Source organism: Humulus lupulus, chromosome 8, assembly GCF_963169125.1.
Source record: "Humulus lupulus chromosome 8, drHumLupu1.1, whole genome shotgun sequence".
NCBI lineage: Eukaryota > Viridiplantae > Streptophyta > Magnoliopsida > Rosales > Cannabaceae > Humulus > Humulus lupulus.
The window spans coordinates 2,586,958-2,658,122 of NC_084800.1; the positions used below are offsets into that span (position 1 = coordinate 2,586,958).

Here is a 71,165-nt window from a genome sequence, read left to right on the forward strand (position 1 = left end):
AAACTAATAATAATTTCTTCAGTCAATTTCAGAAGAAACTGAAATTAATGTTTCAGAGAATCTATAATGTAAATTATCTGTGAAGAAGAAGAAGTGGATAATTCAATAATTTTTTTTAAAATGAAGGGGAAATTATTATTCAAGTTAAGGGGATTATGACAGGGGTGTAATTGTCATTTTCCCATGTAATGAAAGCAATTTGAGCATAATTGCTTCAGAAAAAGGCAGTAATTGGAATCTTTTATACATAATAATAAAAAAAAAAAAAATTATAACCAATCCTCAAGTTTATTTTTATATCATATTTCACCTGGCATAGGCTGATAAATTAATGTTTGTATAAAATTAAGGACTTAATTAAATGTATCTGAAAGTACAATTTGTAAAATAAAACTTGTGTCTACAAGAAAATTATAAAATATTTTGTAGCTTAATAATTTGAGTTTTTTCCCTTAGCTTCATATTTAAACAAGTACTAGTTTTACACAGATTTCTCCCAATTTCATGGGTATCCATTCTAAACAGGTTTTTGTCATAATTGGACAATCTACAATTTTATATAATAATAATAATTTCCCTACTTTAGAATAAAATAAAATCTAATCTAAAGTTCAATTAAGTAAATAATGTATATAGGTGCACATATAATTTGGCAACTTTGAGATAAATTTTGGTGATCAAGGGGCATTTTTAATTTGCAATTTACCCCTAAAATTCATTAATGCAGAGTATTTTTTTTTTATAAAAAAAAAAGTACATTAAGTCTTAGTTAGGAATTTGAGGGCCTTGAGGTAACCCTAGTCCTACATCCGAGAGAAAATATATATATATATATAAAAAAAAAATTAATAAAAAAATGGGAAGATTAACTATAAATTAATCTTTCTAAACAAAACATACTTAAGAAAATTAAATGTCACTATCTTTTAGTGATTAGACGAATTTAACCAAGGCTTAGCGTTACTAGATTCATTGTATGGTTTAGCTTTCTTCACTTTGGCTTCAATATAATATGGAATAAAATTGTACGTTTTCAAATAAACTATTAATTAATCTTCATATGTATAATGAATTAAGAAATTTTGAAAATAAAATGAATTCTATAATTATAAGTGGGTAATACTAATAGCTGTTTCCCATGAAAAAGACTTGATAATTTAATGAGTATTGGCATGCAACAAGTTCTATTAAATTCTATAATGCTAAATAGAGATTTTGAATGAATATATTGATTATGGGTATTGGGTGCACCTTAATAAAACGTGCATATAGATTAATTAGTGTAGTTAAAGCTTAGTTATAATTAGTGGAAGTGGACCCCTTCAACTTCAAAAGCAATATTGATAATGACCAAAGTAAAAATAATATAATTATATAAATTGAGAGCTCTATTCAATTTCTATATGAATATTTCCAAAGGTAAAGCACTTATTATACACACTAGTAGTGCATACAGCTTTAGATAATGTTAATATACTAATCATAACAAATCTTTATTTATTTATTTATTTTGAAAGAAAATAAGTTCATGAATGAAAATCAACTGTAGTTACAAGAATTAAGAAATTGAGGACAAAAATCAGTCCAAATAAACCCTCTTACTGAACTAGTAACAGATGTTGCCAATGCACGGGTCACAAGGTCACGCCATTCGCAGAAAGAAAAATAACACGACAAGATCCAAAATACCACAATACTAGTCACTCTCAATAACAAATCTTTATTTTGAATTATATTGTGGAATTTTGTTAATACTTAAATAACTAACTGCCTACCTGATATTACAACTTTATTAATTCTTTTTTATTTTGTAAAATCTCATTTTTTTTCCATTTCACTTTCCTCCTCTCTCAATCAATTGTACATATTTTAATTTTAGACAATATGATATATATAAAAATATTAAGAAACATATAATCTTTAAAGAAATGTCAAAATCATCCTAAAAAATACTTAAATTAATTACTACTTTTGAAACTCAAAAATTTGATTCTCAATTTTTCTTTTCAAATACTTAATTGCCAAACTATAGTTATCTCAATTATATTGCATGTAAATTGTTACGAATGACATGATCACTTCAAATTATTTAATATTTGTAATATTAAAAGTTCAAATTGATGACGAAAAAAATTTGTTGTCTCCAATTTTTTATTATTTTCCTATCCCACCAATTATTTTAAAGATTCCCTTTCCTCAACCATACTAACATTATCTCTCCGATTAATATTTTACCACCCTAATTAATATTACCCTTCTCTTTCGATGAATAATATCAATCAAAATGACATTTTTTCATTGATGACATGGTTTTATTTATTCTATATAATAAGTGTATAGATAACGGAAATTCTTAGTTTTAACAGTTTTTTATTTTTTTAATGTTAACTTTAACAGAATATTTTTATATTTAACAAAATATTATTATATTTAACGGTAATTTGTAAATACTTAAACTTAAATAAAATAAAATAAATAATTAAAAAATTAAAATAAGATATTTTTGAGATATTTTACAATGATATTTTTTTAAAAATAATAAATAATTAAACAAATTAAAATATGATATTTTTTTAGATATTTTCCAATGATGATTATTTAAAAATAATAAATAATTAAACAAATTAAAATAGGATATTTTTGAAATATTTTACAATGAAAATTATTTTAAAATAATAAAATTTAATTATACTTAAACTCACTTATTAGAATAATATCATATTAAATATATAATATAATCTACTATTAATTAGTAATAAATTGATTATTTTTTAAAATCTAGCAAGAAACTTAAATTTAAAATACATGTATAATATTTAATATTACATTAAACATATAATATATAATTATTTCTCTTCAATTAAAAAATTAGAACAAATATAAACTTAAACAAAAATAAATAAATTATTTAATTAAAATATGATATTTATTTAAAATTTATATGATATTAATATAAATTTAATAAAAATAATTAATAAGTTTTATAAATAAAACTAAACAAAATGTGTATATTGCATTTTTTTTTTTTATCTAGTGTGTATATATATAATGTTTCTTGAGTAACAAGCAAACTTGTTTGTTTCATTATTCACTAAACGAATAATAAGATTCATTCCAGTGTAACTCTATCCTAGGAGATGAAGATTAAGATGAAAGATAATAAATATAGATAAGGTTGCTAGTATTCTTCTATTGAAAGTCAAATACAAGGATATATACCCAATCAAAAACCAACAATTCATTAAGTCGTTTGTGGAATTTTGAGCTCAGATCGGAGTATGGGAGACAGCTTGGCTAAATCATGACTGTGTGTGTCAACGGTCAAGATTCGAGACTCATTCTTGAGTAGTAATGTAGTACTATTATTAGTGTTGGTCAAGTTTGCAACTTTTTCTCATATTCGTGTTCACATTCACATTTCACATTTCACAGTTAAGCTTTTTTGTTCTGTCTCCTAAGCCTTTAACCCAAGTTCTAACTTTTTCAAACACCACATTCAACCACTATTGCGTTGATTAATTCAACTTTCAACCCTCATCTCTTCTTTAATTTTTTTTTTAATTTCAGTACTAATTAATCAATAAATCAAATTGAAAGAAACTATAAGTTGATAATTTCATAGAATATGTAGGCAGATTGCTTAGTCCTGTCATAAATAATTAATATTCCAAATCTCTCAAATTGAGCGCTTCTTTAAATTCTAGCCAGTTTTACAGCACAAGTTACTAGTTAATATTCTTTAAGTTGTTCAAGTTATTCGAGTGAATACAAATTTGGATTTTTGATATAAAGAATGATTTTTGATAAAATAATGAGATACAAATAAGTTATTAATAAACTATGTTAACCAAGAGCCTGTTTGGTAAAAATTTTATTTTTGAATTTTTTAAACACAAAATTAAAAATATTATTTTATTTTATTTTATTTCTAAAAAATAAAAATATGTTTGGTAATTATTTTTATTTTTTGGTTTTAAAAACAAAAAATAATAAACGAGTTTGATAACTTTTACTTTTATTTTTTGTTTAACAATATGAAGTGTTGATTTGAAGAATAAAAAAAAAATTGAAAACTATTTAAAAATATTTTGAAAGTGAAAAAATTATATTTTCAAAATTTAATAAAATTTAATTAAAATTTAAAAAAATAATAAATAAAAATAGAGTTACCAAACATATTTTATGTTCAATTGTCAAAATTTTAATTAATGAAATAAAAAACTATTTTTTTAAGTGTTATCAAACAATACCTAAATTAATTAATAATTTGGTAAATTATATTTGAAAAAGATTTTTTTTTTGATAAAGGAAAAGGGGAGGAGGAAGTTACCAATGTGACACCTCTCTTTGGGCGTTACCCATGAGAGCTCCAACTGTACTTAGAAATGTTCGCCGAGATCCTATTCAACGGATTGCTCCAGAGACAAATGTGACTAGACTAGCATACAAAATATTTACATTTAAGAATTTTAGGACTTTCGCTGCAGACAAGCAAATAAAATCACTCGGATTCCAACCCGTCAGGCATACCACTTTCCCAGTGTCCCAGTTGGTTGGTGGTAAATATATTTATTTCTATTAATAAAAAACTCGAACAGATCTTTTCAGTGATAGTACTATAATGTTTGTCTGGAGTCTGGACCATATTGATTGTTTTGCAGCCCTAGATTTTGAAGCCACCTGGAAAGCCTTAACCGTAGTTGAAAACACGTGTGGAAAAAGGTGGCGTTAGAGTTGGGCAAAAGCATATAGATTTGAGAAAGGAAAACGAAGGACGAAACACACTAACAAACAAACGTGGCGGTTAGAAACACTGGCTGGAGCACTGGAGTACTTATAATTCTTTTCTTGGTCACTTTAATTGTTTTTATTTTGTCCATACATTGGAGACAGACACAAATAACAATGTTAATCTTAGCAGCCGCTGATTATTTTATGCAAACAAATTAGAGAGCAGAATCTATTATTCTAATAAAACACAATCTGACATCATTAGATTATTGAAGAGTTCACATTGCATCGAATCAAGGTCTTCACACTACTAGTACTAGATTCAATGAATTGAAGGGTGGTCTAGATTATTTTATTTATGACTTTTACTTTGTTAATGGGAGCACTAAATACACATTATCATCAATGATAATCACGACTTGCTCTTTTACTAGTGGGTGGGAGCAATGTGACCATGTGTTTCTTAATTCTTATGCAACATGGCTGCAAATGAAATCACTTACCACAACTTTATACTCTCCCTCTAATATTTAATAAAATATAAAGTAGGTAATTATTTGGTAATCTGTGTTTTTGCAAAGTATTATTTTGATACTCTTTATTTTTAATAATATTCATATGGTACCTTGTATTTTAAAATCGTACATATTTGGTACCCTAAACTCAAATTTAATTAATAAAATTTTACCAATTTAATCAAATAGCTGTCAATTGTGTAAGTTCTAAATTTAAATTTTATTACTTAATTACATATAACTGATAACAGTTTGATCATATTGACAAAATTTTATTTATCAAATCTGAGTCTAGGGTATCAAATATGTATAATTTTAACATACATGGTACTATATGAGCATTATTGAAAACAGAGGTACCAAAATGATACTTTGCATAAACATAGGATACCAAATAAGTAAATTCCCTAAAATATACGTACAAGTGTAAGGTCCTTCCTTTTACTCATGTCCTTATAAAGTTAAGAGAATTTTATGTTAAGGTGCAACAATCTGTTTTTAAATTAGTTTTCAATAATATAAATTATTTGAAATTTTCTAACAATTTGTAAAATATTCTAAATAACTACAATATACACGGTCATGTGAGACTCTTTTTGAAGCCTTACCGTAAAAATTTCCTATAAAGTTATATGAATACCCTTCATTTGAAGATGGGTGATATTAATATCACTCTTTTAATTTATTTTATTTATGTTGGGGCCAATTATATCCCTATTTGCTTGTCCATGAGAGCAAACTTACAAGAGTATTGTTATTTGCCATTTTAGTTAAATTGTTAAAAATTGCAAAGATCATTGTACTACTTATGAAGTTCAATTTCATTAAAAGGATATCACTACATTTTAATAAATACAAAATTATATAAAGAACGAAATACTAACTATTTAATTGTTAACAACTTGATTTTTGAAAGCAACCTATATGAGTTAATTTTGAAATTTAAGGTGTGTTTGAAAAGTCATTCTGTGATTGTAATTGAAAATAATTCAGAGTAATCACTCAAATTTACGTATTTGTCTGATCATGTAATTACACAGTAACATTATAATTAGATTTAATTGACGAATATTAATTACACATTCTCGTAGTTTCATAAGAATTGAATATAATAATATTAAGAATTCATAAATAATTATTAAATAATAAAATAATTATATAGTTACAAACGTACCTTGATATAATCGAAAGTCATGTCACGTTTTCTAGTGCTACTATTTTTGGTTAAAAATGAATACACCTAAAAATTATCTCATAATTAAGATTGCACTATATTGTAAGTTGTAGCCCACTTTCAATCAAGCTTCTGGCAAAGAGTAGAAGAAACAAAAAAATGCCATTAAAGCATAAATTTATGAACACCGGCCACCCAAAAAGGACAAAACATTAATAATTAGGTTGTTAGATCTTGGAAAGGTCATCGTAGTCAACAATCAGTCAAAAACTATGAGCATAGAAAGCTAAATTTCACTCGAGAAAACGACTTTGAATTCTAATTAATAAATAAAAATAAAGAAGAAAATCACATGCCAGCTATTTATTTATTTATTTTATTACTTTTTTCTCTGCATAAATAGGCGGGCACATGGATATGAAAGCCATACCAATTTTAGCCACCTCTTCCAAGTTCTTCAACTTCCATTTGTGTGTTCTTTTCCTCTGTCCAATTCAAATTTTTGTATACCCAGAAGAGTTCGGGGGACCAAACCAGATTGCAGAATGGCTGATGCGAAGAGGGCTTTGATCGAAGGTGTGAATCTGAACCAGAGGCTTTCTGGGCGTCTGATTCCCAAGAGGGGTCAAGTGACGATCACTGTTGTGGCGGTTCTGCTCCATTCTTTCTCTTCGGTTTTCTCCCTCAATGGCCGTTGCATTGGTAATTCTCACGTAGCTAGCGCCTAGATGAGCTTTCGAACCCAACTTTGGTAACTTATTCAGTGACCAAAGTCAGGAGAGAGAGAGAGAGACTGAATCTCAAGAGTTGCAAGCTGTTTTTGATGTTTTTGTAACTGGGAGGCTGTAAATTTTTTTTTTTTTTTTGTAGTTTTTTAGGTTAGAAGAGTTTTGATCCTTCTAAAATTTCATTTTTTTTTAATTGTTGTTCGTGATGAAATTTTGTGTGGGTTTTCGATAATGAACTCTGGTTTGTGTTCTTTTTAAGGATACATATCCAGATGATTTTACTGTGAACCTCTTTCTTGTAATAGTGATTCATATGTGGATCCAAGTTGGGTTCGTTTGAAATGTGAATGAATCATAAGAATCTGCCTTCTGGGTTATATTTACTACTTGAAAAGCTACAAAATTTATATGATTATTTATGCTAGTTTTTGTTTAGATTAGGGATTATAGACTCCAAAATCTCATAATATTAGGAGCTGTGATCCTTGAGACCATTTGAACTAAATCAATTGAGGTGAAAAATAAAACAATCCTATATTAATCTTCATATTGTAGAAAGGTAGTAGTATTCAACAGAGTTGATTAATTTTGCTCAAATCATTCCAACCCCCCCATTAATTTTCCAGGATCAATGAGTTGGTCCAATCAACATAAATTTGGGTAATAAATTAAGATATCAAAATTCATGACCCACATAACTTGATTCAATACAATTATTATCAGTATATAGTATACGAAGCTCGTTTAACCAATTCTGGAGTTGTCTCTGCCAAATACCAGCGTGGTTCCCCAGTTCACTGCCACGTAAAACCTGTTCCTCCAGCTGATGACACGTGTAAGATAGGCAGAGCGCCAGATCAGCCAGCTAAGGAATCCAGCAAGGGAGACACCCTTTGCGTCCTGCCATAAAAAACTAGTCAAATTAAGGCCAAAACCCTCTTTAAATGACATAATACATAGTCTATGAAGATTGGAGATCTGAGAATGAGATTACCTTAGACTGCCGTAGATCAACCAGAGCCTTATATCTTCCAACCGTGGCCATACTTCCAAGGTGTTTGTACACAAAAGGGTCCCCAAATGGGATGTCACTGGCCGAGAAGGCCTTGCCACCATTCTGCTTCCCAATCCTGTTAAACAATTCCACTAGAAATTTTCCCTGGCGTTCTGCAACCTATTCAGATGAAAACAATGTGAAACTGGTTAAGTCTAAGCCTTGGATTGTTGTACAATGATACATAAGCATCGTTCATTCAAGTTTTAAGTCTCTTGTTGTTTCATGTGTTTTCAGGCACAAGTTATGAAATGTGTCAACTTCTGAATAAAGGGTTGTGTCAATGTAAAAAGGTAGTCTTTTCTCATTTCAACATAATAGATATTCAAACTCATCTGAACTTAGTGACAAGTGTTAACATTTTTCCAAAATTTCCAAACCCAAAAGTCAATGAGATTTATTTAGAGGGGGAGATAAGAATCCTAACCTGAGCTAAAGCTGGAAGTACTGGCCTTCCCGTCTGTTCAAGAAAACCAGCACAGTCTCCGAGTGCAAACACATCTTCCGCAGAAGGCACCCTCAACCATTCGTCCACACCAATCCTTTAAGACTCAATATACATTAATGAGTTAGTAACATTCTTATTAACATATTACAAGAAGAGGATTCATGGTGCATATTATTAGTACCTTCCACCAGGGGAGTTGGGAAGATGAAGTGATTTCACAAAGTCTGATGGTCCAACCCCTGTTGACCACACCAGAAGGCCATACGGAACATCAGTTCCATCGTTGAGAACTATGTTTTTCTGATGTACTTCTTTCACTACACCACGCATTAGGCGAACACCAGACTGAAAAGAGAAAAATATTATAAATGTCATCATACTAAACTCAAAGAAATACCAGGAGAGAAATCTAGGCAATCAAATAGCATGTGGTAATAACTTACTTTGGTCAAGTGGTTTGTTGCATACTGTCTTAGCCCCACATCAAAGGACGATAGAATTTCATTTGCCTGTGCAATAAACATAGTCAAGGACCTCATATTTCCTGTTCTTCTAGTATACTGGTTTATCAAATTTAAAAGACGAAAACATGAACAAGTACCTCAATAAGGGTTACTTTGACGTAGTCCTTAACATGGCTGTACCTTTCTCGAACGTCTCTCATTATAAAATCACTCAATTCACCACTGAACTCCACCCCCGTAGGACCACCACCAATCACAACACAGTGCAGAAGTCGTTTCTTTTCCTCTTCAGATATTCCTGCAATGCATTAACTTTTAAGATCATATCTCTAGCAATTGGACAACATTACATTATAGCACAATCTTTATCATCGATAACAAGTTAGAGTTCAATTTATATAGCCTTAATCTCTGATTCATAACCTATAGTTTGGAGACAAAAACTAGAACAGAACGAAGTCTCAAGAAGTTCTAAATTTTCTTGCAGATGACAACTCACCTGGATTTTCAGAAAGCATCAGGTTCAATAGGAGCTTCTTCCTAATTTCTTGGGCATGGTTTACTTCACGAAGGAAAAAAGCATGTTCCTTCACACCCTTGATACCAAATGTCAATGGCGCAGCTCCAGCAGCAATGACGAGCTTGTCATAAGCCACTTTGAAACGGTAAGGCTCATTTGACAATCCACCGTTGCTAACCGTCTCACAATACACCTACAACGCACAACTCCATCAAACCCTTTAATTCTTTATATGACTAGATCTTCATCTCAATTTATGGTACTTAGTTTAAAACATTCACAAACCTCATGTTTGTCTGTATCAACGCCACTGCAAGAAGCCAAGTAGAAATAGGAACTGGGATTGGACGCCAATGCAGACTGAATTCGACTAACAGGTTCAGCCACCGAGCGAAATTCCAATGTTCCAACACATGTTGAAGCAAGCAAAGGAGTGAACACCATGTGGTTCCTCGGTGATATGCAGACGACATCAAAAACATTTGTGTCCAGTCCTTTGAGGAATCTACAAGCAGCCCAACCAGTGCCAAGGACAACCACCCTCGGCTTTTCACTTGGTCTGGTTGCTTCGAGTCCTGGATACTTGGTTGTTGCCTCGTACTCTGAATCTGATTCCTCTACAATTCTCTCTGCCGTAGGATGCTGGTAATGTGGGGTGACCCTTATTCCCCTGCTCCACAAACTCATATGGTTTTCCCTTTTAATGTTAGAAAAGTATGAGAATTTTCCATGTGCGGTGGCATTTGGAATGGAGGGTGAGGCATATGTTTCTGTATGTAGTTCCTCATTGAACATGTTTTGAATGGCACCTTCTGATCTTCTAAGGCTACTTCTACTCGTTCTAGTCAATGCCATGCTCAGAGGTTTAGTTCTTGAGACAAGACTGGATGCCATGAATCCAACCTTATTTTTCGAATTGAATTCAGCTTTTAGATCAAGCTATTGCTTTGAATATTCACCTATAAAATGAGAGAACATTGCAAATCAGAGTTATATATAGGTAACGGGAATACACAATAGGAACTTAATAAGTCCAAATGAAATAATAATAATTACAGAAATATATATATATATATATAAATATATATATATATCAAGAAAACAAAAACGGTCCATTCGAAGAATAATCGACAAGAAAAAAACAAAATATAACTTCGCTATGCTCATAAACCAGTGGCAGAAACAAAGAGAAAACACTTCGTAAAGTTCTGTAAAAAGAAATGAAAGTGATGAAACACACAAGTTTTAACGTTATTTGATTGTCACAAGAAAAATGTATTTTGATATAAAGACCAACCTTGGATGGAACAAGCTTCAAACTGAACAGATCTTATTAATAATGAAAGTGAAAACGAAGAAAGAAGAACTATACTACCTGCAGAGTTTCAGACAGACAAAATTTTAATAGCCTGAAAGAGAATAACATAAATTGCTTTCTTTGATTGACCAAAACATACAGCAGAAGTACAAAAATGAACAAAATGTGATTTCGAAAAGCCTGAGGTTTGAGAACGTTACTTTTCTGGAAGCAGAAGAGTTTGTCTTCAAGCTTGGAACAGAGAGCGTATTTTCCAAAATTTATGGAGCACTTGATGAGAGAAGAAAGCTGGCTATATAGGTTATGTAATTAGGTTACTATTACTCTAATTTCATATTGAACCCTCAACTTTGAAAACATTTTACTTCTACACTTAGAAACTTTTTTGGTCTCTTTTCTTTGGGGGGGTCACTTTTTCTGATGTAAATTAATGATTCAAAGGCAAGTATAGGCCTTGAAATATATTTTAAAAAATAATATTAGCTCCTAAATAATAATAGTGTTCATATTTGGAAGATAATATATCATAATGTCTTATTTTAAAGAAAAAACAAATGAAAAACATCATATATATATATATAACTTTTAACAATAATATTTTAGACATTTTTTAAGAGCTAGGTGAATAGTAGTTATATTTCATCAACTAAGAAAACTAAATTGTAATTTTCTTGCGGTCATGATTTACTTTAAGAATAATGTTGAATTTTTTTTTTCTCATTTGTAATACTTGGTGATCCTCAACAACTTTTATTAATGTAGAATACTTTTATTTATACATATATATAAAAAAAAAAGAATTATAAAATAGTTTTACAAAATAGCAAATTGTATTTGAATCACTGTTGAAATAATATATCAACATGGTAATTTTAGTAAATAAAAATAAATTGTTTCCGCTTAATTGGCGAAATGATTTTTATATATTTCAACTATTAAAAGAGAATTTATTTAGTTCAAGTAAAATGCATAAAATATATTTTTAAAACTTCATCTTACGTTTTTTTTCGACGTTTTAAAGTTCTTAAGTTAGTTCAGGAGATAAACACATAATTTTTTTTCCATCTATTTGTAATAATAAAAATGATAATGAGAAGGGGCAAAATGAGAGACAATAAAATATTGGGTGCAATAATATAGACAATTCTGAAATTGAGGGGTAAAGTGAGATTAAGGTAATAGTTAGGAGCCAATAATAAATAAAAACTTTTTGCTCAATGCAATACAATATATTAATGGAAAGAGAAAAAAATAAAATCAAAGATGTCGACTTGCTACTCAAGAAAGTCAGTTGAGAATCAGGAGAATTCTATTTATATTATTGACATTTTGGAAAAATAGAGTCCGCGGTTCGAGGAAGGAAGCAATGCTATGCTGAGATACGTTGTATATTCTTTTTCTTTGCTGGGTTGGCAAATGCCAATTCTCTACACTATTACCGCAAGCCAAAACGGGAATTTTTCACCCTTTTTGACCTTTTCACCCTTCTCAGATTCGTGAGTAGGAGGGTAGTTTTGACCTTTGCAAATGGCTGCCTTGGTATCCAACCATATGAGGTGGTGTTGCTATTGGTACCTTAAGATGTCTAACACCGTAAGAGGTAACACTTTATTAGACTATTGTGTCTCACATGGAATAAGAGTAAGAATATTGAATCATTAATAAGAACATGTGTAACTCCACTAATCACCAATTGGTTTTTAGATAGAGCCTCATGATTCTTGTCATAGTATCAATAGCCAATTCCCTAGCGGGCATTCGATCCACACCAATTCAAAAAGAGTGAGTCAAGCCGCAAAAGATCCGCATAGTGCAAAAAGACACTTGAGATCTGAGATCTGCATAGTGTAAAAAAGACACTTGAGATCCAAAAAAAATAAGCGAGCTGAAAAAAAAATGGGCCACTTGTGATCAGGTGATTCAAGATTGGTGAGCGAAAAATTGCCACAATCTTGAGGGGGTATATTAGACTATTGTGTCCCACATAGAATAAGTGTAAGAATATTGAGTCATTAATAAGAACATGTGTAACTCTACTAATCGTCAATTGGTTTTTAGATGAAGTCTCATGATTCTTGTCACACCTTATAATTAGTTAGCAATATCTCATAATAATTATTAAATTAAATTATGAGATTCGATATTGAATTTCTCATCTATATATTTATGGAATTTGAGCAATGATGTGTTAAAATAGTAGGTCTCAATTTTAATAAATGTGATTGGCTAAACTAAACTGCTGCATTACTGTGTGTAATATTTAAATGCACTTATCATCCTTCTTTCTTTAATATTGACTCGAGTCAATGGTCTTTACGAAAATTTAACATTTTTTGGGTGTTCAATTCCATTTATTTGTATCTATATCCTTTTTAGCCTAGAATCATATGTTAATTATGCACCTTCTGGTATTCAATAAAATACATTACACACAGTAACTAAGTTGGAAAAAAATAAATTCAAACAAAACTTAGAATGTTACAGTGAGCGTTGAATAAGACTTACCCTTGGCCCGCAATGTTGGAGCCGCCTTTTAATACTTTTCTTAAATTATGACATTTGATTGCCAAACGTTTCATAATAATTGTTATGTACTCCTTCAATGTTTTAATACATATTTCAGAAGTTATCAGATATTTTCTCAAGATCTATGGTTGTGACCTGGTCAACCACCTTCATTTGAGAAATCAAGATTGTTTTATCAAAGCTAAGAATTATACAATCTGTTACTAATAGTTGGGAATTAACAGTGACATTGCAACTTACAAGTTACAAGGGGGGTTACAACATAACTAAACCAATGTAGACACTATATACCTGGTCAGCTAAACTTTGGGGTGGTTTAATTTTAAACCAAAGAAAAAGTTCGATGAATGTCCAGATATGATCTTCTTCTGTCACTATTGTCAGTTGGTTAAGTTGGCGTGGCGAGTCCTTCGTCGGACTCACCTAAAACCCGGTTCAAAATCATGGCTAATCGTACTCCACCCTGTGCTATGCGTTTCATTAGAATTGGCATCCTGGAATCAAAGTAATCGTCTGCAGAAATACACAAAATGTGCAACATAAATTATTATTCGGTCCACATATTACACAAACGCAATATTGCTCTGTTTTTATTTTCAACTGATACCAACCAAAGTTAGCATGCTGGTCTCATATAAAAATCTACCGATAAAACATCACCATATAGCGATCTTTTTCTTCAGAATTTTTATTCAGATCCAAAACAAGCATATGTAAGCATATATAAAAATGGCTTATATCACAATTGAGTTTTTTTTCTTTTTTTTCTTCACGTCACTCATTTATTATTGACAGAAGAAAAATACTAATGATTCAGGGTACCTATGAGAATTCACTATAACCAATCATGCATCATAACTATTTCCTTAATTTTTTTGAACAAAGAGTACTTGGAAATAAAAGGGTCGAACGGAAACTTGTCAGTGATAGCATTATTTGATAACTATTTTTAAGGTTTAACCCTAGACCATGAACTTAAGATAATAAAGTACTTATTGCCGGACTAGTAGCGCATTTATACCTGCAAGAGTAACACCGGGTTCAACGTCTTTGTAACCCCATTTGCAAGCTATGTTTATGCTCTCAACGGCGAATCTAGAAAAAAAAATCCAAAATCAAAACTTATTTTGTATGATGTATGAGCCTAGGAGAAAGACAAGAGAAAAAGAGAGTAGAAAGACGAGAGAGTAGGATAAAATACTAACTTGTTTATACATGAAGCAAGATCATCACAATGTTCCCAAGAAGAAACATCATCAGACCACACTCCCTGTGCATCATACACAAAAGTCAAAACTATGAATTTGAAACATTAAACTTGAATTTTCAATTGAGCTTATATAATGAAACTTAGTACAGTTATTGGTCTTACATCAGTGTAGTTTCCCTTAATGTCTTGTAGGAGAAGGTCCGTATTCTTTTCATAATAATCTTTTAGAGCAGTCAGTATAATCTCTCTATCCCATACCTTCGCATTGTAAAGAAAAGTTGGTCATGATTTCAAGGAATAGCAACTTTAATGCTTTATAAACATCTACTTAACTAAATTACTTGTATATTTAAGTATATATATGAATAGTTAATTATATACTATAATATTGAGATTAAAGGAAATATTACATACATGGTGCAAATTGGATTTGTGTCTGAACCAGCGTAGATTAATGGTGTTTCCTCCTTCATCAGTAGTAAATCCAACATGCATTGGCTGAGAAAATGAAATATAACACAAATTGGTTTTCGTATAATGTGATTAATTTGCATTTTCTATCACGAATGAATTAATTTCCGCAGACCTGGTGAATATCTCCCATGAAATGAGATAGGAACAACAAGGCCTCAGTCATATTATCTGCAAATAAAAAAGAAAGTAATCCAACAAAACAAAATGAATCTCCAAACTTCAACATAAAAAATTATGGCTACAAAACAAAGAAATGTACACTTATGAGTGAGGGCTTCCTTACATCGGCGATCGGAGGTTCCTTCGCGGTAATGCGAGAGCTGAGAAGTGAAATTCTGGATCGCACCAGCAACACACATGTTCTCCAACCCATGTTGATCATGGCAGTCCCCTAAGTCCCAAGACGATGATTATTATCTTCATTAATTTGAATTGAAAAAGAGGGGTTAGGGTTTTTAGGCTTACTGGAATAGTCGAAGGAGCAAGCTTGGTCGGGGGTGTCAATGAAGTGAAGAGGGCTAGTCCAGCGGTATCGGTACCAGTGGCGGACTTGATCGGGCCAAACGCAGAGGGCCGATAAATCGCCATTGACGTAGTCAGGTAGCAGATTTCGAACAGCTTCGGCTGCCTCCGAATCTAGCAGTGCCTGTTCCACCGGAAACACAATTGATAAGGGCAAAACTGTTCCAAAATTATCCTTTTCTTATTATAATATATTTTTATATTATATTAATATCCAAATTTTTATAAAGACTGTTCCTCAAAAAAAAATTGATTAAGACTCTATTTTTAATAAAAATAAATATAAAATATATTTTTTCTATAAATCTATGCTCATTTTTAAAAAAAATCCTCCTTTTCATATTCTAAAAAAAAAATACATATAAATAAAATATAGTTTAAATATTTAGACATAAAAAATAAAAAAAATACATATGAATTAAAGTAAAAGTTTTAAATTTGTCAAAAAAAAAGTAAATTTTTTTTAATAAAAATGTTAACATAAAATGATTGAAATTTAAGAATAAATTTAATTTAATTATTTTTAATAAATGGAGTCCCTATATCGATTATTAAAGTGCACTATATATATTGACAAAAGACATAATATAAGCATTATATTAAATTTTTAAATTTGTACTTTTTCAATTTTAATTTTATTTTACATGAGATATATAATACAGATTGTATTATACTTAACAAAAAAAATAATTTATCAAAAAAATCAATATAAACTTGAAACGACAAGATAAAGATAGTGGTTTCAAACCTGAAATTGATTAATGTAACTTACAATATAGCAAGCTTTTTAAAATTTATATGAGAATTTACTCATTTGGTATCCTTTGTAAAGTATCATTTTGGTACTCTCTTTTCAATAATACTGATATGTTATCTTGTATTTTAAAATTATACATATTTAATACCTTACACTTAGATTTGATAGATAAAATTTTGTTAATATAATCAAACTGTCATCAATTATATGTAATTAAGTAATTAAATTTAAATTTACAACTTACATAATTGACAACAGTTTGATTAAATTGGTAAAATTTTATTAATTAAATTTGAGTTTAGAGTACTAAATATGTACGATTTTAAAATACAAAGTACCATATGAACATTATTGAAAACAGAGAGTACCAAAATAATACTTTGAAAAAACAGAAGATACTAAATAGTTACCTACCCAATTTATATATACTACCCAATTTATATATAATAATATTTAAAAACAACTCTGTCCAGTAGCGTGAATCGTTGAGTACACAATAGGCAAAGATGGGTTGATGTATTTATTCCAACTAAATTAACTAAATCATATAGAGAAAGTGCAATTTTTGCTAAACTATGTATAATCTCAATAGTACCAAGCACGAGGACATAATTCAAAAGACATGAAAATAACAAGTTGGCACTTTTTACTCTTGTAAGACCCAGAAGTCTTGTAACAAAATGTTGACAAAGTCCAAGAATTGATGTCTTGCCTTGTATAGCTAACAAACTCGTACAAAGCTATTCAAAAGAGAAAAAGTTGAAGAAACTTTACCTGGGCTATCTGACACGTCATAGTATGACCCTCTTTACTCCAACCATGAGCACTTGGAACTGTAATTGAAGCAAGGGCCAGCACCAAAACTAACCCAAAACTATATCTATCCATTGGTTTCAGCTTTTCTCAACCTTGATTCTCCAATATGAATATGATAAAACAGAAGATATGATTCTACACAAGTAGTAGTTGCAACTATATAAAAAAAACTCTTTCTGAGGTCTTAATTGAGTGCAAGTTGAATATTTCCAATACTTTAAGTTTCATGTTACTTATAGCACAAGCAATATGGGAGCATATTCTGGGATATAAGTAGAAGCATCATCAATTTTATTAATTGGGTTAGAAGTCAAGCATGGACAATTAATTACAAATAAATAATAGAAAATGTGGTTCTTTCTTTATTTCTCTTTTCTTCAAAGAGTTGACGACATGGAAGTTAATAGCTATTGGTTGAGTACTTTGAAATGTCTAACGTATGGGGAAGTTCTAGCTATAAACAAACCTAACCAATGGGAATCCACTTCTTATCTGATGATACAACTGTCCTGAAATGGTTGCCGTTCTCCTATCTTCTTGCTTCAGCAATTTTTTCATGTGAAGAGAATATTCGGTTAAGGGTACCAGCCAAGCGGACCCCACCTTGAGCTAGTCTCTTCTCCACAATGGGAAGCCGAGAAAGAAAGTAATCATCTAAAACAACAAAAGAAACAAAGAATTAGATGATCATGATGATGATGATGATGATGACACGGTACACCATTAATAGATATCTTGTAGTGAAATGATTACATTTGTTGCTTATCACATTAGCACTTCTAAGGGCTAGCTTTAATGATCTACTGACAAACAAAGAGCAAAATTTAATTAGAATAGTACAAGATACCTCCTAGAGTGCTTCCTGGTGTGGCATTTCTGTAAGCAAACTTGCATGCTGCACTTATGCTTTCAGAGGCATACCTGAAAAATCAATAGCAATTTTATCATACCCAAGAACTCCGCGTTTGCTCGAGGGATAAATGGATAAGATTTTTGCACACATGCAGGTGCACATAAACAAAACCCAGGTTAAAATTTTCAATGTAGATTTCAATTGTGGCTTAATAGATGGGACTGAATAGTGTAACTTTCTGGTTAATTTTCATCCAAGTCATGGTGTGGTTGATCTTTGGTCGAAGTGAACATTGGATGTAGTAATCAAGCAGTGCAAACAAAGTTACTGTGAACAACAAAAAGGTACCAATATGGAATAGACCAGAAAAGAGCATGAACTTACGGCTCTGGACAAACCGTGTGATTATTTGCACAAATTGCCCAAGAAGACGCATCATTTAACCCACCATTCTGTGTAAATTTAAAACAAGTAGAATAAAGTTATGATTAAAAGAAAACTAAGCACATTCAAACATCAAGTTGCACTCAGTCTGGCCAATGGTCTTGAGAATAAGTACATTTTGTACACTCTATCTTGTTGAAAAAGAAAATGTACACATTAAAATAAATGTCCCAGGGTAACCTGAAAAAGGATAAATCTTAATCTCAACTGCATACATAAATCAAACATATGTAAACTGGGTAAGAAGAAGATTCAAAGACATGAACCTATCAAGGGAAAAAGAGAGTAGCATACAGTAATATTTTGTTGAATGGCCTGTATCATGCTTGTGAGGTCTGAATTATAGAATGTCTTCAAAGCAGAATCAATAATCATGGTATCCCATACCTGGAACAAAACCAAATATGAATGAGTCTCATAACATATGGACTACGATGATATGTACAATTCTAGCCCTCATGAATGTGAGTTAATCAAGAAACAGCCCTTACATGATGGAGGTTTGTTTTTCTACGGTACCATCGTACTGTTATTGTGTTCCCACCTAAATCTCCAGTGAAACCAACATGCAGAGGCTGCCGTACAACAGAAAGTTCAGAATATATGAATGTTAACCATCAGATATGTTTAGCTTGATTCAGAAGTCAAGCAATTAAGCAGGGAAGAAAATTAGAAAGAACATGTCATTTAATAGTTACTTTTTCAAATTAACATGTATAACATTTTATCAACCAAAGCTACTATGACGGAAAAAGAAAAATCTAATCCAACCAAAATGCAACTCCCCAGTTAAACACATGTTATCACCGAGTATACAACTCCTTTTTACAAGCAAAGTACAATGGAGAAAGGTTAGAATTGGTAACTATCGTTTCCAATAATTTGACATTATATACTCAGTTTGGTACAGTTTAAAGTTTTGATGAATTTTTAGGAAGAGCAAACCTGATGGACATCCCCAATAAAATGAGACAAGAACATAAGTGCCTCTGTTAAATTGTCTGCCGTAAAAAAAAGACATGATCAGGATATTATTTATTTATTTTTCTTTATAATTTATATGGGTGTAACAAAGGTGCTCACAATTTGATTCTACGGAGGAGTCCTGATAATCCAGTAGCTGCATGGTATAGTTATAAATTGCCCCAGTAACGCATCTATCTTTACGTCCAGCAGAGTCATGGCAGTCTCCTAACATGAAGAGAATAAGATTTTTTTTAAAATAGAAAGTTAAGCATAAATATTAAAAGGGAAATCTACTGATATTGGTAGGTAGTTTAATCATGTCTTAAATATCATCCAATTAAAATTCGATTTTTCAAAATTTAGACTTGCATCTTTATCAACATCTCATTTGCATATTCCTTAAGAGACTATCCTCAGCTTTATTTATCTCCACATGACAGTCCCACCATCTATGCTTATCAACCTTCCCACCTACTAAGTAAGTCTCAGATTTACTTCCAGCATAGCCACTACAGAAAGGTCCACGCAGGGTAATTCATCAAGTAAACTGCTTAATTCACAAAGAAGTAACCCCCAACAATAGCAAACAATAAGAATTTCAATGAAAGGTTCACAAAACTCTGTACCACAGTCTGGTCATAGTCTGGTCATGTAAGCAATTGGCAACAAATGCAATTCGAAGTGTTAAAAAATTAGCATGATTTAACAATCAGAAAGCTAGCTACTTACTGCAGTATTCATAGTTACACCTATAATCAGGTGTATCAATGTAGTGTAAAGCACTGCTCCATCGATAGTGAAATCGAATCTCATCGGGCCAAGAACAAACTGAAGGAAAATCACCTTCAGCGGAATCAGGAAGCAATTGTTTCACAGCAGCTAGAGCTTCTTCAGTTAGATAACCCTGAAAGCAAAAACAAATTTTGTCTCATAAAAAACCTCTATATATTTCTTATCAGAAAATGCTTGCAGGAGCCAACAAAACCTCTCTCAAAACAAACTGAAGCATAAATGTCAGGTCAACCCATCTCTTTAAAAATCTCCCAGGAAGTCAAAATCGTATATTTCTACTCAAAAGTTTAGCATAATGCTCAATTTGGAAATAAGAGCATTATTCTCTCCAATACAATTGTGTTTGAAAAGAAACATTATACATGGACGCATACGATAATTTTAATAATAATAATAATAAAGAAATTAATGTTGACAAATGGTGAGAGAAAAATCACTACTTTGTTTTTCCCCCAAATATCAGTCCCACATAATCTTTATCCCCAAATCATCAATCTAATATCAGAAATGCAGAGTCAACTACAGCAGTTAGAGAAGAGAGACTCACCTCTGCAATCTTACAAGTAGCATAGTGACCCTCCTTTCCCCAACCCAGTATTCCTGGAATCAATAGCAGAAAAACAAGTTCCCTCCAGGGAAACCATAACCCAGATCCGTGCATATCTCCAAACAAAGATGGAAAGATGTGATTGAGCACAGATGATCTCTGGTGATGTAATTTTACTGGGGTTTTAGCCTAACCACGATGGATTCTAAAATTTGATGAAAGTCGCCCATTTTTTTTAATTGATTTTTTACTTTGATAATTTTTTTTCTCCAAAATAATCAATGTCAAAAATTCGATTTCAACAGCTGTTTTACAAATAAATATTAAAACTAGTCGAGAAAAGAGAAAAAAAGTTCATCGAATAAAAAAGCTTTAAACTTTGATTTGAAATTGAGAAAAGGACAATCAATGAAAGATGTGAAAAAAAATAGAAAAAAACATATGTGATGTTTGGTGACAATTAAAAAAAAAATTATTATTTTATTAATTAATAATTTAACAAGTTTGGTAATTTTATTTTAATTTATTATTTTTTAAAATTTTAATTAAAATTTTTAAAATTAAATTTTTTCACTTTTAAAATTTTTTTAAATTGTTTGCGACTTTTACTTTTTTTTTTTTTTTAAATTAACACCTCATATTATTAAACAAAAAATAAAAATAAAAATTATCAAATGTATTTATTATTTTTTATGTTTAAAAATAAAAAACAAAAATAATTATCAAATATATTTTTATCTTTTAAAAATAAAAAAACAAAAATAAAATAATATTTCTATTTTTATGTTTAAAAAATTCAAAAATAATTTTTTTACCAAACACAACCAAAATTAATAACTTTGCTTTATTAATGTTGTGTTAAATGTATTAAGTTTATCTAACAGAGTTCACTGAACTCAAGAACAGAACCAGTAACAATGGCTAAACAAGACTTAGAGAGAGAAGTAAAATGAGTAGAAAATGGAGAGCTCAACCGAAAAGGATGAGACTCAAATCAATATAAATATAAGCTAAGCTAGTAGCTGAGAATCTGTTACAACCGAATTTGTTACAAAACAGAGCAAGGTAACTAAAACAAATAACAGATTCTGTTATAACAGAATTGGTGCCTCACTAGAGTGTTCACACTCAGACTCAACTCTAACATCCCCCCTCAAGTTACACGAAGATGATCTAAGTGTTAACTTGTCACAAAGAAAATGGAACTGAGAAATATGCAAAGGCTTCGTGAGCAAATCAGCTATCTGGTAAGCAGAATCAACGTAACGAACTTCAAGTTGCTTTGCAATAACTCGATCTCTGACAAAGTGTAAGTCAATTTCGATATGTTTCGTCCGAGCGTGGAAAAATGGATTTGAGGCCAAAGAACCAGCTCCCATGTTATCACACCAAAGAACCGGACAGTGAGGTAATGTGAGACCAACTTCACTAAGCAGAGACTGAAGCCAAATTAACTCAGCAGTAGCTAAGGCAAGAGACCTGTACTCAGATTCCGTGCTAGACCGAGCAATAACGTTTTGTTTCTTGGAGGACCAACTGATCAAATTACCACCAAGAAACATGCAATAACCTGAGGTGGATTTACGGTCATCAACACAACCAGCCCAATCAGCATCAGTATATCCTTGAAGATCAAAAACAGGGGCTGGTTTGAAATGTAGACCAAGAGTGGGAGTACCAACCAAATAACGAAGAACTCTCTTGCAGGCAGACCAGTGTGCGGTGGTAGGGGCTTTGAGAAACTGACTGAGACGATTTACAGAGAAGGCTATGTCAGGCCTTGTCAAAGTTAGATACTGAAGAGCCCCAACTACACTTCTGTATATGAAAGGGTCATCTAAGAGAGTACCAGTTTGTAAACTGAGTTTGGTGCTCGGACACATAGGAGTGGGTTGAACTTTGGCCTCAGACATGTTTGTTTTATGAAGAATATCCTTAATGTACTTTCTCTGATTTAAGTAAATACCTGAAGTATCTCTGTATACTTCAAAACCGAGAAAGAAATGAACAGGACCAAGGACTTTCAAAGCAAACTGGTTGTTCAAATCCTTGATGAGCTTGTGAACTTGCACCGAATCACCTCCAGTGATGAGGATATCATCAACATAAACCAAAATAAGTATCAACTGGCCACTCCTACGAGAATAGAATAAACTGGAATCTGATTTGGAGTTGGTAAATCCCCACAGTAACAATGAGTGTTTGAGCTTTTCAAACCAAGCTCTTGGAGCTTGTTTAAGGCCATACAAAGCCTTATTAAGTTTGCAAACATGATTTGGAAATTGAGAGCTAACAAAGCCTTGTGGTTGATGCATATAGACTGTCTCATGAAGCTCTCCATTTAAGAAGGCATTATTCACATCAACCTGTTGTATTTCCCAACCAAAAGTAGCTGCAAGAGTAAAAATGACCCTTATAGTGCACGGCTTGATAACTGGACTGTATGTCTCAAGGAAATCCAATCCTGGAGTCTGTTGAAAACCTCTAGCTACAAGTCGAGCTTTGTATCGACTTATGGTCCCATCTGCATTATGCTTAACACGAAAAATCCACTTGTTTGTCACCACAGTCATATCTGGTGTAGAGGGAACCAAAGTCCAAGTGTTGTTGTTGTGTAAAGCCTGAAACTCTCTCTGCATAGCTTGTCTCCAGTTAGGATTAGCAAGAGCATGCTTAACATTTATTGGTTCTAATTCAGATGAGAGATTAGTGAGATAGGCTTTTGGTTTGAAAGTTCCAACTTTGGACCTAGTTACCATGGAATGAGTATTCTGAACAGTAGATGGAATAGGCAAAGGGGCAGCTAAGTTGTCAATGGGAATATGAGAGACATGTGGAACAGACTCACGTAAGGATTGGGTAGAATCAGCTGAGTTATGAATATTAGAGGACAGAGTTGGTGAGGAAGAAACAGGTGATGACTGAGGAGAAGTATGGGACACTGAAGATGGAACAGTGGGAAGAGAAGTACTGCGAATGACAGTAGAGGGAGTAGGAAGGGGAACTTTGTACGCATTAACATCAATAAATTGTGTGGAACTAATGGTAGAAGTAGACTGTTGAGGAAACAGAGATGAATAGTGAAATTCAGACTCATTAAATGTGACACTCCTAGCAACATAGACCCGACCACTACTATGCAAACACCTATATCCCTTTTGATTAATGCTGTAACCAATGAATACACATTTGGTAGACCGAAAAGCAACTTTATGATGTTGATACGGACGAAGTAAGGGAAAACAAGAGCAACCAAAGACTTTGAGCATGTTATAGTCTGGAGGATGATGAAATAACATCTCATAGGGTGAAACAAAATCAAGAACTGGTGTAGGTAATCTGTTAATGAGATACGCAGCTGAAGTAAAAGCTTCCCACCAAAACGTGAGAGGCATGTTGGCTTGAGCAAGAAGAGTGAGGCCGATATCAACAACATGCCGATGTTTTCTTTCAACACGGCCTTGTTGTTGATGAGTATGAGGACAGGAATTTCTTCTTTGAATGCCCAGATTTTTAAACAGTGAATACAATGGTTTATACTCGGTTCCTAAGTCAGTTTGGATACTTTTTATCTTTGACTGAAACATTCTTTCTACAAAAGCATTGAATTGTTTAAAAATGAGTGAAACTTCAGACTTTGTTTGCATAGGAAACAGCCATACAAATTTAGTAAAATCATCAACAAAGCTTACATAGTACTTGTAGCCATCCATGGAAGTATGGAAAGATGGACCCCAAACATCTGAGTGAACTAACTCAAAAGGGTGAGTAGTTTTATTATTTGAGCTTTTAAAACTAAACTGATGCAACTTGCCTATTTGGCAAGCATCACAAAAATCAATTGCATTACACTTAACAGAGGGTGATACTACAGACAAAATCTTTGCTAAGACAGACGGGGAGGGGTGTCCAAGTCTGCGATGCCAGACAGAAGCAGCTTGAGACTTTTCTCTTACAGGATTACTTGTGGTTGTACAGTTTAAAACTGTAGTATTACATGATGCTTTGGTTATTGACTGTGGTGGAGGACTGAAAACAACATTGGGGACAGATGGTGAGACTTGAAGCTTGTAGAGACCATCACTGAGGGAACCCCGAAGAAGTACACGCCTCGTGGTCTTGTCCTTTATAAGACAACAAGAAGAGTCAAATTCCAAGACAACATTGTTATCTGTGGTGAATTGAGAGATACTAAGTAGATTCTTAGTAAGACTTGGGACATGAAGAATGTCTTTTAGAAGTAAAGATTGGTTGGAATTAAAGGTTGTGACTGAATTAGAACCAATATGCAATATAGGGACAGAGTGACCATTACCTACAACAACTTTAGCTTTGCCTTTGTAATCCACCTTGTGAGACAACTGCTGAGAATCATTGGCCATGTGATTAGTTGCTCCACTATCCAAGTACCAGGCACTCGAGGAAGCATCTGGAATGTGTGATTCAGTGATATAAGCTTGAGGTGAATCAGCTGAAGTAGATGGAGAGGTATCGGTGGTAGTGGAAGCGCCAGTGTAGTGGACATCAAACCTATGATAACATTTCTGAACAGCATGGCCAGGTCTACCACACAGTTGACATACCAGCTTGCTTCCACGGCCAAAGTTTCGTCCAGCATTAGAAGACCGGCCACCACGATAGAATCCACGATTACCACGACCATAGCCTCGACTATTTCCTCGGAGAGACAAGGTGGCAAAATTGGCCTGAACATTGTCTAGAGTAGAGCTGGTGAGTTGTTGGAGACGCATTTCCTGACTGTGTAGACTGAACTGCACATCCTGAATGTTGAGAGGCTCAGATCGATTTGTAAGATTAACAACCGTAGCTTCGAATTCAGGACCAAGGCCTCCAAGAATATAGAGACAGAGACTGTCATCAGAGATCGATTCACCAGCTTCAGCAAGAGCATCGGCATATTGTTTCATCTTCAAGATATACTCATCAATGGAGGATGAGCCTTTCTTTGTCGATTGAAGAAGGCCTTTGATCTGTAGAAGTCGAGCCTTTGATTTGGTAACAAATAGTCGAGCAAAAACATTCCAGATCTCAGCAGAAGTGCGGCAGTTGATCACATGTCCAAGCATTACCTCAGTCACGGAGTTCATCATCCAATGCATGAGAAATTGATCAAAGCGAAGCCATTGGGAATAAGCAGGATTAAGAGCATTACCTGCAAGAGTGATTGGTGGAGAGGGATTTGTGCCAAGAATGTAGCCATCAAGATTGTACGCACGTGTTGCAGCAAGAACAAGAGCTCTCCAGTAGGAGTAGTTTGTGCGATCTAATCGAAGATTAAGCGGAAGGAGATTATTATTGGGAAGGCCAACAGGATCGGCTGCCGGAGGAGGAGCTGCAACGGGAACAACAGGTGGAGGAACTGGTGGAGCGTTTTGATTGGCGACGGATCCGTCTGAAGCCATGGCAGGAATCTCTGATACCATAACAGAGTTCACTGAACTCAAGAACAGAACCAGTAACAATGGCTAAACAAGACTTAGAGAGAGAAGTAAAATGAGTAGAAAATGGAGAGCTCAACCGAAAAGGATGAGACTCAAATCAATATAAATATAAGCTAAGCTAGTACCTGAGAATCTGTTACAACCGAATTTGTTACAAAACAGAGCAAGGTAACTAAAACAAATAACAGATTCTGTTATAACAGAATTGGTGCCTCACTAGAGTGTTCACACTCAGACTCAACTCTAACATTATCTCACGCTAAAAGTTGTGTCAAATATAGCATGGACTAAATTTAGCACAATAATTAATGTCACTATTTTATTTACTATATTATCACTAATTTATTAATTAATGATTAATAATTACTTTTTTTACAATAAAAAAATATAAAAATTGTTAATTTTTATATATTATCAATAAATATGAAATAAATTGTTAACTTTTTTAGTTAATTTAAATCTTGTGCGTTGGAACGCAATCATAAATATTGAGTCAAATATAACATTGACTTATTTTTTGTGTCAAATTTGGCATAAAATTTACATCTTGCATTAAAAATGTTGTCAGGTAGTTTCGTAAAATTATAGGGAAACAAAATTAAGGAGTTATATAACTTGTGTTTATAATTTATCTTTAATTTCTTTCCAATTAAAAGTGAGATTACTAATTGCTATAATTCATTTAAAATATATATAAATAAATATTAATATATTATTGGCTTACATTATGTTACTTCGGTTGAAGGGGAAATAAAATAAAGAAGAGCAGATTTGTGCATGCCAAAACATTACATAATGATTAAGAGTAGATTTTAATATATATATATATATTAATTTTTAATATAATTATTTTTTCTACTATTAAGTTTTATTTATAATAAGAAATTTTAAAATCAATAAGAAATATCCAAACATTTTGTAAAGTAAAGTTAAAAAATAACCACCCAAATATTTTATAAATTATACTACTTTTAAATTCTAAACATATCTTTAAAGTAATGCCTTCATATGTATATATTCTTTTAGTTGAATTAAAATAATATTACTTATTTCAAATTTGAATGTATGTACTTGGTTATTATATATTAAGTTGTAACAAAGAGAAATATCCACAAAATAAAAACAAGGCAAATTGATTATGTTTATTCACTGCCAATTATATGGAATGAGGCTATCCAATTTTAGGTCATTATTTTTGTATTGCAAGTCCCTTGGGCCTATCAAAATGGATGGATATTAATTAATGTAACAAAAAAATGACTACAGTTTTTAATATTATTGCTAATTATTTTAAATAATAAAAAATAATGGTGTACTATATATTTGTATGGGTGCACTCTTAATGATTACTACCCATGGATGGTTACTTTAATGTTAACTATTGGATTAAGATTAATAATCCATATTTATAGTTGTTAATTAATATTTCTAAAAGAAAATTTTGATTTTTTTCAAATTTTTGAAAAGATTACCTGATGAAAAACGTGTATTTATTATGAAAATATAATATTGTAAGTTTTTTATTTTTCAAATGCATGTTAATTTCAAAATATAGCCATTGTTTCTCATTGGTTCGAAATATCATTAATTATAGCAAAAAAAATTAATTAAATTCAAAATTAATGTAGAAAAAAAATATTTACTTGTTGGTGACTTATTATACCAAGTCAATATATTGTCAAATCATCAAATCATAATTGCTAGTACCACCTACATAGGTAGGAAACATTGAGAAGACTGTATTTAAAAAAATATATCAAAGTCAAACATCAACAATATCTCAGTCAATGATGTAATATATGTATTTAACTAGAATGATACAGTATATGAATTAAGCCTAAATATATATATATATATAGGTGATGAAACCAAGCTAGAATAACCTAACGTTGAGTCTCCTGAGCCAAACAGAGTGCATAATCATATGCATAAAATCAAAGGGCTTAGCTGGGCGATTATGAACAAAATGTCGTTGAACTTGGATAACTCTTCGTTGCATTGCCAAATACTCATCACTAGAAATCCCTTTCAAAATCGTCTTTATCTCCGAAATCTTTTCAAATGGAACATGTACCGAAAACTTAGTCCAATCCAGAACATCGCTGAAGGGTAGAACATAGTCTGGAGAAATTATGACCGGAACACACCCTGCGTATATGGACTCCACCACTCTAGGGCTAGCAACTTCGTACCCACTAGGGCACAAGCAGAACTTGCTCTTTCCCATTAGCTCTTTGTAGTTTAAAGTTTTCGGAAGGTACTCGTGGACTTGAATCTCCTCCTCATCGTCTTTTTCTTTCCAGTGCTTGAACAGTTCTTTTCTCACAAACCCATGTGGACCGCCGGCGAAGAAGGCTAGCGTGGTACGGTTATTCGGCGGTTGAATAAAGCCAGGGTCCGGTAAACCCGTTATGCCTTTACCGAGGTTGATTTCAGGTAGCGAGACATCTCGGATTGGCTCGAAACCCTCGGAAGAATTGGCATTGCAGAGTACTCTAATGAAGTTCTTGAAAAGATGAGGCTTTCGGTGGCCTCTCGAGACATCTGGTGCCCAATCGTGACAAGCTACCATGAAGTGGTCAGCTCCGTTGCTTCGGTTCCAGTAAGGGTATCTGCTGGAGACGATGTCGATGTAATCCTCGACAAGGCTTTGAAGCCTTATTCGTGAGTAGTTGTTGTAGGGTTTGTAGACGTATTCTACTATGGAAACGACACTGACGGGAATGAAAAATGCAAGAGCATGATGATCATCATCGTCGTCGTCGGGATTCTGAGCTGAAAATGGGCTTGTTTGGCTCTCGAATTCACTGATCACAATCCCTTCTGTGGCGTATATGTCGTTCATCGGCCCCATGTGAAAGAGTGGCGCTTCTCCTTCCTTGTATGCCCACACTCGGAATCTCTTTTCCATTTCAATGTGGCTCCTGCAGCTCACCGAAAACAGATCAAGCTACTTATACATAATAAGAACAAATGTTATATCAAAACAAAACATCCAAAGTAGTCACAAATTGGTGGCACTTTCATGACCTATATACTATCTCTTTTGGATATATATGGAATTTTTTTAAGCAAGACTCACTTTTGTCCGGGTAGGAGCGTTTTCTATTTTCGGTATTTCTATAGATATAACCGTCATCTTACAAATTTGTGAAAAATTTCAAATAATTTATCACGTCAGAACCAGAAATAATACATGTCTTAAATTTTTTTATACAACTTGAAAAAAAAAATTGATTTCCACAGTGTAAATTATTCAAATTTTTTTAAAAATTAGCTAGATACATATTATAACTATCCTTTCATACAAAAAAATTTGGTTAACTATATATATAATTAATAAATTAACTTCTTATTGTTATATTACCTAGTTTGCAGTAAAGGAAACGTGGTATAGTACAAATTTGAAAACAATTTAATTCACAAAATTCCAAATCTATAATATCATAAATGCAAGAAAAGTTAAGATAGGCTACAATCAATGCCATATATAGAACTTAAGTCGTGTTTGGACTAGAAAATGCTTTAATTAATTAGTTTCATCAATATATGTTATTATTACTTGAGAATTGCTAGGTTTCCACTGGTGTCCAATATCCCAAGTATGTAACATGTTATTATTGGTGCAATCTAATATCTGATCTCACTTATTTAAATTTAATAAAAGTTGCTAACCAATTATAAAGTACCAAATAACAACACTCTTATTATTTTTGTTCTTTTTCAAATTCAATCCACCGCACATAATTACCAATTCATGTCTATCACTGCTTTGATCGTAACAACTAATAATAATTAATTAATATTGGCTAATTATTGCACAAAAATTTAAGTAAAATGTCGTAGTAATAATATGAGAAAAATAATCTTAACTGATGGAAGGCATAAGGATTAAGGTAAGCGAGTCCTCTTGGGACAAAACTCTCTTCCTTGTACGATGTATACGTTCTTGTTCGACTCGCTTTTCTTATGGCAGCTCTAGCTCTCGCCAAACCCGCTTCCACTTTCTCAAATTTATCACCACTTTTCCTTTTTATTTGAGTAACCTAATTTAAAAATAACAAAAACATAACTTAATAAAATCCATATTAATACTTTTTGTTTTCCCTACAAATAAATATATTGACGAAAATACATAATTAACCTACACTTTCTTCGGATCTTATTGAATTTAAACAAAAAAAAATAATAAAAAATTCCTTTTCTAGAAATAATGTCTAAGAAAATATTTTCTTTCATTATTTATCCAATCTTCTCTCTCTTAAAAAAACTTTCTTCTTCATATATAAAATTCAAGATCCAATCAAGATGAGAGTACTTACAGTAGTGTTACTGGTGTTCTTAATTTCTTTCTTCTCGTCGGGAAAGAGACCGATAGTAATGTTGCCGGGTCCACCGGACTTGGGCGGCTGATCGGACTGTAAAATAGATGGAAAATCAAAGATCAAACTGGAATAATAATGGTGATTTATTGCAGAGAAGAGGAGGATAAGAAAAATGGTAGGGTACAGAAAAAGCAGGCTGGTGCAATTGAATTCACCCATATGGCCACTCTATAAAAATATATGTGAACAAATTAAGTTCTTTAAATATTTGGGTTGACTAGGGTTTATAGGGTGGTGAGGGCGAAGAGAAGACTCGATGGAAAGCTCGTGAGTGTTTATATAATTATAAAATATAACTGTTTATATAAATGAGAGAGAATCCCTTCCCTTGGAAAGAGTCAGAATATTAATCATTATAGAACTAAGTTCCAGTAATGTAGAAGATTTTGTTTCTCATGAGTTGGTCACTCTCTAGCTACTTCCTCTTAGAATGGAATCCCATGTACTCCTCCCCATGCTGATTCCCATGTTCCGTAGTTCTGTTGGATTACCACGTAAGCAAATAGAAAATGGGATAGTCTGGTTACCATGCAAGAACGTATATTGAGGATAAAGATTATTATGAGGAACTAAACGTCAATTTCTTTATTATTTTATGTTTAAATTGTCGTATGCGCCCATGTATTGTATAGGAGAAATGCTAAGGGGCGCTGTCGGTGTCCAACACTACCAGGAAATTGTATGTCGCTGTTGGTCCAATGTAATATCGAGTCTCACACATTTGAATTTAATAAATATTATGAGGTATCGCTAATCAATTATAAGTGTCACTTTATGTGGTGTTCGGCATCTTAAGTTGCCAAATAGCAACACTCATTGTATAATGTTTCTTTTCATACACAATTGTGGTGGAGAAAACATAGCTAACAAGAGCTCTTATTTCCAAATTGGGCATTATATATGCAAAACTTGGAGTAAAAGAAATGTATGTTTTGGACTAATGATTATGGGAGATTTTTAATGGAGAATTACTAAGGGCATTATTAGTGTCCAACACTATAAGGAGATGGTGTAACACTGTTGGTACAATTCAATATTAGGTTTGATACATTTAAATTTAATAAATATTATGTGATATCGCTAACCAACCATATGATGTTAACTCATGTGTTATTGGACACCTTAAGATACCAAATAACAATACTTTTGGGAATAAAATGAGGTTGGTCCTCGTTGGCCTTGTTCACTTGACATTTATTCTTCAGTTTGAGTTTTGGAGAAGGGCTTTGTTGGGGTCCAGCAAGCATTTTCTAACAAGAAATATATAGAGGTTTTTTATGGGACAAATATTTGTGTTTGCTTTCAAGATTTATCTGACTGAAGAAGCTCTTGCTCCGAGGGTTGCAGCGTTTTTGAAATGGAATTTGGGCTTCCTCTTTTCTTTCGGCCCATGGGTTTGGACCTCGGTGTCCATAGATTCAAGTGGGCCACATACTCTCAAACGGTCTGAATCTGATGGTATTTTCGGTTGGGCCTTACTCTCTCTTACGGACTGCACTGGTGGGATTTGAGTTGAGGGCTGTGCTTGGAATGGGATCTTAATAGTTCTGTGTTTGGCAATAGTGTTTAATTAAGCAAAATACACAAAAATACCTCAGATATTAAAAAAAAATACTAAAAATACCGAATCTAAAAAAAATTACAAAAAATACGGATAGTATGGAGAGAGAGAGAGAGAGATTTAAAAATGTTTTTTTGCTATCTTACACAAGAACCTTTCTGGTTGTCTTTGTCACCTCTTTCTTAGAAATGAGTTATAATGATATTAAGCATTATCCATCTTGTAAAGTTAATCATTAACACAATTTCATAGCTTGTGAAAACATGATAAGATCATTTTCAACATCAATGTCATTTGCCAATGTTACATTCTTGTTAAGTGACATCATCTTCTAATAATTAAGGACATTGAAATAAATATAATAGCTCTATCCTCTAGAACACTCACAATAGGATAAGATATATATATATATATATATTTCATTAATTAGCTCAATGTTGATTGTTTTAGAGATTAAATTTCGAGTTGTGAGTTTATTTCCACAAAAACAAATCAGGCTGAATAGTCAATTCCCAGAAATTTTACAATTTATTTATGTTGTAAAAAGGACAATATATATAAGAGTGATTTTTTTAAGAAAAATGCTAAGGGGTATCACTGGTGTCCAACACCATAAAGATGTAGTATATCACTATTAGTGTAATTCAAATATTGGGTCCCAGACATATGATTTTAATAGGTAGAACTTAGATGTGGTAACCAATTTAAAGGAACCTCTTTCATTTTCACCCATTATTTTAGATTTTGACCTTAATACCCAATATTTCATTAACATACCTATTATATCCCTCTCATTTCATATTGAACTAGTGGAGCTGGTAAAAGATTATTTAAAGAGGGAAGTAAATAGCACGACAAAGGCAAAAATTGAGATTTTTACATTAGACTTCTAGTAGTGTTTTAAGGGTAATATGGGAAATGTGATTAAAAAAGTGGGTAATATTCAACTAAATGTTATTAGTAGCAATTTTTGGTTAACTAATCCTAAATCTGGGTACTTCTCAAGTTATCCCTTTTATTACGAGGTATGACTAACCAATTATAGGGTATCAACTCATGTGGTGTTAGGTACCTTAATGTGTCAAATAACAACACTTTTTATTTAATACCGAATTCAAAGATGTTAAATTATTAACAGAAGCCGAATAACACAATTCTATAACATGGTTGGCAGTAGCAATATGTTTTAAAAGTGAAAATGAACTACAATAACAAAATATATAGTCTAATAAGTTATTAATGTTATTGATAAAGTTCTTGAGTATGGAGTACAACTCCAGCCAAAACACAACCAAGGGAAGCTGATCAGGCAATAACAAACAAACAAACAAGGTCAAAACGACCACTCACAATTATGAAGCCAAACACTGAAGACTAAACCTCAATTTCTTACTAATAATTAGTCCACAATTTCCACATATCTTTAATACTGAGCAATTAGTTGTGCTCGAGGGGAGAAGATTCGATTGAGGCTAGCAGCCAATCGAACCCCACCTTGGGCTAGCTTCTTCTCCACAACAGGAAGCCGAGAAAGAAAGTATTCATCTACAAAAACAAAAAGAATTAAATGATGTTATATAATCAAGGAATTAATAAATGAAATTTAAATGACCAACTTTGATGGTCGTCTAAGGTTCTATTAATCACAATAGTGAAAAATCTATACCTCCAAGTGTGGTGCCTGCCGTGACATTTGTGTAAGCATACTCGCAAGCTGAGATAATGCTTTCAGAGGCATACCTGAAAAAAATGATAGCAGTAAGAGCAATTCCAATGCTGAAGCTAGAAGGGTTCACATAGTTATTTGTTGGTCCCAAGTCAGAAAAATGGGTCTCCAAATCAGATTATTGCTAAGAGAGAGTATCAAAAGTTGGCAACGTTGTCCAACTTGTTTTTTATTTTAATAAAAATATTTTTGATTATGTAAATGAAAAAGAATACAAAAGTATTAATATTTTAATTTTTTTGGCAACATTGGAAAGTGCTAGCATTGTAAATGCTCTAAGAATCTCTTAGCAAAATGATCTATTTTTTAAAGTCATTTTGCATTCTAACTTAATTTTAATAATTATTTGCAACATGACCTATCATAATTTAGATAAGTAGTTAAAAAATTCATACAGCAAGTCACAACTAGTCGAATTTTAGGCAGATGTCATTTTGCAAAAAATTATCAAAATTAAAACAAAGTACAAAATAACTAAAGAAAAAAAAAAGAGAGATAATTCTTCACTACTTAAAAACTTTATAGTCTCATTATTATAGAAAGAAATAAAAAGATCAACATAACAAGACTTACTGATTTGGACAAACAGTTTCATTATTTGGGCATACTCGCCACGATGAGGCAGCATTAGACCAACCAGCCTATAGCCATATAAGAAATCATACATGTTTCAAGTAAGAACAGAAGATCGATTAATAGCAAGTAAAACTATATTATTAATTATATGAAGAAGAGAGCAATGTTAACGTACTTGGATTTTTTTATGAATGGATTGTATCATGGTTGAAAGGTCCGAATTGTAAAATGATTTCAAAGCAGATTCAATGATCTTGTCATCCCATACCTGAAAAAAAAAAAATATATATATATATATAGGAAAAGAATACTATGATGAGAATGTTTTGTTCACAGGAGTTGACAAAAGTTGGTTTCGGCAAGTAGATAGTTATAATTTCTAATTTTTCGCTATCTCAATGTATATTGTAGTCATTTAGAACATTTTACAAATTTTCAAGAAATTCTGAATAATTTACGATACCGAAAATAATGCTCAAATATTATAATTCAGTGTCTGTTTTTTAGTGCACGCATGTAACAAACTGTTTGAATCTTGTTTTCGGCATCATAAATTATTCAAAATTTCTTAAAACATTGAAGAATGTTCTAAACTACAATTTACACTGTCGTAATGAAAAATCAGAGTTTATAACTATCCACGTACCGAAATAAACTTTTATCAACACCGAAGTCGTTCAATATATATATATATATAGGGTTTCTTTGGTAGGGCTCTCAAAAAGAGCCCTACCGTAGGGCTCTTTTGTGTTTCTCAACCTTTGAACAGTTTTCGGCGCGATTTTTTTTTATGACCATGTATATTGTAGTTATTTAGAGCATCTTGCAAATTTTCAGAAAATTCCGAATAATTTACAGTACCGAAAACAGATTATTGCACGCATGACTAATTTTTGTATGCGCGTGGAAAATAGCATGTTTGAACTTAGTTTTTGGCACTGTAAATTATTCAGAATTTTCTGAAAATTTACAGGATACTCTAAATAACTACAATATACATGGTCATAAAAAAAATCGCGCCGAAAACTGTTTAAAGGTTGAGAAACACAAAATAACCCTATAGAGCTCTTTTTGAGAGCCCTACCAAAAAATTACCCTATATATATATAAATATGCATATATTGAACAAAACCAAATCAATGTCATGAGTACTACCCATGAACTAGTTGAAAAAAATGCAACTCATCCTATGTTGTATGCATGAGTGAAATCATAAACAATCAATCCCTCCTTACCCTGTGGAGGTTTGTCTTGCTTTCGTACCATTGTACTCCTATTAAGTTACCACCATAATCTCCAAGGTAACCCATGTGAAGAGGCTGACAACATACAACACCAACTTCAGAAATTATTGTTACTTTATTATTATAATCAACTATCACCAAATTTATTTATATTTACAACCCATTAATTAAAAGCATCAATTACTATTTCTTCATATGTTATATACTCTGTATTTTTGTAAAGAAATTTTAATTAGGAAAAGCAAACCTGATGGACATCCCCAAAGAAATGAGATAAGAACATAAGTGCCTCAGTTAAATTGTCTGCCAAAACAAGAAAAGGCACACCATATATATTAGAATCTAATTGTTTTATATAAATACATGATAAATTTGTGAAAATATTCTTTTCTTTTTTAAGTGATTTTGTACTCTGTTCTATTTTTAATATGTTTTTGCAAAATAACCTCCGTATAAAATTCGATGAGTTGTCTAAATTTTTCGACCAGGTGTTTAAAATTTTTGACTAGCTGTCTAAATTATGAGAGACTATTTTGCAAAATATTATTAAAATTAGACTAGAGTACCAAATAACTATAAAGACTAGATCATTTTGTCTAGAAACTCTAAATATATATATAGGACAATTCTTTTATAGGGGCTTCACTTTGAGCTCTACCGGCAGGGTTCTCAGTGTTTCTTGACCCGTGAATAGTTTTCGGCACGATTTTTTTTTATGACTGTGTATATTGTAGCTATTTAGAGCATCCTGCAAATTTTCAGAAAATTTCGAATAGTTTACAATACTGAAAACTATGTTCAAACATGTTTATTTCCACACGCATAAAAAAAATTAGTCACGTGTGCAACAACATGTTTGAACCTAGTTTTCGGTACTGTAAACTATTCAGAATTTTCTGAAAATTTGCAAGATGCTCTAAATATCTACAATATATACGGTCATAAAAAAAAATCGCGCCAAAAATTATTCACGGATCGAAAACGCTGAGAACCTCAACAATAAGACTTAAAGTGAAGCTAGGTTCATAAAATTCCCATGTATATATATATTTGTTCCACCAGAGATATAAGAGAGAGATACTCACATTTTGATTGGACGATGGAGTTTTGATAACCAGATAGCTGCTTTGTGTAGTTGAAAATTGCCCCAGTTACACATCTACCTTTATTCCCAAAAGTGTCCACGCAGTCTCCTATATTATTATTGTATAAACACAGAGATATTAATTTCCTTAGTTTACTCAGGACAAGGACAAGCTTCCAAGATTTATTAATTCATTATTCACCCCATTTCCCCATAAATATTTTTGTAAATATATATTTGAATATATTCTGGGACAACTCACAATTTTTTATTTATCATCACATTGTACATGCATATATATATATATATATATAATATAACTTATCAAATCAGCTGTTAGTATTATTGCTATTGTACGTTAGTTCTGAGCATCTTCAATGAAATATTTTTTACAGTGCACAGTAATTAAGACACTAAAACCCTTTCTTGGAAATATTTTTTTATTTGTGTTATTTTTGTTTAGATGAAGAAAAAGTTCTTAAAATATGGAGTAGAACTTCACTCTATTTTACTAAAATACCAAAAAGTGGAAACAAAAGGCAAGAGAAATATATATATATATTACACTATTTGTCAAACTAGTTTGTGATTTCTAGATGATTTATGACGGTATATATTGTAATTATTTAAAATATTTTGTAAATTTTTAAAAAATTCTAAATTATTTATAGTGATAAAAACAATATTTAAATAGTTGATTTTTACACATTTATAAAAAAATAAGCACGTATGTAAGAAGCTATTTGAATCTTGTTTTTGATACTATAATTTATTTAAATTTTTTTGAAAATCTGTAAAATATTCTAAATATCTATAATATACACCGTCATATAAAAAATTTAAAATTAAATCAATCCAAATACAGAATATAAAAAAAAAATGTACTAGTATTATAAAAACAAATTGATGCATTATAATCGCTATGTATATATATAGAAATACTTACTTTGGTAATCGTAGTTACAGACATAATCGGGTGTATCAGCGAAGTGTAAAGCAGCGCTCCATGGATATTGTTTGCGAATATCATCAGGCCACGAGCACACCGATGCAAGGTCTCCTTTAGCTGTAGCTGATTCTCCGAGCAATTCTTTCACAGCACTCGCTGCTTCCTCACTCAGATAACCCTGATGATATTATACACAACACAACACAACGCAACAAAACGCAAAATTATTTACACTTTTTACCATTCTGCAAGTGAAACATTTTCTTCATCATCATCATCATCATCATCTTATCTTGCACATTATTATATATAGATCTCATTATACTCACCTCTGCTATCTTACAAGTAGCATAATGACCTTCAGGTCCCCATCCCAGAATTCCTGGAATCAAGACCAGAAACACAAGTTTCCTTAGCAGCACTGACTCTGACCCCTGGTACATATTTGGTAGCCACCAAATATTTTATATTATTCAGAACTAGGGCTTGTTTTGAGGTATGTACACAAAGCAGTTAGGGTAAGCTTTTATATAGATGATATATGTTAGTGTTGAGTACTGTAACTCTCTACTCCATCTCCTTCCCTAAGCCTTTGTTTGTTTGTTAAAGGAGAGAAAATTGGAGAGAAGATAAAAAGAATGGTGGTTTGGTAAGAGAGAAAATAAGGAATGAAAGAAAAATGAAGGGAAAAAAAGTAATGGGACCACACTAAAAAAAATTTCTCTAAATTGGAGAGAAAATATAGAAGAGAAAATGTTGTAGGCTTTGTATGACCATAATACTCCTTATAAATTGACTAAAAAGAATTTAGTAATATTTTTTATTTTTATATTATTGCTAAAATAAATATTTTTAAATTATATTTTTTTACCTTAAATATAATATTTCAACACATAAGTACCACTTATGTTTATTTAAATTTGTTCTTAGGTTTATTAAATTATTATCATTTTAGCTATAAAAAATAATTTTATAAAATCACACATTATCAATAATGATAAATAATATTTCATATGTAATAAAACATACACATATCATCTTTATCAATTATTTTATAATTATAATTATATGTATTGCCAACTATTTATTTTATCTTCATAATAAATTTGAAAAAAATATTTTTATTTATGTTATATGTGACAAAAATATATATTTTTAAATATACAAAAATATATTTTTTCAATAATGAGTAATACATAAATACTAATATAAGGGAATAAATGTCCAAACAAAGAAAATAAAATAAATTTCTTTTCTTTCCTTATACCAAATAAGAAGAATAAAAAATATATTTTTTTTCTTTCTTTCACTTTTTTCATCCTCTTTATTTTTTCTTATCTTTCTATTTTCTTTCTTTTTTACCAAACATAGTACAAAGGGTCAGATTCGGCATGGCGAAAAAATACTCCATTTACGATTATGATAAAGGACTGATACGATCTGACATACCACGTGACATGTCGGATGAAATTGGACGAAAATAGAGTGAAACTATCCCATTCTGTAACGATCGATATAGTTTATTTTTGAAAAAAAAAACATTTGTTACACGTTATTTGATGGCTTCCTTAAAGTTCCAATGAAAGAGTTCCACGTGTATAAAACTACAGTTGCTCTTTTGGAAGTTGTAGTAAAATGTGTTCCACGTTGGGTTACTGACATTTTTACTTTTTTTTACTTCTTTTTATTAAATAAATTTGATCTTAAAGCTCTTCTTTAGCCAAGGGTCCTTTCGTGTGACCAGTGAGTGTTTTCTCTCTCAAGTCCTTAGTGACCATCGGTCTTCTAGGTTCTGGTTTCTTTGGTGATTGATCTTCTGGGTATGATGGCAACTGGTAACAATGGTCTGGATGATATTATTTCTAAAGCAAACGACCTTTCTGTAGTTGGGGAAACAGAGGAGGAAGTGGAGGAGGTTGTGGAATCGGATGCTGAAGAGGAGGAATGGGAGAAGGAAGATGAACAGGCGGCCAACGTTTCTTTCATTTCTAAGTCTGTTGTGGGGAGAATTCTTGCTAAAAAACATTGTAGCAGGCCCTTTTTGCAAATGGTATTCGGTAGAAAGTGGAAGTTCATCAAGAAATGGAGTGTTAAGATTCTGAAAAGGGAAGATAGAAGCACCTATGTTGGCTTTACTTTTGAGTCAACAGAAGAGGCACATAAAGTTTGGAAAGAGGATATTTGGCATTATAACGGGGGCTTTTTGCTGGTTGAAAAATGGCCGGATTCGGGTGATTGGAGAGATGCGAAGCTTGGGGGTGTTCCGTGTTGGGTGAGAATCACTGGTTTTCCTACTTTGGCTCTCACCAAGACAAATATTTCCAGATTTTGTGCTCTGGCAGGAGAAGTGCTGGAGATACCATGGCATAACAGTGATAAAATTAAGCTTAATGGCTATGCTAGAGCCAAAATTTTATTCCCTGTGTTGGATAGCATTTTTACAGGGAAGTTCATCCCTATAAATGGTAAGAAAGTGTGGATTCAGATTCGATTTGAAAACTTACCGTTACTCTGCTTTAAGTGTGGTCGATGGGGTCATGATGAACATTGTTGCATTGGAGAGGAGGTGCTTGTTAAAGATGTTTATGGGAAGCAGATGAGAAGATATGGGCCATGGCTAAAAAATGAAAACAATTTGGTTAGCTGTTTTGATGAGAAAATCTACGCTAACAATGGGAAACTCACTTCTATTCAAAGCAAGGAGAAGGATAGCAGTAGGCTGGATGTTTCTGGGGAGAAGGAGCTAGTGAGTCCGCAAGCTCGTGCTATGAGTGGGGTGCCTTCTTTGTCTTCGATGGTGCCTAAGAATCTGGATAAAGGTAAGGGGTTAATAGAGGAGGAGCAGGCGAGAGATAAGGATATAAAAAGGAATTCGGCAAAGGTGAATATGGAGATTGAATCTGACTCCCCTTGTGATGCTAATATAAATCTGAAGAGAAATGTGAGTATTAATACTCACAGGGAGGATGACGGACTGAGAAAAAACAAGGAGGACCATTATGGGACATGTGATGTTTATGGGCAAGCTTTGACTGATCAGTCAAGAAGGGATCTGACAGATGGGGTAATAGGACAAAATAATGTTCTGTTGACTGGGTTGATTGAACCAAATACATGTGAGGGTACAGGAGCTAAAAAAAGAAAGCAAGTGGGTGTTTTGGTGGACCCGCCTGGGTTAATCCCTTATGGGGCTGAGTTGGGCGAGAAAATGGAGGCTATGTCAGAGAGGGGCAGAGAGGACAGTGGGGATATTGATGGTATTAATGGGATTGATATGGGCTTCAAGGTGGGATTAACAGGGGAGGTTAAGAATAATAATAGAAGGAAAGTGTCTATTAAAGGAAGAGCTAGAGCTAGGCGTCTTCTGGAAGCGCTAGTGGTGGGGAGATCGGTGGTTCGTTTGAAGGAAATGGAAAAGATCTGTTGCAGATGCATGGCAATGGAGGTGTTGGAGGTGGTGTTGTTTTGGGGGATGAGTCTTCTGATGTTTCAGATAAGTCATCCTCTTTCTATTCTTTTATATCGGCGGCCCCTGCTAAGCAGGCCCGCCGAGAGCCATGAAACTCTTAAGCTGGAATGTCCAGGGAATTGGGAACTCCTGGACATTCAATGCTCTCAAGTCCCAGCTTAAGAAACATAATCCTGATATTTTCTTTCTGATGGAAACAAAGTTGTCAAGGCAGCAAGTTGTGAAGTTGGTGGATAAGTTAAGTGTAGAAAATTGGTGGGCGGTTGATCGAAATGGTATGAGTGGTGGTCTCCTTTTATGTTGGAAGCCGGATTTAAATGTGAAGGTTCTCTCTTGGTCAAGTGGGCATATTGCTGCTGTTGTCTTTGGTAAAGGTATGCTCCCTTGGCTCTTTTCTGGTTTTTATGGGAACCCTGACCATTCTAAGAGACAGGTTTCTTGGGAGCTTTTGGGAAGGATAAGAGGGATGGTCGAGGGACCTTGGCTTTGTGTGGGCGATTTTAATGAGATATGTTGCAACTCTGAAAAGATTGGGGGAAATCCTAGGAATAGGGCAGCTATGGATCGCTTTCGTGAGGCTATTGATGCCAATTTCCTTCTGGATTTTGGGAAAGTGAGCAATGATATGACGTGGAGGGGGAGGAACATTTTGGAAAGGCTTGATCGGGCTTTGTGTAATAGGGATTGGCTTGGCTTGTTCCCTTCGGCTAAGGTGGAGATCTTGGAGTGGCTTTGCTCTGATCATCGCCCTATTCTGGTGGAATTTAGAGTTTGTGATTCGGAGGAGAAGTGTGGGAGAGTGAAGCGGAATACAAGATTTCATTTTGAGGAGGCGTGGTGTGAGGATGACACGTGTAAAGATGTGATTACTAGGTGTTGGGAGTCTGGGGGGTTCAGTAGAGGCGCGTGGGGTATTAAAAATAAGATCAGCAGGTGTGGGAGGTCGCTTCAGGCTTGGAATAAAAAGAAAAAAGGTGAGTGGAGTAGAGAAATGAAAGTTGCTAAAGAGAGGCTCTCTTACCTCTCTAAGGCCAATAATCCTGCGATTTGGAAGGAGCTGAAAAATGTGGAAAAAAAGATTAATTATCTTCATGAGAAGGAAGAAAAGTATTGGAGACAAAGGAGTCGAGCGCTCTGGTTACAATATGGGGATCGTAACTCTAAATACTTTCATTTTAAGGCCTCGGCCCGGAGAAAGAAGAACACCATCTGTGGTTTAAAGGATAATATGGGTTGCTGGCAGGAGGAGGAAAGCATTGTGGAGAAAATTATTAGTAATTATTTTGCTAAGCTGTTTTCCTCTTCCCATGTCTCAGTTGGGGAGAGGGAGGAGGTCTTATCTTGTTTAACCCCTAAAGTATCGCAAGCAACTAATGATTGGTTGGAGGAAGATTTTACAGAGAAGGAGGTGTGTGAGGCTGTGAAGATGATGAATCCTTCGAAGGCTCCTGGTTCTGATGGGCTTCCTGCGTTGTTTTATCAGAAATACTGGGATATTGTGAGGAATGATGTGGTGGAGGTCTGCTTAGGGGTGTTAAATGGGAATGGGCAGGTTGGGTGTCTGAATGATACTCTAATTGCTCTCATTCCTAAAGTGGAGAAGCCTGAGCGAATTGAACAATTTAGGCCTATTAGCCTGTGTAATGCCATCTATAAGATTATCTCCAAATGTCTGGCTGATCGGTTAAGGACTACGTTGGGGGAAACTATTTATGAGGCGCAAAGTGCTTTTGTCCCAGGTAGGGCGATTCAAGATAATGCAATTATTGGTTTTGAGAGCCTTCATTGTCTTCGGAAGAATTTATTTGGGAATGGATCTAAACTTGCTTTGAAACTGGATATGGCGAAGGCTTATGACAGGGTTGAATGGGATTTTATTGAAGGAGCCATGTTGAAGTTGGGTTATAGTAGTCGGTGGGTGCATAAGATCATGAAATGTGTTCGAACTGTGCAGTTTTCTTTTCTCCTGAATGGTAATATTAAAGGAAAGATCAAGCCTTCTCGAGGCTTAAGACAAGGTGATCCGCTCTCCCCCTTCCTTTTTCTGTTTTGTGCTGAAGTATTTTCGTCGCTTATTAGGAAGGCGGAAGCGGAGGGGCGTATTGAAGGTATCAGATTCGGTATGGATCCTATTTTTGTTTCGCACCTCTTTTTTGCTGATGATAGTTTAATATTTCTAGAGGCGAATCAAAGGGATTGCTTGGCTTTTAAAGGAATCTTGGAGGCTTATTCTAAGGCTTCTGGGCAGCTTATAAATTTTGACAAGTCTGATATTTGCTTTGGGAAGTTGGTTCCGCCTGTTGAAAGGAAGAGGTTAGCTGGGTTGTTACAGGTGAACTTGGTGGAGGCTCATGGGAAATACTTGGGGTTGCCTTCTTTTGTTGGGAGAAATAAAAAGGAGATTTTTGAAGGTCTGAAGGATAAAGTCTGGAAAAAGCTTAAGGGCTGGAAGAGACCTCTTTTCTCTTCTGCTGGAAAGGAAGTTCTTATTAAAGCAATAGTCCAGGCCATTCCAACCTATGTTATGAGTTGTTTTAGAGTGCCGAAAAACATTATTAATGCGCTTCATGGGATGGCTGCTAGATTCTGGTGGGGTTCGACGGAAAAAAAAAGGAAAATACATTGGTGTAAATGGGAGGCTCTTTGTAAACCCAAGGAGAGAGGAGGGTTGGGTTTCAGAAACCTTCTTTTCTTTAATCAGGCTATGTTGGCTAAACAGTGTTGGAGGTTTGTTCGAATGCCTGAGTCCTTATGTGCCAGAATCTTGAAAGCATGCTATTTCCCTAATTCTTCCCTTTTGGAGGCTGGTTGTAAGCCTATCTGTTCTAATGTCTGGAGAAGCCTGGTGTGGGGGAAGTTGATAATTAAAATGGGATCTCGGTGGAGGATTGGTAATGGGAACAATGTCAGTATTCTTAATGATCCTTGGATTCCGAGGACTCGCTCTTTCCAAGCTTTTGATAAACCTTTTTTACCAGATGATTTAAAAGTTATTGATCTTAAGAAGGAGAATGGCAAGTGGGATGTGGATATGGTTAAATGTCTGTTTTCTGAAGAGGATGCAAAGTTGATCCTAAGTCTTCATTGCTCTGATGTTGATTTGCCTGATAAACTTATGTGGCACTATTCAAAAAATGGGGAGTACAGTGTGCGGAGTGGGTACCATGTTGCCTTATGCTTTCAGGATTCTCCTGAGAATTCAGATTCTAGATTGACCGAGTCACTTTGGAAAACAATATGGAAGTTGAGAGTTGCAAACAAAATCAAACACTTCCTTTGGAAAATTAGCCATTCATGGCTTCCTACTAACCGTTCTTTATTTTGCAGGAAAATAATTCAATCGCAGGAATGTTCTAGGTGCGCTAAGGGGGTTCCGGAGGATGGAATGCATGCTATTTGGAGGTGCAAAGCTAGTGCTAAGTATTGGCAACAAACTCAATTCTGGAATTTGATAAAGGACTGCAAGGAGGAAGAACCATGTCTGTTTCTCAATAAAATGAGATCTATCCTGAAATGTGATGATTTTGAATTTTTTTCAATCATTTCTTGGCAGATCTGGTTTGTTAGGAATAAGTCTAGAGTGGGTGAAGTGGAGCCAAAGCCTGGAGACCTTGTGGAGTGGTGCTTTGGCTTTTGGGAAGAGTTTGTGAAAGCTAGGAGATGCAAGTCGGGTGGAGTGAAGAAGCGGGATGGGATTAGGTGGGTTCCGCCGAAAGAGGGGTCTTTCAAAGTGAATGTGGATGCGGGCAGTTCCTCAGAGGGTTTGAGTTGGGCGATTGCGGCCATAGCTAGAAATGATAAAGGGGAGTGCCATGGGAGTAGGACTGTGTTCTTTAATCATCCGTTAGGAGCTCTTGCTGCTGAGATTTTGGCCATAAAGGAGGGTCTCCGTTTGGGTAAGGATCTGGGCTTGGGCGATTTCTCTGTTGAGTCCGACTGTAGCAATGCGGTTAATGCCGTGTTGAGTAGTGTGGTGCCGTGTACAGATCTGGAAGGAATTGTTCTGGATGCTTGCCGCTTGCTTCAGGACTCTAGATGTGAGGGAATTTTCTTTGTGCACAGAGAAGCAAATTCTCTTGCTCATCTGCTGGCAAAAACCACCAATCTGTCGAAGGTGGAGTTATTTGGGCAGGGCCCTTTTCCCTGTTCTGTTGAATCGGTCTTGTTGGCTGAAAAAACTTAGCTTTTGTTTTTGGTTTTTTGTCTCTATGTTCTGTTCTGGCCGTGTATTTGGCCTTTCCTTTCAAAAAAAAAAAAAAAAAGCTCTTCTTTAGCCAAGTTTCTCATGATAATGTCTAGTAGTATCATTACAGTGATAGACATTTTTCAGCAGTGAGAGCGAAAAAGCGAATATAAAATTGATGGGAATTCTAGAGTGCACCACTATTTTTGGGAGTACAATATTTTTTTTTTTAATGTTGTCTATTGTAGTTATTTAAAATATGATAAATTGATCCTATATATTTTCAAGAACTTAGGAATAATTTATAATATTAAAAATAAAGTTCAAACATATTATTTTTCACGTTTATAAAAATACAATTATGCGTGTAGCAAACTATTTGAACATTGTTTATGGCATTGTAAATAATTTAAAATTTTACTTGATATTCTAAATAAATACAATATACATAATCATAAAAATAAAATTCGTTGAAAATCATCCAAGTACTAAAAATAGTAGTGGGTGTACCAGTATGTCCATTTTTAGGGGGTGACCCTAGCATCACCCAAAATTGAAATCTCATTATTTTCAATTGGATCATTGATATTTAATTATGAAACTATGTAAATAATACTGAAAAGGCCTAACGGCTTAGGATATACGAGGACAAGAGACCCATACCAAACAGATGGATCATCTATCTCATTTTCAGTAAATTGTTTTTATTTCATTACATGTTACATATAATGTGTACATCAGTTTAGCTCATAACATGTTAATGATTCTCAAATTCTATTTACAAACCCCAACCCGACACAACCCACCATAGGACATACATGTACACGCTTGGGGTAAGGATTATCGAACCTCGCCACGAAAAAGGGAGACAACAACATCACAATTATCACCACCGCATTGGGGGACCTGCAACACCACCTTAAAAGGGTACAGATCTATATATATTATATAATATGTACAAATTGAGGGTGTGGGGGTTAAACTCTAACCTTGAGTTACTAAGCTCAATACCCAACCACCACACGAAGAGGTGATTAGTGTCTTATTTTCAACAATTTGAAATAATATATTTTAACAATAAGAGATATGTAAAGTGAAAATAATTAAGTTTTACTAGTACTGAATTACTTATTCTTTTATTTTACGCCAAAAATATCTTCAGCCACGCTTTTTTTTTTACAACTATAAGTATGTTACTAGGGATGGAAATGGTGTGGGTAATCACCCCCCACCCCATCCTCATTAACCATTTTAATCCCCATCCCTGCCTCCACCCCGCATATTCCTCGTCAAGGGTGGGGCGGGGAATTGGGGTATGTTTTTAGTATTTTATGTTGTTTTGTGCAATGTTATGCTTGTTTTATTTATGTTTTCAGACTTAAGCGATGAATATGTGGTTTGGCATGAAATTGGCAATAAACGAGCTTAAATGATGATAAATACGTCTGTTTTGTCAAATATATTGTGTCTATAAATCTCGGAAACTTCATGAGATGATGAAATGCAATTTGACATTGAAAAATGTTGAATTATGTGAAAAAAGCACTTTGAGCCGCATCGCGGGGACAAGTGGAGACGGGCATTTTCTGGGAACAGTGGAGTCGCGACCCCTTGGAGGTGCATCGCATCACTAGAGAAAAAGCACCATGTAGAGCCCCGGAGCTTGAGTCCGTCCAACCCACGAAACCCTAATTTTATGAGGGCAAAATGGTCTTTTCATAGGGAATTGCTAGGGTTACTATAAAAACATAATTATGAGCGATCCAAATCACTTCTAGCCGCGGGAAAACAAGAGGAACTTGCAGATCAAGATTGGGGAATTCATTAAAAGTTTTTCTTCTTTAATTTCTTTTTCTATGTTATTTTATGAATTAATGAACGTTATGAATCTAGCTATGAACTAATTTTATTTTCTAGGATTTGTAATGGAGTCTTTTGAAACTCTTTAATGATTTAATGCAATTTCTATGAGTTCTTCCTCTGTACTGTGATTTAATCAATTTTTGCTTAATGCTTGTGAGTGATTGAGCATCATTTACATGATTTATGATTTTAATTCAAAATCTGAAAAGTGAGAATTAAATATGTTATAGTTGAATAAACATTAATTTCGACATTGGACGAGAATACCTCTATGGTTTGTGTAGTTTTATAATTATTTTGCTTAATGCATATTAAATATTGTTTTTATTCCCTCTAATATGAAATAGTTTAGAGCCGGATTGGTTCGCGATTGGAAAATTGTATTTTCAAAAAGTGTGTTTTTGAAATAAAATCATAATTTATAGTCTAAAAACATGTTTTTGAAAATGTGATTGGTTCAGTATCTGGAAACTATTTTTGGGTTTTAAAAAACTGAATATGTGATTGGTAGGGAATTTGAAAATATAAAAAGTGATAGATTTGTAGGATTTTAGGATATAATGATTTGGAATCAGAGAAAACGTGATTTTCTTGTTTTTTATTTTAGAATACAAAATTAAAATACTGATTTGAATTTTATTTTCAAAACCATAACCAATCAGACCCTTAGGGTTGATTGGTAGAGAATTTGAATCCAATTTGATGATTTCAAAAGCTATAAAATTGTGGGCCCCATGATAATAGCTAATTGGTAGCTAGTTTTTTTGAAAACAAAATCCAAATCTATATTAAGATCTTATGTTGTAAAATTGAAAACAATAAAATGACGTTTTTTTTGTTTTGTGAAAGTTCTTCTAAAAAATTCTAAAAACAAATTATTTATTATCTTCCATTTTGCTTCTTCCCCTCCACTATTTGAGAAAGACAATTTCTCTTCTATCAATAGTAACTCGCCATGTTCATATACATATATATATATATATATATGTATACCATTGTTTTAGCGGGCAAAGAAACTATTTTGGTTCGTTAGTTGGGGAAAAAAATTATAAGAAAATGGTAGAAACTCATATATATTTGTATGTATGTAATTTTACTTCAGAAAAAAATCAAAATTAATAGCAATGCAATATTGTTATGAAATTAATCAATACACTATTATTAAATTTTAATTTATTAATATAATTAAGTGTTACTTAATTAAATCTATTGATAAGTCAAAATTTAATATTATACAACCTTTGTATATAAAATATAGAAAATTAAAATAATATTCAGATACAGCTGAACTAATCACGTATTCAGTTTCTATTATATTTTCAAATTTAATACCAATCACAGATTCAGTTTTTTAAAACTCAAAAACAGTTTACTGACATTGAATCAATCACATTTTCAGAAACATGTTTTTAGTCACTAAATTCATATTTTCATTTCAAAATCTTAGGACTTGATTGGTAGTGAATCAAAATTCAATTTTATGATTTCTAAAACTAAAAAATGGTAGGGCCCACATAAATATTTGATTCATTATTTGTTTTCAAATTCTCAATTCAAATGCTGATTTTAACTTTAAGCTACAAAAATCTCCCAATCCAAATCATTATATCTTTAAAATCATACAAATCTATCACTTTTTTTTTATTTTTAGATTCTCTACCAATCACATATTCAGGTTTTTTAAAATTCAAAAACAGTTTACGGATTCTGAACCAATCACATTTTCAAAAATATGTTTTAAGACTATAAATGCAGATTTTCATTTTAAAAATACACTTTTTGAAAATGTAGTTTTCTAATTGCAAACTAATCAAACCATTATTTTTCAAAAATACAATTTTCTAATAGCGAACCAATCAAACCTTTAAATTTTCACTATTTTCAAAATTTTAAAATGATAAAATTAAATTTAGATACTGTTATACCCAGATTTCGAGCCATGGTAACTATGGCTCCGAAAGTTGGATTCGCAACAAATGGTCTCGGAAGGATTGAAGTATGCTCCAGGATTGTATATCGAGCCTGCAAAGTACGATATATGACCTCGAATATATGAGCTCGAAATGGTCTCGATCTCGAAAGGTAGCTCCGAGAACACACTCATCTTCGGGGACGACTTCGGATCGGGGGTCTCGAGCTAGATGTATGTATGATCTCGAAAGACACGTGATCTCGGGAGATGCCATTAGCTCGAACAATGACGTGAGACCTGGGATGCTAAAGCCTTAGAGATACGCGATAATCACCTTGAATATCTACAAGTATTATAAATATGAGATGTAATCCTCATTTATTAATGTAAATCCCCAAGAATCGTGGGATATTATTTGGTCAGTTATGCGTTTCCTGGTCTTCAGGGACGTTTTCTTTTATATCTGATTATAGGCATTTAAAGCCATTTATTTTATTCACAAAAGAGTAACTACCCAAAATATGTGGGATAGTATTCTACATCCTTCTCTATAAATAGAGAGGCCATGCACCATTGTAAGGGACCGAAATTCTGATCCTGGAGAGAAAACTCTGAAGAATTCATGCCAAGGAATTTGCAGAGATAATCTTAAGATTAATAACAGAGACTCGTGGACTAGGCAGATTTAACTGCTGAACCACGTAAAAATCGCGTGTTTGATTTGTTTTATTTCGTTTAGCCATTGTCATTCATTGTTTACGTGCTCTTCTTTTACTGTTTGACGAGAAACGGCGTCAACAGTTTGGTGCTTTCATTGAGAGCCTTAAGCATTCATCCCTGAGAGATTCATGGCTACAAACAATCAGAACACCCCTGATGAAAGCTATCCAAGGCGTCCTGGAAAACAACCAATGGAAAACTTGGATGCTGAGGAGAGAAGTGGGTCCTCAGATTCCCGGGGACCACTGCCTCCACCGAGGGATGAGGATATGTACTACAATCCTGAGTGTTACGTTCCTATTGTAGAACTGGAAAACCGGCAATTGAAACAGCTGTTGGCAGAAGCCAACAAACGGAATGAGGAGTTGACTAGGATGGCCGCAGAGGCGCAGGTGGCTCAGCCCCCGCCTCCGCGCGAAAACCAAGTCCCTCCTCCAAGGGACGTGCATGTTCCTCCCCGGAGGCCCCGTGGACGTCCACGAAAAGATGCTGCCACAAGGAGGCCGACTCAACCTACGGCACCAGCCAAGCCATTTGCTCCTCCTAGGCCTCAGAGGAGTACCCGAGCTCGGGTCCCGCCTAATCCGCCTGTGGAAGTGCTTGTAGGAAATGAAAATAACCGAGCTCCTACCGAGGCTCGGACTCAGGTTCCTGGCAGTGCACCGAACGCGACTGACCCATCTCAGGCAAATTCTGGACCCTCTAGGCCGAGGCAAGGGCGGCAGCCACCGTCGCCTATACAGTTCCCTCCGTCTCCCATAAGATATCCTTCAGCTCCCCGCAGAAACGCTCAACCTATTCGAGATCAGGATCAAGGGTGTACGGGGGATAGACAAGGACACAGGGAGACTTTCCAGGAGCGGAGAGGCGCACAATCTGAGAGAAGTCAGACGTCCCGGTCTCGCACTGCGGAGACGAGGCGACATGGGAAGAACCCATCGTGAAACGACCGATCAATGAGTTTCACCAGTGACGAGTCCGGAGAGACCAGGTCCGTCAGTAAACGCGACCGAGGTCGTAAAAATACTGGAAGCCGCAAGATTCGTCCTGACCTGCGGAATCATCTGAATCAGAGCAGGGGGAAGGGAGATCAGACAAATCCGGACCTAAGGAATCACCTGAATGGGCGTAGAGATCCTTCACGGAGACGCGAGCCTGGAATCATGATCAATGACTGTCAATTCCAGACACCACCTAAGGACCCAGTCCAAGAAAGGATCGATCAGCTCGAAAAAGCCTTTAGGCTTTTAAAGAATGAACGAGGGAATGGTCGATATGAGGACTCAGACAAGGAGCTAGAGCCGTTTGCTCCACATATTTCTAACACTCAATTTCCTCAAGGGTTCCGGATTCCTCACGTCCCAGCGTTTGAAGGAAAAACCGACCCATGCAGTCACCTGAGTACATTCAACACTATTATGAGAGCTAGTAACGTGGGTTACGAGCTCAGGTGCATGTTGTTTCCAACATCATTGGCCGGACCTGCCAAGAGTTGGTTCGAAAAGTACAAGAGACACTCGATAACTTCATGGGATCAGTTATCTAGAGACTTCAAGAAGCAGTTCCGAGCTATGATGGGAGTCAGACCAAAGGCATCCACTTTGACTAACGTCCGACAACAGCCGGGCGAAACACTGAAAAGCTATCTGACAAGATTTAATCTAGAGGTCGCCCGAGCTCGAGATGTGGATGACAGTGGGCACCTGATGGCTATCCGAGACGGTGTTTTACCCGGAAGTGCCCTTTGGGATGACATGCAAGGGAAACCAGTGAGGTCAATAACCGAATTTAACAGACGGGCGCAGAGATTTGTCAATGTAGAGGAGGCGAGGTCAACGCTAAAGGCGACCTCGCAGACCGAAATTACAACGATAAACATTAACTCCGCCTCAACCTCGGCTGACCCAGCAGCTCCACAGCCTACCTCGGAGAATCCCTCCAAGAGGAAAAAGAGCGAGGGAAATAACCCCGAGGCTGAAGGAGGACAGAAAAAGAAAGGAGAAAGGTATTTCTCCGTATATAAAGTACACACCGAACTCAACGAGTCTCGGGAAAACATATACCTGGCTAATGAATACCAGGTCCCCTTCAGGCGTCCGGACCCAATGAGAAATCAAAAGTCCAAAAGGGATTCCAGTAAGTATTGCCGGTTCCATAGAGACACCAGACACACCACTGATGAATGTCGACAGCTGAAGGACGAGATCGAAGGGTTGATCTCGAGAGGTTATTTCCGGCAGTACGTCAAAAACCAGAGTACTGGACAGACTACTGCGAGCCAGAGAGTAGCCGCGCCTTCGACGGTGCAAAATAATAACTCCCGATCTCGGGAAGAAGACAGGCCCCCACTAATAGATGGAGAGGACGTAATAACCATCTCGGGAGGGCCCCATCTCGCGGGAGGGGGCAGAAATGCTCAAAAGCGATACGTTAACGAGTTGAAGACAGGGGACGGGTCTCCTTATGAACCCGAACCTAGGGCACCAAAAAGCCAAAGGGTTGAAACGCAACCGATAACCTTTACTGAGGAGGACGCATCTCATGTTGAGTTCCCTCATCATGATCCATTGGTTATTACTCTTCAGCTTGCCAACAAAAGAGTCCGTCGAGTTCTCATAGATAATGGGAGCTCGGTCAACATTCTTTATAAGGCGACCCTCGAGAAAATGGGACTCTCCCTTCGCGACCTGAAGGCATGTGCAACTACTTTGTACGGCTTTTCAGGAGAAGGGACTGCTTGTATGGGATCCATTGAACTCCCTGTGACCTTGGGAGACTATCCAGTCTCGGTGACCAAGATAATGGAGTTCGTAGTGGTAGATTTACCATCTGCCTACAATGTACTGCTCGGGAGACCCGCCCTGGTCGGGCTGGGGGCAGTGTCATCTGTGAGGCACCTGGCCCTTAAGTTCCCAACCCCAAGCGGGGTCGGGACATTAAAAGGAGATCAATTGGCAGGAAGGGAGTGCTATAGCATTTCTTTGAGGGGAAAGAAACAAACGAGCGCTCAGGCACTCGTTATCATACAAAATAAAGATGGAACGATTTTAGAAATTGACGAGGAAATCGATCCAAGGATTGAGGAGAAAGTTGACCTCGAACCATTGGAAGAGCTCGAAGAAGTTCAGCTCGACGAAGCTGATCCCTCGAAGAAGGTGAAGGTCGGAAAACACCTCCAAGACGAAGCAAAATAGCAATTAATTTGCTTTCTGAAGAAAAACCAGGATGTCTTCGCATGGTCACACTCAGACATGGTGGGGATAAGCCCGAATGTTGCGAGCCACGCATTAAACATAGACAAAAGCTTTCCCCCGAAGCAACAAAAGCGAAGGCAGCTGGACGAGGACAGAAAGAAAGCATTAAAGGAGGAAGTTGACAGATTAAAAGCAAACCATTTCATTAGGGATGATTTTTACCCTAACTGGGTAGCCAATCCAGTGTTGGTCCCAAAGCCCAATGGGACATGGAGAACCTGTATTGACTACTCGGATCTCAACAAGGCTTGCCCAAAAGACTGTTTTCCGTTACCAAGAATTGATCAGCTCGTGGATGCCACGGCGGGGCATGGCTTGATGTCATTCATGGATGCATATTCTGGATATAACCAGATTCCCATGCATGCCCCCGACCAAGAACATACGAGCTTCATTACAGATAAAGGGCTATACTGTTATAATGTTATGCCGTTTGGGCTCAAGAACGCTGGAGCTACATATCAGCGGCTCGTTAACATGATGTTTTCAGAACAAATAGGGAACAACATGGAAGTTTATGTTGATGACATGCTTGTAAAGTCTCAACTTAATAAGAACCATGTTGATGACCTCGAAGAGTGCTTTGGCGTGCTCAGAAAATACAACATGAAGCTAAATCCTCAGAAGTGCACTTTTGGGGTATCTTCGAGAAAATTTATGGGTTTCATTATCAACTCTCGTGGAATCGAGGCTAATCCCAACAAAATAAAGGCCCTGATTGATATGCCTTCACCTCGGAAGCATAAAGATGTCCAAAGCTTGACTGGCAGGATGGCCGCCCTGGGCAGATTCATCTTGAAGTCAACGGATCGTGGCCTTCCATTCTTCAACTTATTAAAAGGAAGTAAGAAATTTGAATGGACAGAAGAGTGCGAGCTAGCCTATCAGGAGCTCAAAAGACACCTCGCTGAACCACCCATCCTGTCAAAACCCGAAACGGGAGAAGTATTGTACCTATACCTCTCAACCACCGAACACGCGATAAGCGCGGTGCTCATTCGAGAGGAAGAGAGGGTGCAGAAACCCGTCTATTACATCAGTAAGAGATTACTGGGGGCAGAGTCAAGATATCCATTGATGGAGAAACTCGCCCTCAGTTTAATCCACTCATCTCGCAAGCTCCGCCCCTACTTTCAGGCACATCCCATCCATGTACTGACAGATCAACCACTTAGGCAAGTCCTATCTAAACCAGAGGCATCAGGTCGACTCCTTAAATGGGCTGTTGAGCTCGGACAGTTCGAGATCACTTACCATCCAAGAACGACCATTAAGGCCCAAGCCTTGGCAGACTTCATAGTGGAGTGCACTGGTATAGCCGACAACGAGGTAATAACCACGACCCACGAGCTGTGGAAACTTTACGTCGATGGCTCGTCGAATGAAAATGGAGCAGGGGCAGGAGTTATTCTGATCACTCCTGCAGGGAGCAAATTTCACTCTGCTTTAAGATTTGGCTTTAAAGCATCTAATAATGAAGCTGAGTACGAGGCTCTACTCGCAGGACTGCGAATAGCAAAAGAGCTCAAGGCCAAAGCTATACATTGCTACAGCGATTCCCAACTCGTGGTTAATCAAATCTTGGGAGAGTACCAGGCTCGTGGCACAAGAATGGCAGCTTATCTGGAGAAGGCAAAATCCGCATTGGAGTATTTTGAGTTTTACGCAATCGAACAGGTTCCCCGAGAACAAAACTCAAATGCAGATGCCTTAGCTCGACTCGCCACTTCCGCCGAAAATGAAGAACTGAATGTTGTACCCGTAGAACACCTATCAGTACCCAGCATTACTGAGCAAGACGAGGAAGATGTATGTATGATTGAAACAGAACCGACCTGGATGAGTCCAATAGTTGATTATCTCGAAAATGGAATTCTTCCAAAAGATCGGAACCAGGCTCGAAAATTGATGTATCAACTTCCTCGCTACACCATTTTGGACGGAAAGCTATACAGAAGAGGATATTCCATGCCGCTGCTTAGGTGTGTAACCCCTCCCGAAGCAAAGAAGATCATTGAAGAAATTCATGAAGGGTTCTGCGGAGACCACGCCGGGGGGCATAGCCTGTCCAAGAAGATCATACGTCAAGGATATTTCTGGCCAACCATTAGAACAGACTCTTTTGAGTATGTGAAGAAATGTGACAAATGCCAGAGATTCGCCACGATACCCCGAGCTCCACCATCCGAACTGACCATGTTGACATCCCCATGGCCTTTCGCAGTATGGGGCATCGACCTCATAGGCTCTCTCCCATCTGGAAAAGGCGGAGTGAAATATGCGGTAGTCGCCGTTGATTACTTCACAAAATGGACGGAGGCTGAACCATTGGCAACTATAACTTCGAAAAAGATCCTTGATTTCGTGGTAAAGAACATCGTATGCCGATACGAAGTACCGAGAAAGATTGTATCCGATAACGGAACCCAGTTCGATTGCGACTTATTCACCAACTTTTGCGACAAGAACGGCATAATAAAGAGCTTTTCATTAGTGGCTCACCCTCAAGCGAATGGTCAGGTTGAAGCCGTTAACAAAACTCTCAAGAGCTCTCTAAAGAAAAAGTTGGAAGAGGCAAAGGGAAGATGGCCCGAAGAATTGCCTCAAGTCCTTTGGGGATATAGGACTACAGCTCGGACATCAACCGGACATACCCCGTTCTCTCTAGCGTACGGCTGCGAGGCAATGTTGCCCATCGAGGTCGAAATCCCGACGATCCGAACTCAAATTTACGATCAGGATTCAAATCATACTCAGCTCGAAGAAACCCTAGACTTGATCGAAGAAAAAAGAGAAGAGGCTCAGCTGAGAAATGCTGCTTACCAGCATCGAACCACAAGATATTCCAATAAGAGGGTTCGAGATTGAAAGTTCGGAGTGGGAGACCTGATTTTGAGACGCGTATTCTTAGCCACCCGAGATCCAGCAGCTGGAGTGCTCGGGCCAAACTGGGAAGGACCATACCAGATAGAGTCAGTCATCCGAACTGGCGTATACAAACTTGCGAGATTAGATGGGAGTCTGATACCGCGAGCATGGAATGGCGAACACCTTAGACCTTACTATCAATAGTGTAGGAAGTGTTGCCTGTAACCATGAATTTGTTTGTTTGTTTGTTTGTTTTTGAATTTCATCAAATAAAAGGTCTATTTTGTTCCATATGTAATTTCTTTTTATTTTTGCAATCTCTCTTAATTTAATAACCTATGGTCACACTCATAGGATATTAAGGGGGCATCATTGGTATATATACCGTCAGATTAAAAAATAAAAAATATATATTTATATGAAGTATTTGGAGATAACCAAGTACGCGAGCTTAGATAGTTCGGACAAAACCGAACTACCAAAATCCTAAAACGTTTGGAGTTAACCAGATGTGCAAACTTAACAGCCAGATGTGCAAACTTAACAGGTCTGGAACAAACCAGCCAAAAAATTGATCGATGATAAGTAGGAGCCTAAACCTATCACGAGACAAGTCAAGATCGAGGCTGGAATATCTAAGAAAAATAGTTTCAAACTCTTAACCTCGGAACAAAAACTGAGGATGAGGAAAAGTGACTAAACAAAAAAAGATATAACCAGATCATTCACATTACATACCATATAAGTACTTTTGAGTTCATGGTTAAAGTAATATCCGACCTTGATAAGTAACGAGGTCGGAAGCGGATAATTCGAATAAACTATGCATGAATGCATCGAATTTCGATCCCAAATCCAAACTACGTTTGTATGAATAAATAAACATAACCGGTTCATCAATATAAAAATATGCAAAATATTTCGAGCCAAGAAATGTAAAGCATATAAAAGAATGGTAAAAGAAATTGTATCAGCCCCGTGGGCATATATATTAAAATAGTTAAAGAAATAAGGGGACGCAGCCCCGATAACTGATCTCCCCGAGGTCATATTCAAGGAAAAGGAGTCTCCTTGGCCTTCTCAGCATCAGTGGCACCGGACCCCTCAGGACGAATGGCATGACTATCCTCCTGAGCTTCCTCCGAAACGGTGCCCGGAGCAGCCTTTTCCTTCTCGAGCTGCTCAGCCTTCTCCTTCTCAAGCCGTTCAGCCTCTTCCTTCTCGAGCTGGGCATTCCATCGTTCAAGAAGCGGCGCCTCGTGGGGACCTAAGAAGCTGGTGTCCAGCTCTTCGTTATAAGCCCACATCCGGTACATGGCTGAGTCGACCGCCTTTTCCTTCTTTTCTTTGTACTCGGCAAGAAGGCGAGTTTTGGCATCCTCTATGATGTCGGAGGTGGCGGCCTTGTCCTCTTCGAGCTTCTTATTGGTTTCCCGAAGCTGGGTGTTATCTTTTTGTTGCTCCTCGAGTTCAACTCTAAGCTTTCCGAGCTCCTTGGCCATGTCCTCACGCTCCTTAACCACTGCATCGAGCTTAGCATTCGCCGCCTTCAGATCGTCGTTCACTCTAAGGTGGAGGTCCTTCGCCTCTTGAGCATGAGTCCTGCTCGAATGGATCTCATTGTTCAGCTCGTAATTGAGCTGGGCCGTGAAGGCAAGAGCCTGAAAAAAGGAAGAAACCACCATTAGCCTCAGGTCAGTATGAATGTAAGCAAAAGGAATATAGAAGGATACTTACCGCGGCAGTGTGCTCGATACTCTTCTCGTAAAGGACAGTGTGGTCTCGGGTGCCAGTTAGGCACTGCCACTGAGGAGCTTCGAAACTGCCATAGCTCTAACCGATCCGGGACATAACATCCGAGATCAGCGTAGATCCGTGAGGTCCAGCAGCATTATCCACCACATACGAGTCCATATGGGTGGAGATTGTTAGCTTCTGAACTCGAGAAGCAGAAGGCCTTCTGGAAAGCTGAGCTGAAGACGTTTCGCCCACCACAAGAGGTTGGGACTCAATGGCAGGGGCACCAGCCAGCGAGGTCGGTGCGACCGCGGAGACGACGGCCTGCGAGGATGGCATTGTCGTGGAGGCGCTAGCCTGGATAGTCGACGCATCAATGGAGCTCGAAACCGGCAGGGCAAGGGGAGGAGTCTTTTTGGACCTCTTGGAGCCTTTGCCCGACTGACCGGTCTTCAGTGACCCCGCCCTAGGGCGTTTGCTCCTCTTGGCGCCTGCATTGTCGATAAGGGCGTCAAGGTCGGAGTCCATCTCGCCTGCACAAGTCACAACACAGTGAGTCAGTAAAAGAGAAATGTACATCAAGTAATTTCGGTACCAGACATATAGAGTGATGATGGAAGAAACCTAACTGGAACTCTCCCCCAAGCTCGAGCTTGGGGACCATGAAATTCCCCCGTCTTCAGAGGAGGCGGGGGGAGTGCCTTCCCTATAAGTAGGGGATAACCTCGAGAGGTCCCTATAATCATTGGTCCCGTACTGCACAGCTATCCCATTCCACACCTCGTCCGTGGTGTACATGGTATCATATTTCCCGAGCCCACTATCGAACCTATGGACACAGTCGTCTACCCAACTCCATATGTAGAAGTGGTATCTATCCTGTGGGCACGAGACTAACCTATTGGGCCTGTGTTTTAGTAGTGTGGGGGACCACATCCTCGAGGTAGGGAGGACTTTACCTTCATCTGAGTCCGAGCTCGAGGCTTCATCATTGGCCTCATTCCCGGACCGCGGACTCCTCAGACGAACTGGGAGTGATGGCCTCCTCTCTCTCCTCGGAGGAAGGGCGCCTGTAGGCAGTGGCACCTCTTCCCAGCGTTCATATTTTTTGCTGGACCAGTCAGAGGTTGACTGGCCCTCTCCCAACAACCCGCAAGCTCGGAGCTTGTCCTCGTGTAATAAATACGAGAGAGACCTCCTGCCATAAGGAAGTTGGAGCAAGGCCTCTCTGTGCCTCATCATTGTTTCATTGGGGGTGGGACGCTTAAAATTAGCTGAAAAGCGAAACACATTTCATCTAAATATGGATTTAAGAACTAAAGTCTCGAGCTCAGGAATAAAAGTAACGAGAATACTTACGAATCCGCCTGAACGAGTAATGTCGAGACGGGGACAGACCGTCTGTCCAGAAGAAGGCCTTCTTGAAATCAGGCGGGTGATTGGGGAGATCCTCAAAAACCTTCGTCTCTTTGGGATAGCTCGAGAGATAGTAAAAACCATCCCCTCCCCGAGCTCGGGAGGGGTTACTTTTCAAACAAAAGAGATATAAAATCTCTTGAGGTGAAGGTCCTTCCCACCTCAGCTCGTGGTACAAGGACCTCAGGGCAGACAGCACCCTGTACGAATTAGTGTTGAGTTGGAACGGTGCTAACCCAACGAAATCAGTAAAGTCTTTGAAAAAAGACTTCAAGGGCAGTAGTGCTCCCGCCCTCATATGTTCTTGGCTCCATGCCGCATATTTTACTGTGGCATCGCGGCCGCCAGGGGCGAAACAGCTCCGTTCTTGACCAGTCGGAGCCCGACACTTTAAGGTGCCTGACAAATGGAGGCCATGGAAGGTCAGGATTTCAGATATTTGGCTGGTTGTGGTAACCGTGCTCCAGTAGAGCTCGGCCTCGAACATCTCCTTCCTCGGCTGCGAGGATGAAGTTTCCCCCATTAATGAAAACTGGAGTTCCCCTGGATGATACGCAACAGTGACCTTCAGCGCAGGGTCGAGGGGAATGGGCCTAGGTCCTGAATTGGGTTCCGCATAGAGGGCCTCCCGAAGAACTCTTCTCTTCTTTTCAATGACCTCGTCTATCTGGCGGCGATAGTGAGCTCGAATGTCTTCTTGCTCGCGTGCAAGCTCGTATTCTCTTATCCGACGTTGGTTCCGGGTGAAGAGCGATTCCGGGCTCGGAGATTTCGGCTCGTAAGGGACTGCCAGCAATGACCCCCACCGTCTTTCCAGATTCTGTGACATCTAGCGAGAAAGAAAAAATGGTGAGGGCCATGCATGCAAGAGTCACGAGCTCGATGGAATGAGCTCGGAGATTTAGAAACGAGACTAAATACTAAGACCCTTATTGAAGAGTCAGGGGCGTGTATTCCACGAAAAAGAAAAGGAGTGTGGATAATTTTTTGAAAATCCCGAAATTCAAGGGAAAGGAGAGTGGCGGTTCGCCAGGAAAAGCGTTTTTGGGTTTCGTGCATTTGTCAAAGCCCATGTTTTTATCCGAAAGCTTAATGTACAAGAAACGCTGCCTAAGAATTTCAAAACCCAGAAAATGGGAACCACATTCAAACGTCAAAACTCGGTATAAACCAGAGACGAACATCCAGAGTGAAAATCCAGAAAGCATAAAAACCTATCGGTTCAAAACCTCCTATCGTATCATGCTAAGAACATAAACTAGCACACACAGCAAGAACATTTTAAACGAAAAACAAAAACGGCATACTTACATAGTAATGGCGATTGCAGAGAGATCGTCGATTGGAGAAGAGGTTGCAGGAAAGAACTCACTGATTCGAACAGACCAGGATTCCTTTGTTTCTTTGGTCGAGAAAACATGCACGGAACAGGAACTTTGCAAAGAGGTCTCTGGGCTTGTTTTTCTTCTTTTCTTGCTTATGGCGAATGAGGATGAAAGTGAAGAAGATGAAGAGTGGGGCCTTGTATATATAGGTGGGGAAAAGGAATTAATCAGGAGCGTCGAATGAAATCCTCACTAGATCGAACGGATGAGGATCAATGACAAGAAGGCGCCGAAAAGTTGTCAGACGGACGATCGTGGGCGTGTTTCCAAGGTACTCAAGTACCTAAAATGAGCAATACCCAGCTGACGCGTGTCCATTTTCAAAGGTGTGACGGTACAGTTCTCAAGGAAAGTAGTTCAAAAGTTTCCTTCTCTTAGGATTCGAACAAATACTTTTGAGGGGGCAAGATGTTATACCCAGATTTCGAGCCATGGTAACTATGGCTCCGAAAGTTGGATTCGCAACAAATGGTCTCGTAAGGATTGAAGTATGCTCCAGGATTGTATATCGAGCCTGCAAAGTACGATATATGACCTCGAATATATGAGCTCGAAATGGTCTCGATCTCGAAAGGTAGCTCCGAGAACACACTCATCTTCGGGGACGACTTCGGATCGGGGGTCTCGAGCTAGATGTATGTATGATCTCGAAAGACACGTGATCTCGGGAGATGCCATTAGCTCGAACAATGACGTGAGACCTGGGATGCTAAAGCCTTAGAGATACGCGATAATCACCTTGAATATCTACAAGTATTATAAATATGAGATGTAATCCTCATTTATTAATGTAAATCCCCAAGAATCGTGGGATATTATTTGGTCAGTTATGCGTTTCCTGGTCTTCAGGGACGTTTTCTTTTATATCTGATTATAGGCATTTAAAGCCATTTATTTTATTCACAAAGGAGTAACTACCCAAAATATGTGGGATAGTATTCTGCATCCTTCTCTATAAATAGAGAGGCCATGCACCATTGTAAGGGACCGAAATTCTGATCTTGGAGAGAAAACTCTGAAGAATTCATGCCAAGGAATTTGCAGAGATAATCTTAAGATTAATAACAGAGACTCGTGGACTAGGCAGATTTAACTGCTGAACCACGTAAAAATCGCGTGTTTGATTTGTTTTATTTCGTTTAGCCATTGTCATTCATTGTTTACGTGCTCTTCTTTTACTGTTTGACGAGAAACGGCGTCAACAGATACTATACCAATCGTACCCTTAAATTTTCACATTACACCGATCATCTTTATCGTGGAGAAATTATAGGAAATGACCCAAAATAAAGCTATCAATAAGTTAATGTCCTCATTTTTTAAATTGTAGATAAATGACCCTTTTACATTGTTGATTACCTAAATTGTCATTTTTTATAATTTTATTTATTTATTTAGGACTGTATGACTTTAATATAGTGGTATATGTCTATTAGTTTTGTTTAATTAGTTTTTATTTTAAAGTTATATTGATTTTTTAAGTTTTTTATAGGTTGTTGGTATATTATTTTCCAATTAGTGTATATATTTTTTGTGGTATGGTATATAATTTTTTTTTTGTGATATTTAATTTCTATTTTATTATACATAGTGGTAGTATATAATTTTGTATCACGGTATATACATTTTAATGGTAGTATATAATTTTGCTAGTATAGTATATACATTTTTTAGTAATAATTTTGTAAGTTTTGATAGTATATTATTTTTCAACTCAGTATATATATTTTGTGGTATGGTATATCATTCAACAACCCATAAAAAACGAAAAAAAATCAAAATAACTTTAAAATAAAAACTAATTAAACAAAACTGATATACATATACCATAATATTAAAATATTTAGAATAAAATAGTAATTTGTTCGATGGTGTATTTGGTAATATGTGATATTAAATAGATGATTAGGCTATTTTACTACAAAATTAAAAACATGGACATTTACTTACTTTCACACAACATTAAAAATCATTTTGCACGATGTCTCGAAAAATAACAACAACAAGTAGTTCTCTTCATTTTACACTCGCCTCGACAAATGACCCAATGCAAGTAATTGGGCCAATATGCTCCTGGGTCCACAAAATGTTTGAGATCCAGGTTCAAGGCCCAATTGAAGCAGGTTCGCTTTTTTTTTATTTATTTTTTTATATCTTTAAACAAACGACATCCCAGAAAAAAATATATAAATAAAACGACAAACCGAAACATAGAAGAAACCGGCGTTTAAGAGGTGGGCATTGAAGAAGAAAGTGAAGCTCGAGCCCTGTACGGCGATTTTGGGTCGAGGCGATGAAGGCGATAGTGATAACCACTCCCGGAGGCCCAGAAGTACTGCAACTTCAAGAAGTTGAAGATCCTGACCTCAACGCCGATGAGGTCCTTATCAAGGTCGAAGCCACAGCGCTCAACCGAGCCGATACCCTTCAGAGAAAGGGCCAGTACCCTCCACCAAAGGGTACCAGTCCTTATCCGGGACTCGAATGCTCTGGAACCGTTGAAGCCGTCGGAAAAGACGTTTCCCGCTGGAAAGTTGGCGATCAGGTTCTTTACAATTAATATCATTTCTTCTCATGAATTAAATTTATAAAGATGAAAGATAAGGTAATACATGCGATTTCCATGGTGAACAGGTGTGTTGTCTTCTCAGTGGAGGTGGGTATGCTGAGAAGGTGGCTGTGCCTGCTGGACAAGTTCTTCCATTGCCGCCTGGTGTTTCTCTGAAGGAAGCTACCGCTTTTCCTGAAGTGGCTTGCACTGTTTGGTCCACTGTTTTCATGACCAGTCGCCTCACTGCTGGGGAATCACTTTTGGTAACTTTTCATGTTCAATTGTTGTGTTAGCTCAATTGGGATTTAAGATGGCACAGTTTTATATTAAACTAATAGGAGATTACTTAGCTACATACAATTTTTTTTTATAATTATTATTGAAATATCTAATCTGTACCACATGGTTACTTTCTTTTAGATATTAAAAAATTATATTATGGAACTCATAGAATTTTTTGATATTATTTAGTATTTTGGTACAACAACTCTTTATGGTACTACTTGGATAAATGCAAGTTTTGATGGTACTGACTGTGGGAATCATTTTTTTATTTATTTATTTTACTTTTCTATTTTCTAAACTGAAGTTAATTGCGTGATTTGGATGTTGGTAAGCATTAAGGGATGCGATTTCAATAACTCTTTCACATGTAACTTAAATGATAAATTCGATAACTTTGCATTGTTTTACCTATATGACTTGGAAGCTATTCAAAATACAGGTTCATGGAGGCTCTAGTGGCATTGGAACATTTGCCATTCAGATTGCCAAATACATAGGAGCCAGAGTATTTATCACAGCAGGTCCAGCCATACTTGTTTATTTTTATCATGACATAGCTGATGTTTCTGTATATTAAGATACTTGGATCTTTATCACACTAGGTAGCGATGAAAAACTAGCTTTCTGCAAGAACCTTGGTGCTGATGTTTGTATAAACTACAAAACGGAGGACTTTGTTGCCAGAGTAAAAGAAGAAACCGGTGGTAAAGGTACTCTACTTTCTAGCTGTTCTCATCAGTCATAATTCTTCTACCTATATTTTCTATGTTGTGATTGAGAAAACATAGTTAACACATGGGAAATGGTAGGTGTTGATGTTATTCTGGATAGCCTTGGAGCATCCTATTTCAAGAAAAATCTTGAGAGCTTGAATTATGATGGGAGGCTTTTCATTATTGGGTTCATGGGTGGAGCTGTTACAGAATTAGATCTCCGTGCTTTGTTCCCCAAGCGCCTCACCGTTCAAGGTCTTATCATCTCTGTCAAGATTTGGTTCCATATGTTTATTGTTTTTTCTTTTTGAGTTGATCTCTCAGCTCTACATATTACCTTCTTTTCTCCTCTTCTTTTTTCTATCAGCCTCTCTTTCTTATTGAATGGTGAAGAGTATGTTATACTGTTAGTTTTTCTATTCTGTTTAATATGTTTTAACTCTATAATCATTTGGTGATTGTGAATGACCACGGCACAGCGGCTGGCTTGCGAACGAGGACCCTAGAAAACAAAGCAGTAATCGTTAGTGAAGTGGAGAAGAATGTTTGGCCTGCAATTACGGCTGGTAAGGTGAAACCTGTGATCTACAAATCTTACCCTTTATCTGAAGCAGCAGAGGCTCACAGGCTCATGGAAAGCAGCAACCATATAGGAAAAATATTGCTTGTTCCATGATTCCATAAATGTTTATGTAAGACACTGTTTGATGAGTTCATACATAACCATGTTTAACTTTCTAGTATATTTCCCTCAACTTCATATACTGCTCACTTAAATGAATACTATGCTAAACGGATTCATCTCAGCCTCAGCCTCAATCTTATGTATATGTTTTGAGCCCTGTTGTTCTTTAAATTCTGTAGTATTTTAGAGCTTTGTCTCCTGGTCATGTTGAATTAGTAGACTCTGCAGCAGAGCTCATATTATCTTAGTCATTTTCAGTAAAGATAATATAAAGCTTAAATTATTGTATTTGTAACACTTAAGTACCTAAATTATTTTTTTGACGTCAAAAGTACCTTCTGTTTATTTTTTTTGGTATGCGTCACGTTAAATTTATTTATAATTTAGATACTTTTGCTATAAATATTTCTTAAATTGAGTTTTTTCGCTATAAATATGTCTTTAATTAAGTACTTTTGTTACAAATATTTATTTAAATAGGTATTTTTGCTTACGTGTCATAATTGAATTGAGAGTAGTGCTAAATTGCATTATAAACATGAACGAAGATGACTTTTGTGGCTGAAAAAATAACTTTAGTTACAAACATAATAAATTGTATATTTTCACCAGAAATATCTCGTTACATTATTTTATCGTATACAATCTACCACATTATTCATGAGTTGCTGTTACCCTGAACTGCTCAAATGACAAACACACTTTGAGTTGAGGACAATTATCTTGATTCGGTGTCCGTGTCAGAAATTAGAGAATCAAATCTGACATCAATCTTTCCAAATTTATTAATAATACATTTTCTAGTCCCTTCCCTCTTGTTTTTTTTTTTTTTGAGAGGAAATACATTAGAAAAATGAGGAAAACAGAGCAGCCTAGTTTACAGTGAATGAACTTGGCAAGGCAAGAGTTTTTATTTTTTATTTTTTTTGAAGTACATATTTTCTCTCCCAAAATTTGATATAAAAATAATGAAAAAATATTTTTAGAGCTTTGGCTAATAATAGAACGGAATGGAAAGCCAATTCCAATTTCACACAATGGGTCCAATTCTTTTGCTTGGCCATTCCCAAATCACTTTTTCATTTTTATGTATCGGTAACACTGAACCAACCTTCCCTCCCCCCACCAAAGCTTCTGTTCCTGGCCGTCGGCGATACGCTATCACTGCCGTTTCTCTGCCGTTAGACAAAGGAAAACGCAATCAAAGTTGCTGTAAGTCTCTCTTATCTGTTTTCACATAATTGCAAAACGCGACTCGAAAAATAAATAAAAAATCAAAATATGGCCGGTTTGTTCAGCTACAGTCCTCATATTTTACATTTTTTTTACCACTTAAGCTCCCAGTATTTTCAAATAGTAATAAGTACTTAAATTTTATTTTTTTTAAAATACATGTATAAAATAAATAGTAAATCATTTATAAAATATTTAGATATTTAATTTATGACAACAATAAATATGACATACAAAAAATATTTTTATAGTATTTTAAAAATTATTTAATATTTTTAGAAATTAAATTAATATTTCAATAAAAAAAATATTCTTACTAATATTGTTGTTTTATAATTATTATTAATAATTATATCATCTCAATTATTTTGATATTATCAATTTTTATTATGTTTTTATTTGTATATTTCATATATATTTTTTTAAAATTTAATGTTACACCCAGATTTCGAGCCATGTTAAATATGACCTCGAAAGTTGGATTCGTAAATAAGTGGACTTATAAGGTTGGAAACATGCTCCAGGATCGAACGTCGAGCCTGCAGGACATAGACGACCTCGAGTATGGTGACCTTGGAGTATCCATGATCTCGAAGAATAGCTCCCGGGAACGCTCTTATCTTCAGGGACGACCTGGGATCAGGGGTCCCGAGCTCGACGCACATATGAGGAGAGGAGTGGGTCTTCTGATTCCCGGGGACCACCGCCTCCACCAAGGGATGAGGATATGTACTACAATCCTGAGCGTTACGTTCCTATTGTAGAACTGGAAAACCAGCAGTTGAAACAGCTGTTGGCAGAGGCCAACAAACAGAATGAGGAGTTGACTAGGATAGGCGCAGGCGGCTCAGCCCCCGTCTCCGCACGAAAACCAAGTCCCTCCTCCAAGGGACGTGCATGTACCTCCCAGGAGGCCCCGTGGGCGTCCGCGAAAGGATGCTGCCACAAGAAGGCCGACTCAACCTTCGGCGCCAGCAGAGCCATCTGCTCCTCCTAGGCCCCAGAGGAGTACCCGAGCTCGGGTCCCGCCTAACCCGCCTGTGGAAGTGCCTGTGGGAACTGAGAATAACCGAACCCCTGCAGAGGCTCGGACTCAGGTACCTGGGAGCGCACCGAACGCGACTGACCCATCTCGGGAAAATTCTGGACCCTCTAGGCCGCGACAAGGGTGGCAGCCACCGTCGCCTATACGGTTCCCTCCGTCACCCATAAGATATCCTTCGCCACCCCGCGGAAACGCTCAACCTGTTCGAGATCAGGATCAAGGGCGTGCAGGGGATGGACAAGGAAACAGGGAGACTTTCCAGGAGCGGAGAGGCGCTCCATTTGAGAGAAGTCAAACGCCTCAGTCTCGCACCGCGGAGACGAGGCGACGTGGAAAGAATCCATCGCGAAACAACCTAGCAATGAGTCTCACCAGTGACGAATCCGGAGAGACCAGGTCCGTCAGCAAACACGACCGAGGTCGTAAGAATACTGGGAGTCGCAAGAAACGTCCCGACCTGCGCAATCATCTGAATCAGAGTCGGGGGAATGGAAATCAAACAAATCCAGACCTGAGGGATCGCTTAAATAGGCGTAGAGATCCCTCGCGGAGAGGCGAGCCTGGAATCACGATCAATGACAGTCAATTCCAGACAGCACCTCCTACTGACCCAGTCCAAGAAAGAATCGATCAGCTCGAAAGAGCCTTTAGGTTTTTGAAGAATGAACAAGGATTGAGTCAATATGAGGACTCAGATGAGGAGCTCGAACTGTTTGCTCCCCATATTTCTGACACTCAATTTCCTCAAGGGTTTCGGATTCCTCACGTTCCAACGTTTGAAGGAAAGACCGATCCATGTAGTCACCTGAGCACATTCAACACTATCATGAGAGCCAGTAACGTGGGTTATGAGCTCAGGTGCATGTTGTTTCCAACATCATTGGCAGGACCCGCCAAAAGTTGGTTCGAAAAATATAAAAGACACTCAATAACTTCGTGGGAGCAGTTGTCTAGAGACTTTAAGAAGCAGTTCCGAGCTATGATGGGAGTCAGACCAGAGGCATCCACCCCAACTAACGTCTGACAACAGCCGGGCGAAACACTGAAAAGTTACCTGACAAGATTTAATCTAGAAGTCGCCTGAGCTCGGGACGTGGATGACAGTGGGCACTTAATGGCTATCCGAGCTGGTGTTTTACCCGGAAGTGCCCTTTGGGATGACATGCAAGGGAAACCGGTGAGGTCGATAACCGAGTTTAACAGACGTGCGCAGAGATTTGTCAATGTAGAGGAGGTGAGGTCAGCGCTCAAAGCGACCTCCCAGACCGAAACTACAACGATAAACATCAACTCTGCCTCAACCTCGGCTGACCCAGCAGCTCCATAGCCTACCTCGGAGAATCCTTCCAAGAGGAAAAAGAACGAAGGAAATAATCCCGAAGCTGAGGGAGGAAAGAAAAAGAAAGGAGAGAGGTATTTCTCCGTGTATAAAGTGCACACCGAGCTCAACGAGTCTCGGGAAAACATATACCTGGCTAATGAAAACCAGGTCCCCTTCAGGCGTCCGGACCCAATGAGAAATCAAAAATCCAAGAGGGATTCCAGTAAGTATTGCCGGTTCCACAGAGACACCGGACACACAACTGACGAATGTCGACAACTGAAGGACGAGATCGAAGGGTTGATCTCGAGAGGTTAGTTCTGGCAGTATGTCAAAAACCAGAGTACTGGACAGACTACCGCGAGCCAGAGAGTAGCCGCGCCTCCGACGACACAAAACAATAATTCCCGATCTCGGGAAGAAGACAGACCCCCACCGATAGATGGAGAGGACATAATAACCATCTCGGAAGGGCCTCATCTCGCAGGGGGGGGGCAATCATGCCCAAAAGAGATATGTTAATGAGCTTAAGACAGGGGACGGGTCTCCTTATGAACCCGAACCTAGGGCACCTAAAAGCCAGAGGATTGAATCACAACCCATAACCTTCACTGATGAGGACGCCTCCCATGTTCAGTTCCCACATCATGATCCGCTGGTTATTACTCTTCAGCTCGCCAACAAAAGAGTCCACCGAGTTCTCATAGATAATGGGAGCTCAGTCAACATTCTTTACAAAACGACCCTCGAGAAAATGGGACTCTCCCTTCGCGACCTGAAGGCATGTGCAACTACTTTGTACGACTTTTCAGGAGAAGGAACTACCTGCATGGGATCCATTGAGCTCCCCGTGACCTTGGGAGACTATCCAGTCTCGGTGACCAAGATAATGGAGTTCGTGGTGGTAGACTTGCCATCCGCCTACAATGTGCTGCTTAGGAGACCCGCCCTGGTCGGGCTGGGGGCAGTTTCATCAGTAAGGCACCTGGCCCTTAAGTTCCCGACCCCTAGCGGAGTCGGGACATTAAAAGGGGACCAACTGGCAGGGCGAGAGTGTTATAGCATCTCTTTAAGAAAGAAGCAAACGAGTGCTCAGGCACTCGTTATGGTACAAAATAAGGATGGAACGGTCTTAGAAATCGACGAGGAGATTGATCCGAGGATTGAGGAGAAAGTTGATCTCGAACCTCTAGAGGAGCTCGAAGAAATTCAGCTCGAGGAAGCTGAATCCTTGAGAAAGGTGAAGGTCGGGAAACACCTCCCAGATGAGACAAAATAGCAATTAATTTGCTTTCTGAAGAAAAACCAGGATGTCTTCGCATGGTCACATTCCGACATGGTGGGGATAAGCCCGAATGTAGCAAGCCATGCTCTAAACATAGATAAAAGTTTTCCCCCCAAGCAACAAAAGCAAAGGCAGCTGGGTGAAAACAGGAAGAAAGCACTGAAGGAGGAGGTTGACAGGTTAAAGGCAAACCATTTCATTAGGGACGCCTTTTACCCTGACTGGGTAGCCAATCCGGTGTTGGTCCTAAAGCCCAATGGGACGTGGAGAACCTGTATTGACTACTCAGATCTCAACAAAGCTTGCCCAAAAGACTGTTTTTCGTTATCAAGGATTGACCAGCTCGTAGATGCCACGGTGGGGAACGGCCTGATGTCGTTCATGGATGCCTATTCTGGATATAACCAGATTCCCATGCATGCCTCCGACCAAGAACATACGAGCTTCATCACGGATAAAGGGCTATACTGCTACAATGTCATGCCATTCGGGCTCAAGAATGCTGGAGCCACATACCAGCGACTCGTAAACATGATGTTTTCAGAGCAAATAGGGAACAACATGGAGGTTTATGTTGATGACATGCTTGTCAAGTCTCAACTTAACAAGAACCATGTTGATGACCTCGAAGAGTGCTTCGGCGTGCTCAAGAAGTATAACATGAAGCTAAATCCTCAGAAGTGCACTTTTGGGGTATCTTCAGGAAAGTTTCTGGGCTTTATTGTAAACTCTCGTGGAATCGAGGCTAACCCCGACAAGATCAAGGCCCTAATTGATATGCCCTCACCTCGAAGGCATAAGGATGTCCAAAGTCTGACTGGCAGGATGGCGGCCCTAAGCAGATTCATCTCGAAATCTATAGATCGTGGTCTTCCATTTTTCAACTTATTGAAAGGAGGTAAGAAGTTTGAATGGACGGAGGAATGCGAGCTGGCCTTTCAGGAGCTCAAAAAGCACCTTGCGGAACCACCCATCCTGTCAAAACCTGAAACGGGGGAAATACTGTATACCTATACCTTTCAACTACCAAACACGCAATAAGCGCAGTGCTCGTCTGAGAAGAAGAGAGGGTGCAGAGACCCGTTTACTACATCAGTAAAAGATTACTGGGGGCAGAGTCAAGATATCCATTGATGGAGAAACTCGTGCTCAGTCTAATTCATTCATCTCGGAGAGCTCCGCCCTTACTTTCAGGCACATCCCATCCATGTGCTGACTAATCAACCACTTAGACAAGTCCTATCTAAACCAGAAGCTTCAGGTCGACTTCTTAAATGGGCTGTTGAGCTCGGACAGTTCGAGATCACCTACCACCCGAGAACGACCATTAAAGCACAGGCATTGGCGGACTTTATAGTGGAATGTACGGGTATAGCCGACGACAAGGTAATAAC

General features: G+C 36.5%; 6 protein-coding genes across 6 annotated transcripts; 1 reads left to right on the top strand and 5 right to left on the bottom strand.

Annotated features, from left to right (window-relative positions):
• Positions 1 to 7,597: 7,597 nt before the first annotated feature.
• On the bottom strand, positions 7,598 to 10,645 carry LOC133794145 (internal alternative NAD(P)H-ubiquinone oxidoreductase A1, mitochondrial-like). Its single transcript, XM_062231342.1, has 8 exons — positions 9,920 to 10,645; positions 9,614 to 9,827; positions 9,252 to 9,412; positions 9,094 to 9,159; positions 8,832 to 8,995; positions 8,630 to 8,744; positions 8,143 to 8,322; positions 7,598 to 8,048 (listed from the first exon to the last, which is right to left on the bottom strand). Exons 1-8 carry the CDS (start codon positions 10,526 to 10,528, stop codon positions 7,893 to 7,895), a joined length of 1,665 nt encoding a protein of 554 aa, XP_062087326.1. The 5' UTR covers positions 10,529 to 10,645; the 3' UTR covers positions 7,598 to 7,892.
• A 2,808-nt stretch (positions 10,646 to 13,453) lies between these two features.
• On the bottom strand, positions 13,454 to 17,430 carry LOC133794147 (endonuclease 1). Its single transcript, XM_062231343.1, has 9 exons — positions 17,216 to 17,430; positions 15,628 to 15,808; positions 15,446 to 15,553; positions 15,275 to 15,330; positions 15,103 to 15,186; positions 14,851 to 14,946; positions 14,684 to 14,748; positions 14,500 to 14,573; positions 13,454 to 13,991 (listed from the first exon to the last, which is right to left on the bottom strand). The coding sequence occupies exons 1-9, from the start codon at positions 17,327 to 17,329 to the stop codon at positions 13,867 to 13,869; spliced, it is 903 nt and encodes a 300-aa protein (XP_062087327.1). The 5' UTR covers positions 17,330 to 17,430; the 3' UTR covers positions 13,454 to 13,866.
• Positions 17,431 to 17,527: 97 nt separating this feature from the next.
• On the bottom strand, positions 17,528 to 21,190 carry LOC133794148 (endonuclease 4-like). Its single transcript, XM_062231344.1, has 9 exons — positions 20,860 to 21,190; positions 20,250 to 20,424; positions 19,638 to 19,745; positions 19,500 to 19,555; positions 19,046 to 19,129; positions 18,849 to 18,941; positions 18,495 to 18,562; positions 18,105 to 18,178; positions 17,528 to 17,911 (listed from the first exon to the last, which is right to left on the bottom strand). Exons 1-9 carry the CDS (start codon positions 20,971 to 20,973, stop codon positions 17,787 to 17,789), a joined length of 897 nt encoding a protein of 298 aa, XP_062087328.1. The 5' UTR covers positions 20,974 to 21,190; the 3' UTR covers positions 17,528 to 17,786.
• A 7,004-nt stretch (positions 21,191 to 28,194) lies between these two features.
• LOC133793624 (probable glycosyltransferase At5g11130) lies at positions 28,195 to 30,865 on the bottom strand. Its single transcript, XM_062230935.1, has 3 exons — positions 30,644 to 30,865; positions 30,195 to 30,367; positions 28,195 to 29,245 (listed from the first exon to the last, which is right to left on the bottom strand). Exons 1-3 carry the CDS (start codon positions 30,863 to 30,865, stop codon positions 28,195 to 28,197), a joined length of 1,446 nt encoding a protein of 481 aa, XP_062086919.1.
• Positions 30,866 to 33,486: 2,621 nt separating this feature from the next.
• LOC133794149 (endonuclease 4-like) lies at positions 33,487 to 38,479 on the bottom strand. Its single transcript, XM_062231345.1, has 9 exons — positions 38,176 to 38,479; positions 37,844 to 38,024; positions 36,899 to 37,006; positions 36,061 to 36,116; positions 35,805 to 35,888; positions 34,745 to 34,837; positions 34,567 to 34,634; positions 33,934 to 34,007; positions 33,487 to 33,812 (listed from the first exon to the last, which is right to left on the bottom strand). The coding sequence occupies exons 1-9, from the start codon at positions 38,287 to 38,289 to the stop codon at positions 33,691 to 33,693; spliced, it is 900 nt and encodes a 299-aa protein (XP_062087329.1). The 5' UTR covers positions 38,290 to 38,479; the 3' UTR covers positions 33,487 to 33,690.
• A 24,395-nt stretch (positions 38,480 to 62,874) lies between these two features.
• On the top strand, positions 62,875 to 65,008 carry LOC133794150 (uncharacterized). Its single transcript, XM_062231346.1, has 6 exons — positions 62,875 to 63,198; positions 63,288 to 63,467; positions 63,929 to 64,010; positions 64,092 to 64,199; positions 64,299 to 64,457; positions 64,682 to 65,008. The coding sequence occupies exons 1-6, from the start codon at positions 62,947 to 62,949 to the stop codon at positions 64,876 to 64,878; spliced, it is 978 nt and encodes a 325-aa protein (XP_062087330.1). The 5' UTR covers positions 62,875 to 62,946; the 3' UTR covers positions 64,879 to 65,008.
• Positions 65,009 to 71,165: the final 6,157 nt, after the last annotated feature.

Bases quoted from the DNA above. Each gene is read 5' to 3' on its own strand.
- LOC133794150 (XM_062231346.1), top strand. From the start codon at position 62,947: ATGAAGGCGATAGTGATAACCACTCCCGGAGGCCCAGAAGTACTGCAA. The intron at 63,199-63,287 runs GTTCTTTACAAT...CATGGTGAACAG, and splicing joins GCTGGAAAGTTGGCGATCAG to GTGTGTTGTCTTCTCAGTGG. The intron at 64,011-64,091 runs GTCCAGCCATAC...TTATCACACTAG, and splicing joins CAGAGTATTTATCACAGCAG to GTAGCGATGAAAAACTAGCT.
- LOC133794148 (XM_062231344.1), bottom strand. From the start codon at position 20,973: ATGCACGGATCTGGGTTATGGTTTCCCTGGAGGGAACTTGTTTTTCTG. The intron at 19,130-19,499 runs GTTTGCTCTTCC...GTTGTACGGCAG, and splicing joins TTATTGGGGATGTCCATCAG to CCTCTGCATGTTGGTTTCAC. The intron at 18,942-19,045 runs GTAAGGGCTGTT...GTTTTGTTCCAG, and splicing joins GAAAAACAAACCTCCATCAT to GTATGGGATACCATGATTAT.
- LOC133794149 (XM_062231345.1), bottom strand. From the start codon at position 38,289: ATGTACCAGGGGTCAGAGTCAGTGCTGCTAAGGAAACTTGTGTTTCTG. The intron at 38,025-38,175 runs GTGAGTATAATG...TAATATCATCAG, and splicing joins CTACTTGTAAGATAGCAGAG to GGTTATCTGAGTGAGGAAGC. The intron at 37,007-37,843 runs GTAAGTATTTCT...ATAATAATATAG, and splicing joins CTGTAACTACGATTACCAAA to GAGACTGCGTGGACACTTTT.
- LOC133793624 (XM_062230935.1), bottom strand. From the start codon at position 30,865: ATGGGTGAATTCAATTGCACCAGCCTGCTTTTTCTGTACCCTACCATT. The intron at 30,368-30,643 runs GTAAGTACTCTC...TTTTTAAATTAG, and splicing joins AGAACACCAGTAACACTACT to GTTACTCAAATAAAAAGGAA. The intron at 29,246-30,194 runs GTTAAGATTATT...GGTGAGCTGCAG, and splicing joins AATCCTTATGCCTTCCATCA to GAGCCACATTGAAATGGAAA.
- LOC133794145 (XM_062231342.1), bottom strand. From the start codon at position 10,528: ATGGCATCCAGTCTTGTCTCAAGAACTAAACCTCTGAGCATGGCATTG. The intron at 8,323-8,629 runs GTTAGGATTCTT...TCATCTGAATAG, and splicing joins TACTTCCAGCTTTAGCTCAG to GTTGCAGAACGCCAGGGAAA. The intron at 8,049-8,142 runs GTAATCTCATTC...TTTTTATGGCAG, and splicing joins TTGATCTACGGCAGTCTAAG to GACGCAAAGGGTGTCTCCCT.
- LOC133794147 (XM_062231343.1), bottom strand. From the start codon at position 17,329: ATGGATAGATATAGTTTTGGGTTAGTTTTGGTGCTGGCCCTTGCTTCA. The intron at 15,554-15,627 runs GTAAGCCTAAAA...CTTGGGACTTAG, and splicing joins TTGCTCCTTCGACTATTCCA to GGGACTGCCATGATCAACAT. The intron at 14,574-14,683 runs GTTAGTATTTTA...TTTTTTTTCTAG, and splicing joins CTTGCTTCATGTATAAACAA to ATTCGCCGTTGAGAGCATAA.